Source organism: Phocoena sinus, chromosome 15, assembly GCF_008692025.1.
Source record: "Phocoena sinus isolate mPhoSin1 chromosome 15, mPhoSin1.pri, whole genome shotgun sequence".
NCBI classification, from domain to species: Eukaryota; Metazoa; Chordata; class Mammalia; order Artiodactyla; family Phocoenidae; genus Phocoena; species Phocoena sinus.
In genome coordinates, this window is record NC_045777.1 from 72,775,267 (window position 1) to 72,845,481 (window position 70,215).

The window sequence follows — 70,215 nt, forward strand, 5'->3', positions numbered from 1 at the left end:
TGCTGACTGATGCTGCTTTGAAGAGGGTATAAAGATGGATCTAATGGGATCCCTTTTCCCTGTTGATTCTTGGACTTATTTGGCCACAAATTGGGGGCACGCTTTAACTTCAAGTTTAGAAAACTTGAAGTTGGGATTGTTGGAAAATCACGGACACCTGGTTGTCACTCCTACAACCTGCTTCACCCTCCACACCGCCCACAGGTTGCAAATGGTTCAGACAGCTATCAGTGGGCCTCTGGTGTATGAACACCTTCCTCTCTTCTTGTGCTTCGGGAAGAACAAACCCCTAATTGCCTGGATCCTTTAAGTCCACCCACTTCTCACATATTAATCGTGAGAAGAACTGCTGTAATGCCTGCAGGGTTGATTATCTGCAAGGGATAGAGACCCGCCTAAATTTCTGCAAGAAAATGGGGGCTTGGTGTGAGGATACATGGGGCTCAGGTGTGAGGATGTGTGTTCTGGGGGACTAAGCACCCCCAGAACCAGGTGGCTCTTCACCCCTCTCTCAGAGGCTGTGCCGCTCCCTCACATCTCTGCTCCTCTCTGTGAACAGACTCCAATTCCCTTTTTGTTACCTCTACTCCTTCGAAATTTAGTTTGCCCAAAGCATCACTTCCACATTCTGGAAGGGGGGAGGGGGGAGAAGGGAACATCGATGGTCAAGGAGGGGCGGTGTCAGCCCTCTGTCCATCAGGGCTTTCCTTTACATCTCATTGGTCAGAATGGGGTCACATGACCACTCCTTGCTCTGAGACAGGTTGGGAAAACCTGTAAACAGCTTTTCCAGTTCCTATTGGAGAGACAGACAGAATAGTGAGTGGAGGTGGAAGTCAGACCAACCTGCCCGGGGGTGTTGAGACAAAAATTTATAAAATGGCTTGAAACTATAAAGCTTTCTGCAAGCATTGGCTTCAAAATAGAATGCATGTAGTACCACCCATTTGGAGAGTCATTTGGCAGTGAGTAGGAAGGGTCCCAAAGTGTGCATCATTTTAGCCCCAGTCATTTCATCTTAAAAATTCTATCTGGGGACTTCCCTGGTGGCCCAGTGGGTAAGACTCTGTGCTCCCGATGCAGGGGGCCCAGGTTCGATCCCTGGTGGGGGAACTAGATCCCACATGCATGCTGCAACTAGGAGTCCGCATGTCGCAACTAAGAGCCCGCATGCTGCGACAAAGATCCCATATGCTGCAATGAAGATCCTGTGTGCCGCAACTAAGACCCAGCACAGCCAAAATAAATATAAAATGTTTTAAAAAATTATATCTGAAGAAAAGAATTGCAAAGAGCTGTGTGTAGAAAGTTGTTTAATGCAGTATTGCCTAAAATAGTCAAACACTAAAATTTCTCAACTTAATGGAATGTTTTATACCATTAGAATAAGCCCTGTAGAGCTTGTGATGAACACACACACACTACTGTATATAAGATAGATAACCAACAAGGACCTACTGTATAGCACAGGGAACTCTATCAATATTCTGATAACCTACCTATATGAGAAAAGAATCTAAAAAAGAATGAATATATGTATAACTGAATCACTTTGCTGTACACCTGAAACTAACACAACATTGTAAATCAACTATACCCTAATAAAATTTTAAGAATAAAGTCTTGGAATATTTGTGCTAAAACTATATGACAAAACCATAGTACAGGGCTTCCCTGGTGGCGCAGTGGTTGAGAGTCCGCCTGCCGATGCAGGGGACACGGGTTCGTGCCCCGGTGCGGGAAGATCCCACATGCCGCGGAGCGGCTGGGCCCGTGAGCCATGGCCGCTGAGCCTGCGCGTCCGGAGCCTGTGCTCTGCAACGGGAGAGGCCACAACAGTGAGAGGCCCGCGTATCGCAAAAAAACCCCCCAAAAACCATAGTACAGAATCAAACCTATCCTATCATGACAAGTTTGTAAATAGTATCTGCAGAAAAGCTGATATATTATGGTCGTGGGACTCTGTGTTGTTTTTTCTTGTTTTCTTTAGTATTGTCATAATACTGTTTGCATAGCTTATACAATTGGGAGAAAGAAATACAATTACAGTGGCTTCCTAGGCCTGCCCCAACTTCTTAGGGGTTGAACAGTCAGATATCTTAGGACACATCAGACTCACGCTCCAGAAGAACCTGCCTTGTGGGGTTGGGGAGAGGCGGTTGCCCTTTTACATTTGCGTCTACCCCCCTCACCCCAGAAGCAAAATAATCTGGCTCTTCTCCTTCCCTGACAGAAGCACAACTTCCTCCCTGGCCTATTCCAGGAATTAGTAGTTTTCTCCTCTGTTCTGCTCAGGTCAGATCCTGAGCTACTTCTGCTTTCAAGGATGGGAAGCAGGAGGAAGTATTTCAGGGGTGGTGGCAGTGCATGTCTGACCCTGCCCTGTGACTGACCTCTGACCACCCATGTTCTTAGTGTGATTTTGGTGGAAACGCCCAAGACGCCCATCAAGCCTGTGGTAGGAATTTTTCTCTGATCTGCCTGACGTTTGGCTCCCTGCTTGGACAACTGAGGGAGCAGGTGGAAAAGTCTAGAATGCTTCCAACTGAGTGACAGGCAACTCTGATGCCAATATACCATTTATGTGCCATTGGGGCCATGCCAGCCATATCATGGTCAGCCTAAGACACAGTGGGTCAAATAATTATAGCTAATGTTGACTGAATATTCACTACGTGCACTCTGACATCTATTATCTCATTTAATCATCACAACAACCCCAAGGGGTGAGTACTATTATTACCATCATTTCCCAGTTGAGGACAACGGGGTCCAGAGAGTAACTTGCTCAAGGTCCCAGGCTCATAGAGCTAGGATTTTAACCCCCCAAGTCTGGCCCCAGGCATCAAAGGCTTAACCAGATTGTCGAGGATAACATTCAAGTGGAACTTTCCTTGGCAATTCAGTGTAATGGAAAAACAATATTTCGTTGTTGGTACTTCCCAGAACCTTCTTAGGAGGGTTGATCCTGTGAGGCAATTGCCTTTGAATGTGGTATGCCAGGCAAATTGGAGGGGTTTAGACAGAGGTAAGTTGCCTGGCTAGGTGAGGGAAAAGAGATTTGGAGAGATGGGTCTGAGAGATTGTGGTGGGGAGAGAGGAGCCTTGATCCTGGGTGCTGCACGGGGCAACAGGAGATGGAGACCCTGCTACCTTCTTTCTCTTGAGAGCAAAGCCAGAAAAGTTTGGGAGAAGAAACACAGCAGAGAGGATTTGTAAGGCTGAGCGTGGAGAATCATTTGATAGCAAACCCACTTGTTTGAAGGAGGTGAGGGAGTGACCCATGCAAAGATCTGGGGGGAAAATACTCCAATCAGAGGGAAGAGCCGATGTGCTGGCCTTGAAGAACTGCAAGGAGGCCAATGTGGCTGGAGTGGGGGGAGCAAGGGCTCAAAGAGAAGGAGAGGCAAGGGTGGAGGCTGGGACGACAGATCACGCAGGGCCTGGTAGGTTATGGAAAGACTGGCTTGGACTCTCAGCGAGGTGAGGAGACTTTGTAAGCTTTGGAGCAGAGGAATAATATATGCCTTGTGTTTTGAAAGGCTCCCTCTAGCTACGATGTTGAAAACTGACTTTGTGTTGTTGGGGGGAAATAGAGAAGCAATGGGGCACAGGCAAGGTCTAAGGCTCCATTCCAGGTGGGACAATGGTGGCTTCCACAATTTTGGTAACAGTGGAGTTGGTAAGGAGGGGTTATATTTTTGGACATATTTGAAGGTAGAGCCGTAGGATTTCCTTATGACTTTCAGTCTGAGTGACTGTAAGTGTTACTGACCAGGGTTTTTGGCCTTCCCCAATCAACTGAAATTGAGAAGAGGCCAGTGAGGAACTTCAGGCAAGTCGTATTGGGGTTCCTGCAGCTGTAGGAGGGGGTAAAAACAAGTAACAGGTTTCCTTGCTCACTCCCCGAAGCGGGTGGGGATGAGCCAGCTCCTTATATGGGGGGAGGGTAGGGGTGTGTCCAGGGGGTGGGGTTGGAGGCGTGGCTTAGGTGGTTTGCCCACCCCTTAGGTGGTGTTGACTGCAGGGGTAATGTGCAGTACCCTGTTTTAGCTCCCTTTTCTTCAGAAGTGGCAGTTGCGTTTGTTTTTTTTTTTTTGGTCTTTTTGTATCTTTTGTCCAGAATTTGCCCCAACTGCGCATGCATGCAGTTATAGCCCCTTACAGTTTCTTTGTATTTTGTTGCTAAAGGAGACATTTGTCCGGGTGCAAGCATTACAGCACTGCAGCAAAGAGTCCCAGGCACCAGCCTGTCTCACAAGGACACTACTGCCACTGATTGAAAGTGGGGGAATAGCGCTGCCATGGTGCCCCCAGCCACCTGGCACTACCACACGGGCCACACAGGCAAAGACTTGAACCACAGCTTGTCTGAGTTTCAGCAGAACATCTGTGATCTTCCTGGAACAGAGGATGAGGAGCTGCTCGGGGGCCACCCCCTGCTCACCTCCTACGTCCCTTAGGAGGGTCTCAGGAGTCATGACTCATGTCCCAGGTTCTGACTATGTATGAGGCTTTCTGCCTCACCCACTGCCCCCTGCCCCCCAACAGAGCTCCAGATTAAAACTGCTTTGTCTCTTAGTCTAGGATATAGCCTCCCTTTTTTGGTATCATCCTTTTTGATGTGTAGGACGACTATGGAAGGATTGGTTTTGCTGTCTATGTAAGTAATAAACTGTATGGACCTAACAGTGGCTCATTGTAACTTTACCGGTGGAATCAGTCGTGCCTTGGCCTAGCCTTATCTCATGCGCTTGAGGCTGAGATGGGCCCAGATGCAGGGAGCGTGATTGGGAGTGATCAGGAGTTCAGGTCTAGACATACTTGGTTTGCGGAGCTTGTCAGACATGGGGTGAGCCTTTGGCTATCTGAGTCTGGAGCTCAGGAGAGGTCTGGGTTGGAGACAGAAACCAAGGATTATCAACATATGGGTGATGTTTATAGCCCTGAGCCCACCTAAGGACAGGAGTAGATAAAAAAAGAGGCCCAAGGACTGAGCTCTGGAATCCTCCTTACCAGGTTGGGGAGAAAAGGAGTGATTGGCCAAAGAACCTGGAAGGAGAGATGGAGGTGAAGGAGAAACAGGTGACTGAGGGTCCTTGGAAGCCAATATACAAATTAATCCCTGGAAGGAGTGGGCAAATGTGAAAAGCTGCTGCGGAAGCCCTTAAGATGAAGATTGCAAACCAGTTCTTGGAGTTAACCACTTATCCTTGGTGACAGTGATGGAAAACGTTTTGGCAAAGTGGAGGCTGGGGTGGGGCAAAGGCTGGAATGGAATGGGTTCAAGGGAGAGTGGGAAGGGCAGACCTGGGCACAGCAAATACAGACAACTGGTCCGGAATTTGCTTTGCAAAAGGGACACAAGAAAATGGGGCAGTGGTTGGTGGGGGAAGTGGGATCAGATAAAGTTTGTTCGCTTTTTCATTAAAAGAAATATATGAATTCTGGTGGGAATATCAGATTTTTGTATATACACCAGTATTGGTTTTATGTATTTGGTTTTATGTATTTATTCCAGAACCAACACTTTACCTTTGCTTATCTGACTTTAAGGTAGTGCTGTGATATGGCATGTCTGGCTATGGAATGGAGTTATGTAATAAGGTATGCTTCATAGTTTTCTAGGCTATTCTTGTGTGTTTTCTGCTCCAGGTGATTTTTAGAATCAGCTTGTCAAATTCGATAATAATCCTGTTGGGTGAGGTTACACTGAATTACTGAGTAATCTGACGGAGAACTGATATCTTTATAATGTTGAGCCTTGTCACCCATGAATATGGCATCTCTCTCTATTCTTTTTTTTTTTTTTTTTTTTGCGGTACGCGGGCCTCTCACTGTCGTGGCCTCTCCCGTTGCAGAGCACAGGCTCCAGACGCGCAGGCTCAGCGGCCATGACTCACGGGCCCAGCCACTCTGAAGCATGTGGGAATCTTCCCGGACCGGGGCACGAACCCGTGTCCCCTGCATCGGCAGGCGAACTCTCAGCCACTGCGCCACCAGGGAAGCCCTCTCTATTCTTTTATGTCCTTCAGGAAAGACTAATAGCTTAAAAAATAAATAGTTCACACATATTTCATGTCAGATTTATGCTTACATGTTTTATACCTTTTGGTGCTACGAATGGTGTTTTTCCTATTATATTTTCTAATGAGAAAATTAGTCTTAGCTGAACAAGAAATGGATTAGATTTTTATATGTTGATCTTGCTGAATAAGATTAGTTCTAACAAGTTATCACTTAATGGTCTTGGGTTTTCATACTTTATGCAAATGATGACTTTTTTGCCCATTGAATCTGCCTCAAGTAGGAAATAGGGTTATGGTTCGAGGTTCCTGCTGCCCATCATTTTTGCCCTTGGGGAAGAAACAAAAGTTTCTTCTCTTTGAAGTGGTTTTCCACAGAGTTGGGCTGTGGGTTCTGGATACCCTAATTTACTCAGACTCAGAAAGAAGATAATTGCACCGGGGTGATACGTAACACTGGAACCTTGCATTACACTGACTTGGGTAGAAAACAGATGGGTAGTAAAAAAAAAATTGACAAATAGAGGAAAGTAAAATTTCCTTCTAAAAGCTTATTTTAAGCTCTTTTCAGTAAATGGAACTGGAAAATTATTTGTTCATATGGACAAAAATGAAACTGGATTCCCTGTTTCACACTGCACACCAAAAATCCAACAGTACACAAAGTAAGAAGTTAAATAATGGAAGGAAAAGAAGTATTTGAGAAGAATATATAGATGAAAAATATTTTCTAACTCTGGAGATTTATTAAACAAGTTACAGAAAAGCCTTATAATAAATTTGGCCACATGAAACAAAAGAACTTCTGCACAAGAAAGATGATAATTAGAATTAATAATAGCATCTAACTCATAGCTTGAGCATGAATATCAGAAGAGATTATGCCTGTGAAAGGGACCCGTAAATCACTAAGCAAATGGTGGGTTTTTTTAAAAGTGTAATTTCCATTTTATTGTCTTTCCAGGGGACCGTATTTATTTAGCCTTTAAGGACTTAGCTCCTTCCGTGGGCTTTGGCGGAGGTCGTGGCGCAGCACCCGCGGGCCTAAATCGGGGTGGAGGTGTTCGGTCCTTCCGGGCTTCCGGAGAACGACTCCTGACTACCTTGCTGTGAACGGCACAACTCACGCAGTAATGTAGTTTCACATACAGCTTGGGAAGCACATAGGACAGTTCGCGCCAGGAGCTCACTCACCGTTGAAAACACTCGCTTCGGAAATGTCCCTGACGGCTGCGGCCTCTACGGTGTTCCAAATGACGAACTTCTTAATGGCCTTATCCTCGGGCACGCATCGGGCACAGCTGGTGCAGCGAATAGGCTGCACGTGGCCGCGCCCCTTTTTGGCACGACCATTATTCCTTCTTTCCCTGGTCGTCTTGGAAGCGAGGAGGCGAGAGAGCATGGTGGTTGTTTTTAACCTGACCCAGCAAAGCGCCTTATGCTCTATTTAGATTGATTTGATGTTAGGAACACTGGTTCACTCAAATTATTTCAAGTTTTGAAGATTTTGTATTTAAGGTTCCATGATAGGCATCATAAAAGGATGGGTTCTTGACACCTTGGTTCCTACAAGCTTCATGCAACCTGCTCCTGCAAAGCTTGCCATGGGATTGCAGTTAGTGAGGGGTTGGTAGCTGCCACGGTGCTAAGAGCTGAAATACACTGAAATTAACCACAAGTCTTTTTTTTTTTGGTGCATTATAGACTCAGAGCTCCTAAATAGTTACATCAGAGAGATTCTTCTGGTACAATCGCTATCTAGTTGGGGAGGAAGGATTCTTGGTGCTTGCTACCCTGCCCTCTTTCCAGAATTCTCTCTCTGAGGGAGGGGCGGGGGGGATCTCTCTTATGAACCAGGCACTCTTCTGTGCACTGGAAATAGAGTGATGAGCAAGACAGACAAGAATCTCTGCTCTCTGGAGCTTAGAGACTCTAGCTGGGGAGTCAGACAATAGATAAACTAAATAAATATGCAATATCGTTTCATGTAATAATGAGTGCTATGAAAAAATATCTGAGTATCTGTAGCAGACACTGCAATTGCTCCATTCACATCCGTCAGTGTTTATCATTCTCATGCAAGCTGGCCAGGTTTCCAGCTGCCAGTACCTGCCTGCCTGAGGGCTCTCTCTGGCTCCTGGAGCCTTCTCTGCCTGGGTGCAGGGCAAATTGGATGCACCAGAGAAGTAAGGCTTTCCCGGAGAGCAGCCCTCCACTGATAGCTGATGTGAGTTGTGGATAAAAATCTAGCCCCCTCTCCTCTCAGGTGGATAACTCTGAGGCATGTTCTACCCTGGATTTCAGAGTTCCTCAGTGTATTGAGCTCCAGTCATCCACAGCAGTAACTTGTTCCATCTCACAGCTTCTATGGGCTCACTTCCTCACCAGTGTTTCCTGGATTACCTCTCAAATAAATTACTTCCTCTTGTCTCAGTGTTCATGTACAGGGGAACCCAAGCTAAGCTTTTGTCAAGAGTAGGGGTAGGGGATGGATGGGAGCTTATAGCTAGGTGCCCACCTTGTGGTTACCTGGTCAGGTGCACACCATAGGGTGGGTCATTAAGAAAGGCTCTGGGGGTTGGACAATCTTTCTGAGATATTGCCTATGCCTTTAAAGTGGGCCCTTGGCCACTGCTAAGGGCACAGAGGGGCCGTGATATCCGAGCAACTTCCTGTGGTGATCAGAGTGTGAAAGTTTTTTTATCAAAAATAAACCCAGCTTATTTATTTATTTTTGCATTCATTCTTTTTTAAAAAAATTATTTATTTATTTGGTTGCGCCGGGTCTTAGTTGCAGCACATGGGTTCCTTAGTTGTGGCATGCAAACTCTTAGTTGCAGCATGCATGTGGGATCTAGCTCCCTGACCAGGGATCGAACCCAGGCCCCCTCCATTGGGAGTGCGGAGTCTTAAGCACTGTGCCACCAGGGAAGTTCCACCAGCTTATTTATTAAAATATGTCCCCACACCCTTGTTGGTAGCTTCTCATCCTGATCCAATGGTCTTATTTCTTTTTCCTCAGCCTCCTTTCCTGCTAACAAGAATGGGTCCTTTGTTGTTTAAATTACTTATTGGTGTTTTTCTTTTTTTTCTGATTATAAGCGTCACTTTTTTTTTGTATAAAAGTTTTAAGTACACAAATATATATAGAAGAAAATTAAAATCACCCTGTGGCAGATTGAAGCTGATCACAAATTCTTTGACACACCTCCCACTGAGACGTGACATCTTAGAATGTGGTCGAGCTCTGTGACTGCTTGACCACTAGAATATAGTGGAAGTGACTCTGTGACAGTTTCCAGATCAACACCTTAAGAGACTGGGAATATCTCTTGGAATACTTGCTCTTGAAGTCTAACCACTATGCTGTGAGCAGCCTAAGCCACATAGAGAGGACACATGGAGGTCCTCCAGCTGACAGCTCCAACCGAGCTCCTGGCCTGCTGATGGCACCAACTTCCAGCCATGGGAGTGATCTGTTTTGAAAGTCCAGCCGAGCTGAGCCTTCAAGGACTCCAGCCCCAGTCACCATCTGACTGCAGCCATCTGAGATTCCCTAGTGAGAACTGCTGAGGCTAGACAATCCATAGCACCATGACACAATGAGAAGTTGCTGTTTTAGACTTGTGGTTGCCAAGGGAGAGGGGATATGGGGCAGGGATGAACTGGGAACTTGAGATTAGCAGATGCAAACTATTCTGTATATGTATAACTGAATTACTTTGTTGTACACCAGAAACTAACACAACATTGTAAATCAATTACACTTCAATAAAATAAATTTAAAAAAAAGAAGTTGCCGTTTTATTTGGAGTAGTTTGCTCTGCAGCAATAGAGTAGAACAGACCCATTGTCCTATGATCCAGTGACAACCACTATTAACATTTTGGTTTTCCTACACATACGTATTTTTTTTTTTTTTTTTTTTTTGCAGTACGCGCGCCTCCCACTGCCGTGGCCTCTCCCGCCACAGAGCACAGGCTCCGGACGCGCAGGCTCAGCGTCCATGGCTCACGGGCCCAGCCGCTCTGCGGCACGCGGGATCCTCCCGGACTGGGGCATGAACCCGTGTCCCCCGCACCGGCAGGGGGACCCTCAACCACTGCGCCACCAGGGAAGCCCAACACATACGTATTTTTAAACAGGTAATTTTAAAACAAAATGTTCAGAATTTTAATGGAATTTTTTTCAGAGCGCACACATTTCTTTGCTCTGGTTATTAAGAAAGCCGGACTAAGGGCAAGAGAAAATATGATGGAGAGAGAATGAAAAATGATTGGCTTGTGGAATCACATTAGCAGACACACACAAGTATGGTTTGGTGTTCTATGTAATTTCATGAAGATATGCTCCTGTGTCTTTGAAAACAGCTTGTGCAGACATCTTTGACTGTACTTCTCAGATATTTCTTAGGATAAATTCTTGGAAGTGAACATTCCAGGGCAAAAGAGTTTGAGGCTTTTTTTTTTTTGGCTGCGTTGGGTCTTTGTTGTTGTGTGCGGGCTTTCTCTGGTTGCAGCACGTGGGGGCTACTCTTTGTTGCGGTGTGTGGTCTTCTCATTGCGGTGGCTTCTTTTGCTGCGGACCACGGGCTCTAGGCCATGGGCTTCAGTAGTTGTGGCTCACGGGCTCTAGAGCGCAGGCTCAGTAGTTGTGGCGCTGGGCTTTGTTGCTCCGCGGCATGAGGGATCTTCCTGGACCAGGGCTCGAACCCGTGTTGCCTGCATTGTCAGGTGGCTTCTTAACCACTACGCCAGCAGGGAAGTCCTGAGGCCGTTTTTTTTTTTTTTTTTTAAAGCAAAATAATATTAAAAAAGCACCGCGTAGAGCACTTTGCTTGTGGCGCAGTGGTTAAGAATCCGCCTGACAATGCAGGCGACATGGGTTCGAGTCCTGGCCCAGGAAGATTCCACATACTGCGGAGCCACTAAGCCCGGCGCCACAACTACTGAAGTCTGTGTGCCTAGAGCCTGTGCTCCGCAACAAGAGAAACCACCTCACTGAGAAGTCTTTGTGCCGCAACGAAGACCCAACGCAGCCAAAAATAAATACATAAATAACTAAATTTATGTTAAAAAAAAGCACACCAGGTTTCTCTGTACCTGAGTTGACCTTACTGATGGTCACACAGGAGGATAGCTCTGGCTGACAGGTATTCCCACTTCCCTGGGCAGGAGGGAGGGACATTTTGCAAAGCGTGCTTTCAGGGAGACATGTTCTGGGGGGCAGGTCATAAGTCTGTGCTTTGCTGTTCATAATGTTTCTAGAAGCAGGTGGGCAAACAAAGCCACCTATGGGTTGGCGACCCTGATGGTTTGGGCCGGGAGGCTGGGTAGAGGGGGCAGGTCTGGCAGGTCTGTGTGCTCACTGAGCCTCCGTCCTCTTCCTTTGAGTCTCTGACAGACTTCTGCCTTTTACTTCCCTTCTTCGGTCCTTCCTAGCTTTGGTGGCCTCCTTGAAGTGGCTCAGTGGTGCCTGCAGCCTCACGGCTCCTGCTGTCTCCAGAGATGACTCACAGAGTCCTTCTACTAACAGGTGTGCCAGGAGTTGGGGGGCCCTCAGAGTGAGGAGGGGGGGGAGTTTTTGGGTTTGTGAATTTGTGGAGATAAAGGGTACAGAATACTTAGGAGTTAGGCTGGGAGAGACAAAGGGGATTGGGGGAAGGTTAAGGGATTCAAGCAGCAGAGTAGAACTAGACCGAGATGCGATGAGCAGAGAAGCTTTGGATAAATGACTCAATTCACGGACTATGCAAGGGGGTTTGGCTGGTCCCTTCTTCACAGAGGAGGAAACTGAGGCCCCGAGAGGTGAAATGACACGTCTAAGTGTGCACAGCAGGTCTTGGCTTCTCTTCTTGGAGTGTTTCTTCTTGGATTCCACCTCACCTCCTCCTATTTGTCTCCTCTTTTCCAAGGACTCAGGTGTAAATGTTTGTTGAATGACTGACTGATCAAAATGATTCAAGTTTTTTCCCTTTGTATCTGTGTTTTATGGACTAAGAGCCAGAGAAGGGAAAGAAATGCTTGAAAGTTGCATAGGAAGGAAATTACCGGAGTCTTTAGGAACTTGATTGTTGGGCAAATCAGTGGGGTGGGAACCCAGGGTGGGGCTCAGAGAGGGGCTGAATGCACCTGTTGATGGAAATAATCAATAAACGAGAAAAGAGTTTTCTTTGAGCCAAACTGAGGACTATAGCCCAGGAGACAGCCTCTCAGAGAACTCTGAGGAACTGCTCCGGAGAAGCATGGTTTTCAGCACAGTTCTATATCTTGTCAGAACAAAGAACATCAAACAAGTCAGGGATATGTTCCTTCAAGGTTAAAAACAAAACAAAACAAACAACAGATCATAGTTGTGGCGCACGGGCTTAGCTGCTCTGCGGCATGTGGGATCTTCCTGGACCAGGGCTCAAACCCGTGTCCCCTGGATTCTTAATCACTGCGCCACCAGGGAAGTCCCCAGGCTGCTTTCTTAACTGTCTCCTTCTGTCCTCCTGACTCCCGCCCCCCTTGTTCTCCCTCCAGCCTTGGCCTTATGTCACGGGTTCAACCTGGACACGGAAAAAGCAGTCATCTTCCAAAACAATGCAAGGGGCTTCGGGCAGAGCGTGGTCCAGCTTGAGGGATCCCGGTAAGGGCCACAGGGGGACTCCCTGCTCACGCACTTTCCCTCCAAGGCTTAACATACCTGAAAAAAAAATCACAATTTCCTTGATTTGTTTTTTTCTTAATTTATCAGAGCTCTAAATTCAAAAGATACAAAAGAGTGTGACAGTAAGAAAGTCTCTTCCTCACTCCCTTCCCCCAATTCCCTCCCTAGCAGGGTCCCTGTTGAATGGTTTCTCGTGTGTCCTTTCAGAGAGAGTCTACAGTGCATAGACCTCCACATCATCCTACACACAATTGCACACATTATACTCAAACTACAACCTCCTGCCTATTTTTGTAAATACATTTTATTGACACTTGGCTACCCCTACTCCCCACTTGTCATTTATTATTATTTTTTTTTATTATTTTCCAATACTTATAAAAATTTTACTGGAGTATAGTTGATTCACAATGTTGCATTAGTTTCAGATGTACAGCAAAGTGATTCAGTTGTACATATACATATATTCATTCTTTTTCAGATTCTTTTCCCATATAGGTTATTACAGAAAATCGAGTAGAGTTCCCTGTGCTATACAGTAGGTCCTTGTTGGTTATCTGTTTTATATATAGCAGTGTGTGTGTGTTAATCCCAAGCTCCTAATTTATCTCTCCCCCTCACGTTTCCCCTTTGGTAACCATAAGTTTGTTTTTGAAATCTGTGAGTCTGTTTCTGTTTTGTAAATAAGTTCATTTACATCATTTTTCTCTGTGTGACTTACTTCACTTAGTATGATAATCTCTAGTTATTTATTTTTTAGGGCAGTTTTGGAGCTATAGTAGCAGAACAGAGAGTCTGGGACAGAGACTCTATGGCCTGCAAAGCCTAAAATATTTACCTTTACAGAAATAATATTTATGGAAATAATGTTACTTTTCTAGAAGAAAGTTTGCTGGCCTCTGCTCCATACTGTCTTTTGCATTTTTTTTTAATTAATAGAGCTTGCTGATTTTACCAAATAAATGAAGAAAGAGCTTACCTGTTCTTTTTAATGTTTACATCACATCCCGTTATTTGGAAGTACTGTAATTTACATTTATATTACATTTAAATCTCTTTTTAAAATTTATTTATTTATTTAGGCTGCCTGGGTCTTAGTTGCGGCACACAGGATTTTTGTTGCAGCTTGTTTAGTTGCTTCATGCAGGATCTTTAATTGCAACATGTGGGCTCTTGGTTGCAGCAGGTGGGATCTAGTTCCCCTACCAGGGATTGAACCCGGGCCCCCTGAATTGGGAGCACAGAGTCTTACCCACTGGACCACCAGGGAAGTCCCCAAATCTCTTCTTAATGGACATTAGATTGTTTCCAAACTTTTGCTATATGAACAATGTTGGCATTTTGTACATGTGCAAGTATATTTTGGAAGTAAATTCCTAGGACTAGGATTGCTGGATCCAAGGGTACATGTGCATATGTAATTTTAATAGATTTTTCCAAATTACCCTCTATGAGGGTGGCAACAATTTGCACTCACACCAGAAGTTTATGCAAACACCTACTTCCCCACCCACTTGCCAACCCAAAGTGTTAGCAAACTTATGATCTTTGTAAATTGAACAGGTGAGAAACGGTATCTCAATTTACTTTTAAACTGCATTTCTTTTTTTAAAAAAATTAATTAATTTATGACCGTATGGGGTCTTCTCATTGTGGTGGCCTCTCTTGCTGTGGAGCACGGGCTCTAGGCACGTGGGCTTCCGTAGCTGTGGCTCGAAGCCTCTAGAGCGTAGGCTCAGTAGTTTTGGCGCACGGGCTTAGTTGCTCCACGGCATGTGGGATCTTCCCAGACCAGGGCTCGAACCCACGTCTCCTGCATTGGCAGGCGGATTCTTTTTTTTTTTTTTTTTTTTTTTTTTAATTTATTTATTTATTTTTGGCAGTGTTGGGTCGTCGTTTCTGTGCGAGGGCTTTCTCTAGTTGCGGCGAGCGGGGTCCACTCTTCATCGCGGTGCGCGGTGCGCGGGCCTTTCACTGTCTCGGCCTCTCCCGTTGCGGAGCACAGGCTCCAGACGCGCAGGCTCAGTAGTTGTGGCTCACGGGCCCAGTTGCTCCGCGGCATGTGGGATCTTCCCAGACCAGGGCTCGAACCCGTGTTCCCTGCATTGGCAGGCAGGTTCTCAACCACGAGCGCCACCAGGGAAGCCCTGCATTTCTTTTTTAAGGAGAAATTTATTTCCTTTTCTGTGAACATTTTTTTTCTTATCTGTTGCCCATTTTTCTCTTGGTTTGTTTTTTTTTCCTTACTGGTTTGTGGGAGCTCTGACTGTACTGAGGAAAGTAGTCTGGGGTATGAGTTGCTCATCTCCCTCCCCCGGTTTATCGTTTGTTTTCTGACTTCGCTTTTGGTAGTTGATCAGGTACAGAAATTTATTTAAAATGACTGTGGAGTTGAATGTATTCACTTTAAAATGACCTCTGGGTATTATGTCATTCTTAGAGAGTTCCTTCTCACTCCAAGATTAAACATTTTCCCATTTTTGGATTGTACATGGATTAACTCATTTAATCCTGATAATAACCTTGAGGTAGGTACTGCTATTATCCATATTTTAGAGATGAGAAAATTGAAGCACAATAAGGTCATTAGTTGACTTGCCCAAGGTCACACAGGAAGTAAGGGTGGGACTAAATTTTAATTTCGGGCAGTAAAACTCCAAGGCCTCTATTCCTGTCCTCTATGCAATATTGCATCCCTGCCTGAATGGGGAAGTGATTCCAAGTTGGGAAGGTAGACTGTCTACCTTCATTGTTTGGCCTTCAGGATTTGGAAATTCTTGAATTTACTGAAGTGACCTCTGGGAATTCAAATGACTGGATTACAAGAATATTCACAATAAACAATCAGCAGTTAAAAAAAATTCCCATGTTTTTCTTTGTTGAATCTTCCTCCTATTTCTGGGAGTTGGGGAATCCCTGTGAGGTTGACTCCCCCGCTTTTATTTTGGGTGGCGGAACGTCCATGGTCTCCTTCTCTTCCCAGATATCATAGCGTTCTCTTGTCCCTGTGGTGAGCTTTTCCCACCTCTCCCCCCAGGCTGGTGGTTGGAGCCCCCCAGGAGATAAAGGCTTCCAATCAAACGGGCGGCCTCTACCAGTGTGACTACAGCATGGGCAAGTGTGAACCCATCCCCCTGCAGGGTGAGTCAGTGCCCCTCGCTGGGACCCAGGGCTAGGGTTCCACCTCTGTACACACCTGGACTTGCCAGACGTTGACTTTGTCTTGGGATCTGTGATGGGGGCCCAGGGAGCCAGCTCCCTGGCCTCTGAGCTGTATGCAGGCACCCTTGGACACCCCTCTGTGTCCCTTTCCATGACCTACGTGCCTCTTTGAACCCCTCACACCTCCACGTCTCCCTGGTTGAGGTTCCTGTCCATCCCCTGTCCAGTTCTTACACAGTCCCGTCCATCCCCGAGGGTGACCATATATATATCTGTCCCCTCAGTACCCCCGGAGGCTGTGAACATGTCCCTGGGCCTGTCTCTGGCGTTCGCCACCAAACCTTTCCAGTTGCTGGTGAGTTGCATTGGGTCATGGGAGTGTCCCAAGGGAAGGAGTTGGGGGCCTAAGACTGCTGGGGCTGGGGTCTTGTTGGGTGGAGGTGCTGGGGTGAAAGGACAGTGACAGCCCCTCCCACCTGTCCCCTGCGCCCTAGGCCTGTGGCCCCACTGGGCACCGAATCTGCAAGGACAACACCTATGCGATCGGCTTCTGCTTCCTGTTTCAATCCAGCCTACTGCAGCAACCCAGCAGGCTCCCAGAGGCCCTCAGAGGTGGGTACAGACAAGTAGCATGAGACTGGAGGGAGTTGGCAGGACTGGGCTGAGGGGCTCATAGTCTGGGGGTTTATTTAAAAGTCTTGGTGCAGAAGCATGAGGGAACTGGGTTCCAATGCAGAGAGGGGCTCTGGAGAGGCTCTAGGATCTTGCACTTTGAGGAAAGTCCTGATATAGCTACCCATCTTTGTGAGACAATGTCTCAACCATTGTCCTTAGAGTCAGTGCCTGGACTCAGCCTGGCCACAGTGCCTGACCATAGCCTTTGAGGCTCTAGCTGGTGTGGCCCTCGTCCACCTCTCCAACTTCTTTCCCAACCCTTCTACCTTAGTCACTGTGCTCCAGCTGCCTTTCTTCTCCAAGAACCACACCAAGCTGTCCCTGCCTCAGGGGCTTTGCACTTACTATTCCTTCAGCCTGGCATGCTCTTTCCCCAGATCTCAGCTGACAACCTATTACTGTCATCTCAGCTCAAATGTTAACTCTTCAGAGAGACCTTCCCTGAGTGGCTCTTCTAATCATTTCCACCATCACTTCCTACCACATTGCCCTGCTTTGCCCTCTTCATACCTATATATCCATATTTTACTTCTTTCTTTTTTTTTTTTTTTTTTTTTTTTTTGCGGTACGCGGGCCTCTCACTGTTGTGGCCTCTCCCGTTGCGGAGCACAGGCTCCGGACGCGCAGGCTCAGAGGCCATGGCTCACGGGCCCAGCCGCTCCGCAGCATGTGGGATCCTCCCGGACCGGGGCACGAACCCGTGTCCCCTGCATCGGCAGGCGGACTCTCAACCACTGCGCCACCAGGGAAGCCCTTTACTTATTTCTTAGATGTCCTTTCTTCTGGGATGTAGGCTCTGTGATAGCCAGAGATTTTGTCGAGCTTGTTCACTTGTTGCTTGACAAATTGCTCCTGAACTTAGCAGCCAAAAACAAGAAACATTAATTATCTTACAGTTTCTGTGAATCAGGAATCTGGACACAGACTAGTTGGGGTTCTCTGTCTCATGGTTTCTCAAGAGCTTGAAGTTGTCAAACCAGGGGTGTGGTCTCATCTGAAGGCTTGACTAGGGGAAGATCCACATCCAAGCTCACTTATAAGATGGTTGGACTGAGGGCCTCAGTCCACACTGGCTGCTTGCTCCTGCTTCCCTCACTCGCTTGTCCCATGGGCTTCCCCACAGAACAGCTCACAACATGGCAGCTGGCTGCCCTCAGGGTGAGTGAACAAGGCAGTGAGAGAGCAAGAGCGAGTAAGAACCCAAGATGGATGTCACAGTCTTTTATAATCTAATCTCAGAAGACTTCTGCCATATTGTATTCTTTGGGAGTGAGTCAAAAAGTCCAGCTCACAGGGAGGATGTAGAGAAAAGGGAACCCTCCTACACTGTTGGTGGGAATCTAAATTGGTACAGCTACTATGGAGAACAGTACGGAGGTTCCTTAAAAAACTAAAAATATAGCTACCATATGATTCAGCAATCCCACTCCTGGGCATATATCTGGAAAAGACAAAAACCCTAATTCAAAAAGACACATGGACCCCAGTATTCATAGCAGCACTATTTATAATAGCCAAGACATGGAAGCAACCTAAGTGTCCACCAACAGAAGAATGGATAAAGAAGATGTGATATACATACATATATATATATATATACACACACACACACATAAACAGAAACAACAGAATACTACTCAACCACAGAAAAGAATGAAATAATGTTATTTGCTGCAACCTGGATGGACCTAGAGAATATCACACTAAGTGAAGTAAGTCAGAGAAAGACAAATATCACATGGTATCACTTATATGTGGAATCTAAAAAATAATATAAATGAAGCTACAAGCAAAACAAAAACAGACTCACAGACATAGAAAACAAATTTATGGTTACCAAAGAGGAAAGGGAAGTGGGAGGGATAAATTAGGAGTCTGGGATTAACAGATACACACTACTACATATAAAATAGATAAGCAACAAGGATTCACTGTGTAACACAGCAGACAACATTCAATATCTTGTAATAACCTTAAATGGAAAAATCTGAAAAATATACTTGAATCACTTTACTGTACACCTGAAACTAACACAATATTGTCAATCAACTATACTTCAGTAAAAATAAATAAATAAAAACTCCAGCTCACAATCAAGATGAGGAGATTATGCAAGGGTGTTAACTCTATCAGGAGGTGAGAATCTTGGGGACCATCTTGGTGGCTCCTTACCCGTGTTCCCCAAGCATCTGTTGATTGAAAGAGAGTAAGTGAATGAATGTTTTTATCCAGCTGATTTCTTTCTTTTTTTCTTTTTTTTGTGTGGCTGTGTTGGGTCTTCGTTGCTGCACGTGGGCTTTCTCTAGTTGCGGCGAGTGGGGGCTACTCTTCGTTGCAGTGCGCGGGCTTCTCAGTGCCGTGGCTTCTTTTGTTGCGGAGCATGGGCTGTGGTTGCTGAAGCACGCAGGCTCAGTACCTGTGGCACGTGGGTTCCAGGGCGCACGGGCTTCAGTAGTTGTTGCACGCGGGCTCAGTAGTTGTGGCACATGAGCTTAGTTGCTCTGTGACATGTGGGATCTTCCTGGACCAGGGCTTGAACCTGTGTCCCCTGCATTGGCAGGAGGATTCTTAACCACTGCGCCACCAGGGAAGTCCCATATCCAGCTGATTTCTGACACCGATTTCTTCAACTCCTTGGCCATCTTTTTGCTTGTTTCCAAGTTGGTTCTGGAACCAAGGGCAGATATGTCTTCCTTTTACAGTTTTTTTTTTTTCTCAAGCTCCTTTGAACTTCACTCTCAACCAATAACCTTCCCTCCTTCTTCACAGAATAAACCAAGGCTGCCAGGTGTAAACTCCTTCCACGTCCTCCTTCTCCTTGTCCAGATTTCCTCGATGGCACCACTCTTGGCAGCATCTCACTTGTTGTAAAGGAAGACCTGTCCTTTCCATGAGTAATTTTTCCATCTGGGCTTTTGAGGCTCTCTCGCATCACCAACTCTGGGGTTCACATCTTTAATCGCTCGCTCTCTCCAGGAACCTAAATCCCAACCCCTCCTTTGAATGTAAACCTGCTCATGTTACCCATAACTTAAAAAGAATCAACCACTCAAACTGATAGCAATGAAAATAACCTTCCCTCCCCCGGTCTCCTCTCCATCTTCTGCCCTCTCTCCTTCCCTTCATCACCAACCTTCTTGGAAGGGATCTCTCTCCTTGCCTCCATTGCCCCCATGCTGTGATCCTTCACCCTTTGACATCTGGCTCCTGCCCACCCATGATATAGACCTTGCTGTTGCCAGTGGCATCTGTGACCCTCTAAAGGCCAAATCTCTATTCTGTCCTCATGTTCTCTGACGTTTCCAATGTGACCTGCAGATCACCTCTTCCTTCCCCCAGCACCTTGGCTTCAGACATCTCTCCTCTCCTCTCTTCTCTTCCTCCTACTTGTGCCCCTACTGAGGGCTCCTACGAAGCTCTAGCTCCAAGCTGTCTTCCTCTGCCTCCCCTGCCCACCTGATTACAGCTTCTGTTCTTGCCCATGTGCTCTTCGTGTCTGACTGCATCCAATTCTGTTGCTTCAGCTCCCACCCCCACATTTCTCTCTTCAGTCCTCACTCTTAAGCATTCCAGACTCTTCTTTTTGAAAACATTTTCATTTCCTTAAAAATAGATGAAACATGCACTCGGTTCATAGTTCAAAAGGCACTAAGGGTTATACTATAAAAACCTCTCCTTCTTGGGTCTTGAAGCTCCTCTTTCCTTCCTGAGAGGCAGCTACTGTTACCAGTGTCTCATGGCTTCTTCTGGAGGTACTCCACGTATCAATATTTACTGACATAGGCGTCTGTGTACTTCACTTTGTGCCACAAAAGGTAGTGTGCTCTACACACTGGATTGTACCTTGATTCTTTTCACTTAGTGTACCTTTGAGATTTTCAAGAAAATTTCTGGCTTATCTTTCCTGTTTATTTTCTATATAAATGTTAGAATCTGCTTGTCTATTTTTTAAAAACCCAATACTTTTTCTGGATAATTTTATCTTATTTTTTCACTGATGATACAGTAAAATTGACCTTTTTTTCCCTTGTGGTGTACAATTCAATTAATTTTAAGACATGCTTATATTTGTGTAAACAGCAACATGAACAGGATACGAAAGAATTCTTTTACCTCCTAAAAAATCCTTTGTGCTGGGCTTCCCTGGTGGCGCAGTGGTTGAGAGTCCGCCTGTCGATGCAGGGGATGCGGGTTCGTGCCCCGGTCCGGGAAGATCCCACGTGCTGCGGAGCGGCTGGGCCCGTGAGCCATGGCCGCTGAGCCTGCGCGTCTGCAGCCCGTGCTCCGCAACGCGAGAGGCCACAACAGTGAGAGGCCCACGTACAGGAAAAAAAAAGAAAAATCCTTTGTGCTACCCTTTTCTACACTGGATCCTTGAAAAATGGCCAGTTTAGACTGCGTGGGTCCACCTATATGTGGATTTTTTCCCCCCACTAAACTCGCGCTACAGTACTACCGGATCTGAGTTTGGTTGAATCCACAGATGCAGAATTGCGGATATGGAATTGTGGATGCAAAGGGCAGACTGTGAAGTTATACATGCATTTTTAACTGCATGGAGGGTGGGGGCCCCTCATCCTTGCGTTGCTCCAGGGTCAACTGTATTTAGAAAGGGACTAATTATAAAGGTGTGGCAGGGTCTAAAGAAGATACAAGGGATGGTCCAGGAACCCAGGGTGAACAACAGTGGAGCTGTTGCCACCCTAGGCTGATGGGACAAAGAGAGGCAGAAGTCCCCAGAATCTGGAAGGACAGGGAGTCATGGGGAGTGGGCCTCCTTGAGAGGAGCACTGATCTGTTGAGGGACACAGTTGGCCCAAAGCAGGCTTGCAGGAAGGGAGCTGAGGGAAATACTCTGATCTCACCTTCTTCCCTCCCTCCAGTCTCCTGTTGAGGCTCCCAATTGGGCAAACAAGCCAGAGGTTGAAAGAGCGCTGTTGACACGTCCCATGTGGGCTGAGCTCCGGGCAAAGTGGGGAATGGTAGAAAGTGGATTTGGGGCTGAGGCAGAATGGGGGGCTGGAGGGAGGACATCCAGCATACGTTTATATGCACTATTCCTTTTTTCCCCTGTAACTTATTTCTCCCTTTGTATTTTTGGCAAATTATTTCTTATTCTTCGTGAGGTAGCTGTGATAACACTGCTTTCCCTGACTGCCTTGAGCAGAATGAACCATATTTTTCCATACCACTCTGTCCCATGTTTTTATTTAGCTAGGCACATGGGTTGCATCTTGTTTACCTTTCATTCTCCTGTCAGTAGAGTGCTGACATGCAAAAAATGAACGCTGAGTCTCTTGTAATCGATTCCTTTTCCTTTTTCCCCAGGGTGCCCTCAGAAAGAGAGTGACATTGCTTTTTTGATTGATGGCTCTGGTAGCATCAACCCGACAGACTTTCAGCGGATGAAGAACTTTGTCTCAACTGTGATGAGTCAATTCCAAAAGTCCAAAACCTTGGTAAGGGTCAGTGGGTAGGTTAGGGAACAGCTTGCATAAGGCTGGAAAATACGTGGCAACCAGGCTGCCACGTTCCTGTCCTGCTTCTATTAGAGATGTTGCCAACTTGCCAGTTGATCATTGTTTTCTTTCATGATTTGCTTCCTTGCTCTGTCTGGATGCGGCCTCAGCTTTCCTCCAGCCCCCTTTAAAGCAGGCAGACTCATTGATAGGTGTTGGCGTGGGCCATGAAACCCACATGTCATCTCTGGCTGAGTTCTAGTGCTGGGAAGTGGGAGCTGATGGCCGATCTCTGTCCTGGTGAGGCGGAAGGACTGGGGACAGGGCAGAATTGGGAGGAATTTGGAGACTAGAGTGTTTCAACATTTATGGAGAGCTTGCTGAGATGGTTAAGGGGGGGGAGGGACACCTTCTTCAGTGTAATACCAGGTGCCCGTTCCCAGTTCTCTTTGATGCAGTACTCTGAAGAATTTCAGACTCATTTCACCTTCAACGATTTCAAGAGAAACCCTTCCCCGGAATCGCTGGTGAGGCCAATAACACAGCTGTTGGGGAGGACACACACGGCCACAGCGATCCGCAAAGTTGTGTAAGCTCTTCCCTCTTGGCTTAGGATGGAAGGAGGAGGTTTTATTTTTCGTTGAGCTTTGCAGGAAGAGGGGAGTTGTTCAGACAGGGCTGGGGTAGAGGGTATTTCCGGTGGAGGGGTGAGTAAACGTGTGGAGGAGGGACTGTGCCTGGTATGGTCATGACATACAAGTCGTGAGTAAAGGTGGGATTAAGGGGGCGGGGAGGGAAGGGAAGGCTAGAAAGCGGCTAGAAAGATCAGTTGAGGCCAGATCATCAAGGCAACTGAAAAGCCAGTGGATCCATTGAAGGTTTTAGCAGTGGGGACACGTACCCATATCTTGTTTTAGAAAGTTCACTCTGATCTCTGTGTGTGTGTGTGTGTCTGTGTAGAGTCAAGGCTGGGGATTGGGACAAAAGTGCAGGATGATATGCTGGAGAACCATTGCCTCACATCATGAGAGGTTTGATGAAGGCACAATTAAGTTTATTAATTTCTTTTTAATTTAGAAGGAATAATACTCAGTTAAAAAAAAAATCGATCTATGCCAAAGTATATAACGGCAATGAAGGCTTCCTTTCCCTCCACTCTTTCCTGTTCTCCTGCTGCCCTTCCAGATATTGGGGCAGCTACATCTCAGTGCTTGTCCCAGGAGAACCCAAGTGCCTCCTAGACAGAGCCCAGTTGCATCTGTCACTGCTGACGTTCCTTCCCTAGCATCAAGCGTATCTCTGTCGGCCCGAATTTGACTTTTCCCTCCTCTACCCTGGACAGAAGAGAACTGTTTCACAGCAGAAACGGAGCCCGGGAGAATGCCCTTAAGATGCTGGTTGTCATCACAGATGGAGAAAAGTTTGGCGATCCTTTGGACTACAAGGATGTCATCCCTGAAGCGGATAGAAAGGGGGTCATTCGCTACGTCATTGGGGTAGGAAATGTGGCTCTCCGGCCTGATGCTTCTGTAGAGGGTTCTACTTGGATACGCCCTCCTTTGAATTTGCAAACATCAATAAAATCAAAGTGGGGCAAGGCTCATCTCTGCTAGCCCATATGTTCACAATAGTGAACTATTGTCGTAATAATGCTATGTAACAAACTAGCCCAACATTCAGTGGCTTGAAACAGTAAGTGCGTCTGTGGGTCAGCTGGGCAACTTTTCGGGTCCTAGCTGGACTCCCTCATGTGTCTGTAATCAGCTGCAGGTTGGTTGGCAGCTCTGATGATCTTGGCTGGGCTCTCTCCATCTCTGAGGGTTGCCATCAATATCTGTTTGCTGGGCTGGAACGACCTAGGTAACTTGGCTCTTCTGTTCCCTGTGTCTCATCCTCCAGTGGGCTAGCCTGGGTGTGTCCTCATGGTGAAGGCAGAGGAGCAAAAGAGCAAGTGGAAATGTTGCAAGCACTTTTTCCAGCCTCTGGTTTTTTTTTTTTTTTTTTTGCGGTACGCGGGCCTCTCACTGTTGTGGCCTCTCCCGCTGCGGAGCACAGGCTCCGGACGCGCGGGCTCAGCGGCCATGGCTCACGGGCCCAGCCGCTCCACGGCATGTGGGATCTTCCCGGACCGGGGCACGAACCCGTGTCCCCTGCATTGGCAGGCGGACCCTCAACCACTGCACCACCAGGGAAGCCCCAGCCTCTGTTTTTATCACATATGATAATGTGCGTGGGCTAAAGCAGTACACATGGCTGAGCCCAGAGACAATGAGCGGAACAGAATACTCTGCCAAGAGGAGGAGGGTAGAGCACAGCTTTGGGGAAAGGCCTTGGCTACAGGAAGGGACAAAGGGCTGGGAACATCAGTGTCCTCAAACTACTACAATATCTTGCATGACATAGGAAGAGGTATCATCACGGGTCTCTGGCTTGGCAAGTAGGAAACACCTTCATATGAAGGAGAAAGCGTCCCCTTGTTCTGACGAGAGGTCAGCCCCACACCAGGAGGGGCTGCAAATGGACTAAAGGCTGGATTTCAGCCCCAATTTCTCCCTTGACAGAATGTAGAGTGTACAACCTGCTCTACCGTACCTGGCAGCTCTGTCCCAGGGACCTTCTGGTGCATTCCTTCCTTGGACAGAGATTGTTTCAGATTCTTTTCCTGCAGAATTTTCTTTGCTGGAGGAGAGTACTACCCCCAGAAAGTGTCTGATTCAGCTTCTGCTTTTTTGTAACAGGTGGGAGATGCCTTCTTCAGTGACAAATCTCTAAAAGAGCTCGATACCATCGCATCCAAGCCGCGTGGTGATCACGTGTTCCAAGTGAATAACTTTGAAGCTCTGAAGACCATTCAGAACCAGCTTCAGGAAAAGATCTTTGCGATTGAGGGTGAGCTAAGGTTCTGTAGTCCTGGAGCAGCTCCAAAGGCAGCTCCTTATCCCAAAACACGTACTTCCCTGTAGAAACAAGAACCTCCTAGCCCTTGGAACCCTGAGCCTCAGCATCAACTCCTTTCTTCTTCCATTTCCCATCAACTCTGGCCTCTCTTGCTCAATTACTTTGAAATGGAAAGATTTAGACTTTTCTCTCTAATTTTGCAATCTTGGCCATAGGCTGAAAAATTAGACGGTAGGGGAGTCAAATCCCTCACAGTATTTTCCCCAAAATTTGGATGTGTTGCCAACATTTGTCTCTTTGGTTCACTGCTGTATCCCCAGTGCCTAGAATAATGCCTGGTACATAAAGGGTGCTCAATAAGTGTTTGTTGAATAAAAGAATTTAAAAGTTGGGGGAAGGTTCATATACAGTCTGGATTTATGGTTTCTCTTGAAAATTTGGAAGATTAGACCCTTTAGGACCATATTCCCACTTGGCAAAAAGTAGCTGGAGCAAAATAGCCACCATCCCTTTAAAAGGAGCATATGGCTAGATAAGCAACAAACATAAATTGTAGCCATTATCTTTTCTTTTTTCCAATTTATTCATTTATTTTTTGGCCACGCCATGAGGCATGCGGATCTTAGTTCCCCGACCAGGGACCGAACCCGTACCTCCTGCAGTGGAAGTGTGGAGTCTTAACCACTGGACCACCAGGGAAGTCCCTGCACTATCTTGTAACAACCTATAATGGAGTATAATCTGCAAAAATACTGAATCACGCTGCTGTACACCTGAAACTAACATTGATATTGTAAATTAACTATGCTTCAATAAAAAAAGGAAAGCATAACAGAGGACATGTAAGAAAAAGGGGGTTGCACATGGCTTCCATCTGAGCCTCCTTTTGTCTGGCCACCACAGCCCTGAGTTTCCAACCCCTGTTCTAGGCTCCTCTACTTTCTTTAATGTAAATGTTCTTCTCACAGGTACGCACACAGGAAGTACCAGCTCCTTTGAGCATGAGATGTCTCAGGAAGGCATCAGTGCTGTCTTCACCTCCGTAAGTGGTCTTTTGTTTAATTGGGGTTGGGAGCAAGACGAAGAGGGAGAAGAGGTTCAAAGGTTTGGGGGCTCATCTCTGTGACAGGTGTTTGTTGGGAGGCACCTCTTTGATGGGCAGCAGTGGTCCCTTCTCTCTTCCTTGTCAATCCTGTTCTTTTTTTAAAAAATTGAGATATAATGGACATAAACATGATAATAGCCTCAGGTACACAACACAGTGATTTAATATATGTATACAGCATTGCAAAATGATCACCACAATAAGTCTAGTTAACATCCATCACCTTACACAGTTACACAATTTTTTTTTCTTGTGATGAGAACTTCAAGATTTATTCTCTTAGCAACTTTCAAATATACAATACACTATTATTATTATTATTATTATTATTTTTGTGGTACACGGGCCTCTCACTGTTGTGGCCTCTCCCGTTGCGGAGCACAGGCTCCAGACGCACAGGCGCAGCGGCCATGGCTCACGGGCCCAGCCGCTCCATGGCATGTGGGATCTTCCTGGACCGGGGCACGAACCTGTATCCCCTGCATCGGCAGGCGGACTCTCAACCACTGCGCCACCAGAGAAGCCCCAATACACTATTATTAACTGTAGTCACCATGCTGTACATTACACCACCAGGATTTATTTATTTTATGACTGGAAGTTTGTACTTTTTTTTTTTTTAACATCTTTATTGGAGTATAATTGCTCTACAATCGTGTGGTAGTTTCTGCATTATAACAAAGTGAATCAGTTATACATATACATATATCCCCATATCTCTTCCCTCTTGCAGCTCCCTCCCCCCCACCCTCCCTATCCCACCCCTCTAGGTGGTCACAAAGCACCGAGCTGACCTCCCTGTGCTGTGTGGCTGCTTCCCACTAGCTATCTACTTTACATTTGGTAGTGTACATATGACCATGCCACTCTGTTACTTCGTCCCAGCTTACCCTTCCCTCTCCCTGTGTCCTCAGGTCCATTCTCTACTTCTGCATCTTTATTCCTGTCCTACCCCTAGGTTCTTCATAACTATTAACAAAAAAATTTTTTTTAGATTCCATATATATGTGTTAGCATACGGTATTTGTTTTTCTCTTTCTTACTTCACTCTGTACGACAGACTCTAGGTCCATCCACCTCACTACAAATAACTCAATTTTGTTTGAAGTTTGTACTTTTTGACCACTTTCACCCATTTTGCACACCACCCACCGCTGCCTTTGGCAATCACCAGTCTGTTCTCTGTATGTATAACTTCACATATAAGTAAGATCATGCAGTGTTTGACTTTCTCCGATTTATTTCACTCAGCATAATCCTCCAGGTCCATCCATGTTGTCACAAATGGCAGGATTTCCTTCTTTTTACTTGCTGAATAATATTCCATTGTGTACATATATACCACATTTTCTTTATTTGTTCATCCGTTGATGAACACTTACATTGCCTCCATGTCTTGGCTATTGTAAAAAATGCTGCAATGATCATGGGGTTGCATATACCTTTTCAAGTTAGTGTTTTCATTTCTTTTGGATATTTACCCAGAAGTGTAATTGGTGGATCATACTGTAATTTTATTTTTAAAGTTTTGTGGAACCCCCATACTCTTTTCCATAGTGGCTTCACCAATTACATTTCCACCAACAGTGTACAAGGGTTCCCTTTTCTACACGTCCTTAACAACACTTATTTCTTCTCTTATGATGACAGGCATCTGACAGGTGTGAGGTGATACCTCATCGTGGTTTTGATTTGCATTTCCTTGATGATTAGTGATGTTGAGCACTTTTTTCATGCACCTCTTGGTTATCTGCATGTCTTCTTTGGAAAAATGTCTTTTTGGATCCTCTACCCATTTAAAAATCAGGTTTTAAAACAAACTTTTGAGTTGTATGAGTTCTTTATATATTTTGGATATTAACCCCTTATTGGATATATGATTTGCAAATATTTTCTCCTGCTCTGTAGGTTACCTTTTCATTTTGTTGATGATTTCCTTTGCTATGTAGAAGCTTTTTAGTTGATGTAGTCCCACTGCTTATTTTGTTTTTGGTGTTAAATCTAAAAAATCATCGCCAAGACAAATGTCAAGGAGATTACTACCTATGTTTTCTTGGAATTTTATGGTTTCATGTCTTATGTCCAAGTCTTTAATCCATTTTGAATTGATTTTTGTGACTAGTGTAAGATAGTGGTCCAGTTTCATTCTTTTGCATGTGGCTGTCTAATTTTCCCAACACCATTTATTGAAGAGACTGTCCTTTCGTCATTGTATATTATTCTCTCCTTTGTTGTATATTGATTTACCATATATGCATGGGTTTATTACAGGGGTCTCTGTTCTGTTCCATCGACCTACGTGTCTGTTTTTATGCCAATACCATACTGTTTTGATAACTATAGTTTTGCAATATAGTTTGAAAACAGTATGTGTGATGCCTCCAGCTTTGTTCTTTCTCAAAATTGCTTTGATTATTTGGGGTCTTTTGTGGTTCCATACAAATTTTAAGATTGTTTGTTCTATTTCAGTGAAAAAATGCCATTGGGATTTTTGATAGGGATAACACTGAAGCTCTAGATTTCTCAATCCTGTTCTACATTCTTGCCCAGGATGGTCCCTTGTTGGGTGCTGTGGGGAGCTTTGACTGGGCTGGTGGAGCCTTTCTGCATACGCCACAGGATAAAGTCACCTTCATCAACACAACCAGGGTAGATTCAGACATGAATGATGCTTACCTGGGTAAGTAGAGAGGGCAGGGTTACTTCAAGAAGGGGTCAGGATATGGCATAATTCAACTAGTTTAGATGTCCTTGGATCTTTCATAAGCTCTTGGGATAGGTTTAAAGGCAGAAATTTCAAAGCTTCATTTTAATTGTGTTAACGAAGAGGAATATAGTGCAAGGTCCAATTACCCCAAGTTCCCAAGCATGGGGCTGCCCCACTGCCCCTGCTCAAGGGATAGTCCTGTTGGAGGGGGCAGTGCTTTTCCTCTTAGTTCATCATCTTCAGGTTATGCTGCTGAAGTCATCTTGCGGAACCGGGTGCAAAGCCTGCTTCTGGGGGCGCCTCGATATCAGCACATCGGCCTGGTGGTGATATTCAAAAAGGACGCAGGTGCTTGGGAGAAAAACGCTGAAATCAAGGGTAGCCAGGTGAGTGCAGAGTGTGTGGGGCATGGATGTGCCAACAGAGGCACCCTGGGGGCTGAGGGCTTCTGGGATGGGCATCATCAGATTCCAAGTGTGGCAGAGTCTTGTAAAGCAGAGGGCTTTAAGCTGGAGAGTCATGGGACCAACTTTGCATTTGAGAATGTTGTGTCCTCACTTTTCTAATAACGGTAAATAACAACACTTGACCTGTACAGAGCTCTCTACAAGTCTACCTGAACACAGAGCTGGCATTTGACCAGTCCATAACCAGTATAGCCATATTTGTTATTAAAATATTAAAATAATTCTATATCTGTCAATAAATAGCTGTTTCCTTGAGACATCCTTCCCCCCTGCACCTGCCATACACTCTGACCCCTCCCCCCAATACTCTTTGAACTTCCCCATGATCCAGCAACTATGAAGTCAGTGACCACTCCAGCTTAGCCCATGGTTGGTGCCTGAGAAGACACCTCTAGGACTTCTAGGACCCACTCCAGGGGGTGGGAACCTCTGGGGGGACCTCTAGGACCCACTCCAGCTAAGCCCATGGTTGGTGCCTGAGAAGTCCCAGGAGTTCAATATTTTGAATATCACCCCTGCAAAAGCTGTTTTTTAACACCCTCAAAAAAGTATCAGCAAACAGAATCCAGCAGTCTATAAAAAGGATAATACATCGTGACCAGTTGTGTTTTATAATGATGCAGGGCTTGTTCAACAATGTTGCAGAAATGGACAAGCTGATTCTAAAGTTCATATGACAATGCAAGAGACCCAGAATAGCCAAAATAATCTTGAAAAAGAAGAACTAAGTTGGAGGATTCACACCCCAATTTTGAAACTTACTACAAAGTGACAGTAATCAAGACAGGGTGGTACTAGCATAAGGATAGACCAGTGAAATAGAACTGAGAGTCTAGAAATAAACCCATACATCTATGGTCAATTGATTTTCAAAAAAGATGCTGGGACAATTGGATGTCCACAGGCAAAAGAATAAATTTGGACCCTTACCTCACAATGTGCAAAAATTAATTCAAAATAGATCAAAGACCTAAATGTAAGAACTAAAGCTATAAACCTCTCAGAGGGATTCATAGGTGAATTTTTGTAACTTTAGATTTGGCAACGATTGTTTAGATATGACACTACAAGCACAAGCAACCAAAGATAAAATAGATTAGTTGGACTTCATTAAATTAAAAACTTTTGAGCAGCAAAGGACACTATCAAGAAAACGAAAAGAATGGGAGGAACTATTTACAAATCATATATCTGATAAAGGTCTAGTATTTAGAATATATAAAGAACTTTTACAATTCAACAATAAAAAGCCAACCTCATGTAAAAATGGACAAAGGATTTGAATAGATATTTCTCCAGATAAGATATAAAAATGACCAATAAGCACATGAAAAGATATTCAACTTTATTCATCATTAGGGAAATACAAGTCAAAACCACAATAGAGATACCACTAGAATGGCTATTTAAAGAAAAAAATGAAAAATAACACATGTTCGTGAGGATGTGGAGAAATTAGAACCCTCATACATTGCTGGTGGCAATGTAAAATAATACAGCCCTTATGGCACACAATTTGACAGTTCCTCAAAAAGTTAAATATAGATTTATCATATGACTCAGAAATTTCACTCCTAGGTATATATCCTTTTCCAGAATGAAAATAGTTGTTCAAACAAAAACTTATACGTGAATGTTCATAGCAGCATTATGCATAATAGTCAAAAGGTAGAAAGAACCTAAATGTTCATTAACCTATGAATAGATAAACAAAATGGGGTATATCTATACAGTGGAATACTATTTAGCCATAAAAAGAGTGAAGTGTTGATACATGCTACAACATGGATAAACCTTGAAAAATTTATGCTACATGAAAATAACCAGTCACACAAGGACACATGTTATATGATTTAATTCATCTGAAATGTCTAGAGTAGACAAACCCACAGTCAGAAAGTAGATTAGTGGTTGCCAGGGTATTGTGGGGGGTGGGGATTGAGAGTGACTTCTAACAGTTACAGCGCTTCTTTCTGGGGTGATAGAAATGTTTTGGAATTAGTGGTGATGGCTACATAACATTGTGAATATACTAGAACCCACTAAATTTTATACTTTAAAATGATGAATTTTATGTAATGTAAATTTTATCTCAATTTAAAAGAGCCATTCTGAAAAAAAAATCAATGTAATTAACCATAACAATAGACTAGAGAAGAAAAATGTAATAATCTTAACAGATACACAGAAAGAATTTGACAAAATCCATTCTTTCATGATGTTTTCTTCTCAGCAAACTAGGAATTAAAGGGAACTTCCTCAACCTAAGAAAGAACATTTACAAAAATTCTACAGCTAGCATCATATTTAAAAGTAAAAGAGAATTTTTTTCTCCTAAAATTGGAAACAAGGCAGGAAAATCCACTCTTACCACTCCTATACAACATCATACTGGAAGACGTAGCTGGTGCGATAAGACGAGAAGAGAAAAGAAAAAAGAGGATGCGGAGTGGAAAGGAAAAAATAAAGGTGTCTCTATTTGGGGATGACATGATTGTTTGCATGGAAAATCCCAAAGAATCTACAAAAAAGCTATATAACTTATTTCAGTGAGTTCTCAGGATACAAGATAAATATGTAAAAATCAGTTGTATTTCTATACTAACAATGAACATTTGGAAATTTAAATTTAAAGAAAAAGGACCATTTATTAATACAATAGCACCAAAGACCATGAAATACTTAGGTATAAATCTAACAAAATGTGTACAACATCTTTATACTGAAAACTACAAAACACTAATGAGAGAAATCAAAGCCCTAAATAAATGGAGAAATATACTGTGTTCATGGACTGGAAGACTCAATATTGTTAAGGTGTCACTTTTCCTCAAGTTGATCTATAGACTCAACACAATGCCAATCAAAATCCTATTTTGTTTTGTAGAATTGACAAGCTAATTCTGAGATTTATGTGGAAAATCAAAGAAAGTAGAGTATCCAAAACAGTTTTGAAAAGGATCTTATGTAAATACCATTAGGTATTTAGTGGAAGATTCATACACTATGTGATTTTAAGGCTTTCTATAAAGTTACAGTAAGCAGGACAGCATGGCATTGACAAAAGGATAGACATGAAGATCAGTGGAACAGAATAGGCCTGAAGTATAAGTCTGACACATATTGATTTTCAATAAAGGCACAAAGACAATTCAATGGAGAGTTCAATGGTGCTGGAACAATTGAACATCCATGGTAACAAAACAAAACAAAATCCTTACCCATATCTTGTCAATTCAACCATGTTAAGATTAATTTAAATCGATCATAGAGCTAAATGTAAAATCTAAAACTACTATACTTGTGGGAGAAAACATAGGATAAAATTTTTGTGACCTTGTGTTAGGCAAAGAATTCTTAGATATAACACTAAAAGCATATGGTCCATAAAGAAAAAAATTGATAACTAAGATTTCAACAAAATGGAAAGTTTTGCTCTGTTCATTAAGAGAATGAACAGATAAGCTACGGACTGGGAGAAAATATTTGTAAATTTTACTTCTTTTTTTAAAAAATTACGTATCTGACAAAGGACTTAATCCAGAATATATAAAGGATTTCAAAACTCAAGAATAAGAAGTCAAACAATCCAATTCAAAAATAAGTGGAGTATTTGAACAGACACGTCACCATAGAAGATATGTAAATGGCAAATAAGCACGTGAAAACATGTCCCATGTCATTAAATCATTATGGAAATTCAAATTAAAACCACAATGAGATACAACTGCACACCGATTAGTATGGTTAACATAAAAAAGGAAATAAATTGACAATATCAAGTTCTGGCAAGGATGTGTAGCAACTAAAACTCTCAGACATTGCTGTTGGAATGGAAAATGGCATGGCTGCTTTGGAAAACAGTTTTCAGTATCTTACAAAGTTCAACATGCCATTGCCATAACACTCAGATATTTACCCAGTAGAAATAAAAATAGACGTTCACTGGAAAACCTGTATATGAATGTCTCTAGTAGCTCTATTTGTAACTGCCAAAAGCTAGAAACAACCTGAATATCCCTCAAGTGGAGAACGGATAAACAAACTGTGGTACATCCATACAATGGAATACTAGTCAGAAATAAAAGGGAACAGATTACTGATACACGCAAAAACTTGGATGAATCCTAAATGCTTACTCTAGTTGAAAGAAGCCAGACCCAAAAGGCTACATACTGTATAGTTCCACTTATATAACATTCTGGAAAAGGCAGAACTATAGGGACAAAACACAAATCATGGTTGTCAGGGGCTGGTGACTGAGGGAAGAGGTTGATTACAGCATAAGGGAATATTTTGGGGATGATGAAACTGTTCTGAATCTTGACCATCGTGGCAGTTACATGAATTTTTGTGTTTGTCAAAACTCATAAAACTACACTAAAAAGTCTGAATATTTTTGTATGGAAATTATACCCCAATAAACTTGACCTAAAAACAAAAAAAAAATCCTGTTGACTTTAGGATGAAGCTTAAATGCCTTTACTGGACCATTGGGAGGCCTCCCTCAGTGGTATGTGGGGCAGAAATCAGACTGTAGTGAGTCATGTCTTGACGTCCTCTGCACTTTCCTTCCTAGAACTTGCCCCAGAAGTTTGAAATTTCCATATACATCTCCCTTTTATCTGTTACTATTCCCCTCCATTCCACCCTGCTGCACCTAGAGCCTTGGAAGGCACTGTCTCCACTACCCAGCCTCATGCTTAGCAAATAGCAAACCCTTCTTTATTGAATGAAAGAATGACTAAATTGATGACTCCTATGGATGAATTCTACCTATTTACATTGAACATTTTTTGGAACATACTTTTAAAATTCTTTTTAAAGGTAGACATTATTTCTCAATATCATGCAAAAAAATTCCTGTGGCAATAGTTGTTTTTCGTCTAAGCCAGTTGATTCCTTGTTAGCCAGACTGCCAAATTTGACTTACCTCCCTAAAGACTTGCAATATATTGAAAGGATATCCTGTCTGGTTTTCCAGGCTTTTCTGTCTGCATTTTCAAATCCAATTTCTTCGCTACCTTAATCATCTCCCTGGAACACCATTTGGGGTAGATCCTCACCCACTACCTGTCAACTCTATCATATACTCCTCTAACTGGCAGTACATTCAAACAAGGATTGATCATGAAACAGAGAGAGGATCACATCCGCTCCAAAGGGCTTTCCTCAGCAGGCATGATTTTTCTTCACAGGGAGAAAAATCCCCGTGCTCTGCTTTAGGTGGAAAGAAGTATGTGATCTTGGCCTTATCTCTTTCAGATCGGCTCCTACTTCGGGGCCTCCCTCAGCTCCGTGGACGTGGACAGAGATGGCAGCTCCGACCTGGTCCTCATCGGGGCCCCCCATTACTATGAGCAGAGCCGGGGCGGGCAGGTGTCCGTGTGCCCCTTTCCCCGGGGGGTGAGTGGCTGATGAGACCCGGGCTGGGTGGGGTCTGGGTGTGGAGGGGTCGCCTGGGCTGGGACCTGACACTGTTTTTGTTCTGCAGAGGGCTAAGTGGCAGTGTGGTGCTGTCCTGCGAGGGGAGAAAGGCCACCTCTGGGCCCGCTTTGGGGCAGCTCTGACGGTGCTGGGGGATGTGAACGGGGACAGGCTGTCGGACGTGGCCATCGGGGCCCCAGGAGAGCAGGAGAACCAGGGTGCTGTCTACCTGTTTCACGGAACCTCGGGACTGGGGATCAGCCCCGCCCACAGCCAGGTGAGGCCCGGTCACTGTTTTTGTTACAACTGTAGCCTCTTTGCCAATCTGTCCCTTTCTAATTCAATGTTCCGACAGCTGCCAGATCAGTTCTCCCAGTAGTCCTTTTTGGAAGCTTCAAAAATAACACATACTTCACAGAAAAGATTCATTCTTACCACAACTAGAGGAGGTGCACAGGGCCATCATCACTCCCACTTTACAGATGAGAAGATGAAGGCTCAGGTGATGAATGGTGAGCTGGAAGTGTTAGGATGTAGACATTCCTTTCCTCCGAATCTCAGTCTGTTATTTATTTATTTTTTCGGTACGGGGGCCTCTCACTATTGTGGCGTCTCCCGTTGCGGAGCACAGGCTCCGGACGCGCAGGCCCAGCAGCCATGGCTCACAGGCCCAGCCGCTCCGCGGCATGTGGGATCTTCCCGGACCGGGGCACGAAGCCGTGTCCCCTGCATCGGCAGGCGGACTCCCAACCACTGCGCCACCAGGGAAGCCCTGAATCTCAGTCTTGGTAGGATGACCAGCAGACCCGGTTTGCCCAGGTCTGTCCCGGTTTTAGCACTGAAAGTCTCACAGCTCAGGAAGCCCTATGGTTGGTCACCCTTCCAGGACTGCGTGCTTCACAGGCTTGTGACTTGTGCAGTTACGCGGGGCTCCTCTCAGAACGACGCTGTGCTCAGATTAAGGCTCTGCTCTGGCCATCTTGAAACTCTTGATAACTTTTGAACAAGGAGTCCTGCATTTTTTTCTCCCCACGGGGTCCTGCAAATTATGTAGCTGATCTTGATGGTTGGTCACTTGAAATGCGGGTCACCACAGATGGTTTCCTCTCTAAACTGGCTCCCTGTTTCCTGCTAGATGAAGCCCACCGTGTGGAGGGACCCCCACGGTCTGGCAGTCTCCCATCACAGCCCGCCGAGGCCATCCAGTCTGCTGGCTTCTGGTCTCTGGTTTTCTTCCAGCCTCACGTTTTTCTTCTGTCCTTTCTCTCTGTCTCCTCATCACTCCTGCCAAATCCCTCACCCTAGAGGTTCAACCCTACCCACACATCAAAATCACCTGAAGGTCTTAAAAAACAGGTGCCTGGGCCCTGCCACTAGGGGTTCTGATTTAATTGGTCTGGGGTCAGGGCCCCAGGCATCAGTAGAGTTTTTTCAACATTTTATCTAGAAAACTTTCAAAGTTACTGCAAAGTTGAAAGAATTGTCCAGTGGACATCCATATATTTATAAGCTAAAATCTATGAGGAAGATTTTACTAGGTTTACTTTATCACATCTCCATCCTTTGTATTCAGACTTTTTCTACCTGTCCATCAAGTTCATCGTTATTTTTTCTAATGCAATTCAAAGTAATCTGCAACACCAGTCCAACTTCACCCCTAAATACCTCAGCGTGTATATCATTAACTAAAATCTAAAATATTCAGGTATGCTTACTGTTATTTTTAAGATAAAATGTACAGACAGGAAAAGCACAAATCTTTAGCCAGTCAAAGAATTTTGAAAAACATAATCCACAATCCTATCAAGACGAACATAATTATCACTTTAGAAAGTTCCCTCCCGCCCCCATCCAGTCAATTTCTGACCCCACTCCCTCCCAGAGGAAGCTACTCTTCCAATTATTTTCCACCACAGATTAGTTTTGCCCATTCTAGTGTATGGAATAGTACACTACATAGGCCCTAGTATTTTTCACACGCTCTTTAGTTGCAGCCCGGGCTAAGCACTACTGCCTCACGTTCTTCCCTCTATGTCACGGAGCCTCTTTCCACAATTGTGTGAAGACTATAATATGCCTCTTTTCATGGCACCTGTTGTTTCTTCTGTGTAAATGGGATTTGAAGGCTCTGGTTTTACTTCATTTTTATTACAAAAGCTTTACATGCTTGTACAAATTAAAAAATCTAAAGTAAACAGTACCGCAGGTTCAGACATTTGGTGTATGTGCTTGGCTGAGGAGCCAATGGGGCGAAGCTACCATCTGTGGGATTATGACTGAACGCCTCTAAGTCAGAATCCCGCCCAGGCGGAAACGATGCGGCAACGCCGCGGAAGCCTCGGTTGGCCTCGGATAGCCGGTCCCCCGCGGTCCCCGCCGGCGCGCTCCGCCGCGCGACGGGACGGGGGTCCGGCGCGGAGAGCCCTTCGTCCTGGGACACGGGGTGAGGCCGGAAAGGCGGCCGCCCCCTCGCCCGTCACGCACCGCACGTTCGTGGGGAACGTGGTGCTGAACCATTCGTAGACGACCTGCCTCTGGGTCGGGGTTTCGTACGTAGCAGAGCAGCTCCCTCGCTGCGATCTATTGAAAGTCAGCCCTCGACACAAGGGTTTGTAAAATAATAGAAAAGAAGAAGAAGAAAAAACAACGACAGTGAAAGTCTTAACACCCTCCCCTTATCTGCACCTGGAAAGGAAAACAAGGTAAGGGGAGGGTCCACACACTCACCCACCCTCACCCACACCTACATACCTGCTCTCACCAACCAAACCTCCCATATACCCACTCCCACCCCACAGACTTTGGAATTAAAAACAAATGCAAAAAGGGTCATGCAATACTATTGCTCTACTGTTTGCATTTTTTACTTGCTCTTTTCCTGTGACTGGGGCTAGGGTGATCAGTATGCAGACGAGCGAAACTGCTGTGGCTCTCCCAACTACCATTATTATATAATTTCAAAACAAAGCATCCTTCCAACAGAATGCGCTTTTTCTCAAAAAAATTTGCAGTGTAATGTACATGCAGTAAACACACAAATCTCAAGCGATGAATTTTCCTATCTGTGAACTCGAGTGAGCACCACCCAGGTTAAGGTATAGCACATTTCCAACATCCCGCACTTCCTCATTCTTTCTAGTTGATAAATTCACTTTTAAAAAATGGCAGTAAAATATCCATGACCTAAAACTCACCATCTTTTTTTTTTTTTTGGTACGCGGGCCTCTCACTGCTGTGGCCTCTCCCGTTGCGGAGCACAGGCTCCGGACGCGCAGGCTCAGCGGCCATGGCTCACGGGTCCAGCCGCTTCGCGGCATGTGGGATCCTCCCGGACCGGGGCACAAACCTGTATCCCCCACATCGGCAGGCGGACTCTCAACCACTGCGCCACCAGGGAAGCCCTAAAACTCACCATCTTAACCATTTTTATGTGTACACTTCAGCAGCATTAAGTACGTGACAAAATCACTTTAAAATTTTCTTAATATATTTGGCTGTTATCCTTTCAGTGTTACTTTTGCACATAGATTAAAGAGTCAAAATTGTTCCTAACAGCTTATTATGAAAAGCAACAATCTCCACACCCAAACTGTGATTTCCTCTTCATTTTCCCTCCTCTGAGGAAACCACTTCCAGCTTCTTTCAATGTTTCTCCATACTTCCCAAGGGCACAATTATTTTGCTGCTTCTTGATTTTGTTTTCGCATTGACTTCCCACTATGGGAGGTGAGGATTGAGCTCTCTTTCAGGCCCTCTTGCCACATATTCATACGTCTCCCATCCCTTAAGTTTATATGATAATTTGGGTTAGATCTATGTTCAGTGTTTGCATTTCCTGGCATGTAAAAGAGATTCAACTGAGTCAAATAGTGTATTATATCACTTCTTTCCTGTGATATTTTTTGTTTTCCCTGGAAAACCCAGTAATTGATTGACACTTTGGGTATCATCTCAAGGTTGTGGTCTAAAGCCTAATAGTTACCCTAATTCCTTGAGAAGGTGTGCGAGATATGACTGAGTAGAGCCCAGACAATCTCTCCTTGGGTCATCCCAGGAGACTGAGTTACACTCTTTCCTGTTCTTTCTACCCCTTTCTCTCCTCCTCTTTTCTACCCTCAGCGGATCACAGGCTCCCAGTTCTCTCCGAGGCTCCAGTATTTTGGGCAGTCACTGAGCGGGGGCCGGGACCTCACAGTGGATGGACTGGTGACCTGGCTGTGGGGGCTCAGGGGTACGTGCTGCTGCTCAGGTGAGAGCACACCAGGTATCTTCTTTTTCTTTTTAACATATGTACTTCTTTTTATTTTAAAAATTAAAAAATATATTTATTTAATTTATTTTGGCTGCATTAGGCCTTCGTTGCTGCTCGGGCTTCCTCTAGTTGCGGCAAGTGGGGTTACTCTTCGTTGCGGCGCGTGGGCTTCTCATCGCGGTGGCTTCTCTTGTTGCGGAGCACGGGCTCTAGGTGTGCGGGTTTCAGTAGTTGCGGCACGCGGGCTCAGTGGCTTGTGGGCTCTAGGCGCGCAGGCTTCAGTAGTTTGTAGCACGTGAGCTCAGTAGTTGTGGCTCACAAGCTCTAGAGCGCAGGCTCAGTAGTTGTGGCGCACGGGCTTAGTTTGCTCCGTGGCGTGTGGGATCTTCCTGGACCAGGGCTCGAACCCCTGTCCCCTGCCTCGGCAGGTGGATTCTCAACCACTGCACCACCAGGGAAGTCCCCCAGTATCTTCTTTTTAAGGAGTGGCTTTGCTGTATGAAGACCCCTGAGGGCCATCTGGTGTCCCCCCACAGGTCCCCAGCCAGGTGCTGAAAGTTGAGGTGACCATGGATTTTCACACCCAGGGACAGTGGCAAGGGATGTGTATGAGTGTCGTGAGCGGGTGGTGAAAGGAAAGATCGCTGGGAGGTCAGAGTCTGCCTCCATGTCCGCAAGAACACACGGGACAGGCTGAGAGAAGGTGAGGCTGGGGTGGGTAGGTCTCAAGAGGTTAAATGACTGGGGACATGGACGGTGGCCCAGAGTAAAGTTCTCACAGGCTCCGATAGCCTTCTTCAAGCTTGGTGGAGTGAGCAGGTGGTTCCCCTGCTGGGGGGGGGGGGTGGGTGGGGGAGGCCCAGCAAACACCCCTAAAGAAATAAGCAGGTGGCACTATCCTTTACACTCTCAGTTCTCCAGAGAATGAATGGCCCCATTCATGTGAACTTAACCAGGTTTTTTTTAAAACTGAGAGATGACTCGTTTAAAGGGAGGTGGAGCTGATGAAGCTAAACACAAAACTCACAAAGCATTCAGATATGCATTTTATCACACGAACTTGACTTCCTTCCTTGTCTCTATTCCTCAAAGAGTGGCATTGTGCTTGGGGTGAGGAAGGAGTAATGGTGGGTTCTAGAGGGAAACAGGGGGAGGGGGATAAAATTTTGTTTCTAGCAGTCATCTTACCAGACTGAGGAGATAGCAGTCAGAAGTTGGGCAGCAGCATGGCTAGAAATTGAGAGCAAAGTCTTGGAGACTAGAGAATTACAGAGAAGGTGTCCCAAAATCTACATAGAAATTTCCTGTAAGTCATTGGCTGACTTCTAAGCCATGCATATCCAGATCAATACTCTTAGAAACTCAGTGGAAGACAACAACTGGAGAGCTCAAGAGTTGAACAGAAATCTAGGAAGCTGAGATTTGAGCAGGACCTTAAAATACACCTTGGTCCTTCTACTGGGACAATGTCCATTGAAACCAGCAAGCCAAGAGAAACAATAGACAATAGAAATAGACCCATAGGTGATTCAGCAATTAGAATTATCAGATAGGAATTTAAAAGATAACTAAAATTAATATCTTCAAGAAAAAACAGGAAATGATGGAGAACTTCAAATAAAACCTGGAATTCATGAAATAGAGTTAAATGGAAACACTAGCACTGAAAAATACACTGAATGAAATTGAGAATTCAATAGATAGATTTAATAGTGGATTAGAAACAGAACAAACAGATGTATACTACTATATATAAAATAGATAAACAGCAAGGATTTACTGTATAGCACAGGGAGCTATATTCAATATCTCATATAACCTATAATGGAAGAGAATCTGAAAAAATATATGTATAACTGAATCACTTTGCTGTACACCTGAAACTAACACAATATTGTAAATCAACTATACTTATATTTTAAACAAGTAGAACAGAGAATTAGTGAACTGGAAGGTAAGTAAATTGCAAGTATCCAGATGAACACACAGAGAGAAAAAAGGATGAAAAATAAACCATAGGAGACATATGGGACATGGTGAAAGATCTAATAAACATGTAATTGGAATTCCAAAAGGAAGGGAGAGAGAGAGAGAGAGAATAAGAAAGAAGCAACAGTTAAACCTAAATGGGAAAAGAATGTGAAAAAGAATAGAAACAAGTATATGTATAATTGAATCACTTTGCTGTGCACCTGAAACCAATGCAACACTGTTAATCGACTATACTCCAATATAAAATAAAAATTAAAAAAAAAAAGAAATGGTGGTAAAGAATTTTCTAAAATTGATGAAAAACATCAAGATTCTCTACCAAATTAGGAACTTCCCTGGCCGTCTGGTGGTTAAAACTCCCTGCTTCCAATGCAGGGGGCGTGGGTTTGATCCCTGGCTGGGGAGCTAAAATCCCATATGCCATGCGGCCAAAAAAATAATAATAATAATAAGATTCTCTACCAAATCAAAGCAAGATAACATTAGACGTTGTACCATCCTAAGGCACAAACTGCTGAAGACCAAAGACAGAAAAAAAGTTAAAAGCAGCCAGAAAAAATATACTTAATTTTCCAGTATGTGACAGAATAGCTACTATTTATTGAGCAGTTAATGTGTGGCAGGCACTATGCTAAATGCTCTGTAGGCACTATTTCGTTTTTACTATTGGGAAGGTCCAATTATTATCTTCAATTTAAAAATAAGGAATTGAGGCCCTGAGAGAGGTCAGCTAACATGTCCAAATTCAGATAGCTGGGCCTCCACCTCCTGCCAGTCTGACTACAAACCCAGGCTCCTCACCACCATTCTTCCCTGGCCCTTCAGGAGATACCCAGAGCACCATCACATATGACCTGGCTCTGGACCCAGGTCGCCCACATTCCCAGGCCATCTTTGATGAGACTAAGAACAACACTCTCAGACATATAGTGACGTTGGGGCTGAGTCAGAAATGTGAGACCCTGAAGCTCCGGTTACTGGTGAGCAGAGGGTGACCATACTCCTGGGTCCTCCAAGCATGGGGTGGGCTTGGGATGCTGAGGAGGGCAGACCACCAAACCCCCACTGTCTCTCAGGATTGTGTAGAGGACTCAGTGACCCCCATTGCCTTGCGCCTCAACTTCTCTCTGGTGGGGAAGCCCTCGTCCTATTTTGGGAACCTCCGGCCAGTGCTGGATGTAGAAGCTCCAACACTCTTCACAGCCTCGGTGAGTCTGGGAGTTGGGGTCCAGCAGGGGTGTGGAAGGGACCAGAGGCCAAGGTTGTTGAAGCTCATTTGATTTCATTTCACATAATTTCAAGATTTCATTTTACTCTTTCATTTCACGTCTTTTCACAATTTCCTTTCATTTTCCTCATACTCTGTTTTTGGCAGTTTCCCTTTGAGAAGAATTGTGGCAATGACAGCATTTGCCAGGATGACCTCAGCATCACCTTCAGTTTTATGAGGTGAGTTTCCTGTCCTCATTTTTACCCCCAGACCTGCACCATGACCTGCTGCTCTGTTCTTCTCCTGGCCCCCAAGGGAGCCCAGCACAGAGCAGCTGCCTCAGAGGTGTGTTTCTGTGGCTGCCTCGTGCACTGTCTTCTGTCTCCGAGTGTCCGCGCCTCCTTCCTGCCGGAGCAGACTCGCTGCAGGAAAGCCCTCAGCATCTCATGGCCTGACTTGTTCCCACCGCAGCCTGGACACCCTGGTGGTAGGTGGTTCTCGGGACTTAAACGTGACGCTGACTGTGAGAAACCAGGGCGAGGACTCCTACAGAACACAGGTCACCTTCTTCTACCCATCTGGCTTGTCCTATCGGAGGGTGTCAGGAGCCCAGGTAGCCAAACCCTTCTCAGGCTCCATCTGACTTTGCATTCCCTGCTCCCATGGCTGGTGTTTGACATCATCACCTCTGCCTCCTTTGCCTTCCAGAACCAGCGCTCACAGCGGTCCTGGCGCCTGATCTGTGAGTCTGACGTCTCCACTGAAGGGTCTGGGACCTTGAAGAGCACCAGCTGCAGCATAAACCACCCCATCTTCCCAGACAACTCGGAGGTCAGGCTGCTGGCTCCTTCTCCCTTTTTCTCCTTTGTCTTCCTCTGAATTCTTCCCTAGTTCTTCTTCTTCTTTACTCCCCCTCCCCTCCCCCTCCCCCCTCTCCCCTCCTCCCCTTCCCCCTCACCCCCCTTCCCCCTTCTCCCCCTCCCCCCTCCCCTCCCCGCTCCACTCCCCTCCCCTCCTCCCCCTCCCCTCCCTCCCCATCCCCCCTCCCCCTCCCCCTCCCCCTCCCCCTCCACTCCCTCCCCGCCCCTCCCCCTCCCCCCCCCTCCCCCCCTCCCCCCTCCCCCCCCCCCTCCCCCCCCCCCCTCCCCCCCCCCCCCCCCCTCCCCCCCCCCCTCCCCTCCCCCCCCCCCCCCCCCCCCCCCCCCCCCCCCCCCCCTCCCTTCCCCCCCCCCTCCCTTCCTCCTCCATGGCTTGTGGGATCTTAGTTTCCTGGCCAGATATTGAACCTGCGCCCTCGGCAGTGAAAATGCATGGAGTCCTAACCAATGGACCACCATTGGTTAGGAATTCCCTTCTGTTGTTTTTTTTTTTTGCGGTACGCGGACCTCTCACTGTTGTGGCCTCTCTCGTTGCGGAGCACAGGCTCCGGACGCACAGGCTCAGCAGCCATGGCTCACAGGCCCAGCCGCTCCGCGGCACGTGGGATCTTCCCGGACCGGGGCACGAACCCGTGTTAGAGTATTTTATTACCCCAAGAAAAGACCCTGCTCCCCTCAGCCATGGGCCTGTGTCGTCCCATCTCTCCCAGCCCTAGGCAACCACTAATCTATTTGCTGTCTTGAGAGTCACCTATTCTGGATGTTTCATATGAATGGAATCATATAATAGGTTTGCTTCTTTGACTGAGCATCGTGCTTTCAAGGATCACCCGTGTTGCAGGATGTATTAATATTCAGATTCCTTTGACGGCTGAATAATATTCTGTTGTACGGACGTGCCACATTTTATTTACCCATTCTTTAGCTGAATGGGTTGTTCCTTCTCTCTTACTCTTGTCACCGTCTCTTCTTTCTCCAACTCCAGATCACCTTCAATATCACATTTGACATGAACCCCGATGCTTTCTTTGGAAACAAACTACTTCTCAAGGCCAACGTGACCAGGTGCGCTATGCCTGGCCTCCTCCATTTTGAGGTCCCAGCCCCCGGCCCCCCTGCTCAGGGTGGACCATTGCCCTCTCCCCACTGGTTCTCCCTTCAACTCATTTGTTTACTCAAGAAACACCAACTGAGCACCCACCACGTGCCAGGCATGGCCCCCTGTGCTGGTGAGACAGTGATGGACAAGACAGCTGTGATTCTTGCCCTCACAGAGGTTATAATTTAGGGGCAAAGATAGACAGGAAAGCCGATGATTATGATACAGTATGAAATGCGTGATGTCCAGTCTTCTTGGGAGATTGGTGTTCAGAGAAGACTATACATCCAGGCTGTGAGTTAGCCAAGCAAAGGCATGAATTGAGGCTGGGCATGAAGACAGAGAGAAGGAAGTGTGGACCAAGCAAAGCCCGGAGACAGCAAAGGTCAGGCTGAGTCTGAGCACAGGAGGCAGGATTGAAGGAGTTGGTTAGACATGGGCCGTGTCATGAAATGATCGACGAGTGCTCTTAGGGAATTTGCAACTTAACTTGGGAGTGATGTGATCACCTTTGCATGCTAGAAAGATCACTCTCCAGGAGCGGGGGGATTGGAGTGGGAGTCATTTTGAATTCAGGGGACCAGTGAGAAGAAGGCACCCTTCTGCAGGCATCTGTCCTGGTGAGTGGGGATGGGCCTGGGCTACACAGGGGCGGCCCTGGTCTTTCCTATAATCTCTGTTTCCTCTGTTGGATTTAGAGGACAGCGTTTAGGATGCTGAGAGGACAGGACTTGGTGGTTGGTTGGCGACGGAGGGTGAGGGAGAGGAAGAAGGAGAAGGAAATGCTGATTCTCAATTCTCAAGAGCTGACCAGAGCTCTCTGTTTCCCTTCAGTGAGAACAACATACCTGGGAACAACAAAACCGAATTCCAGCTGCAGCTGCCTGTGAAATACGCTGTCTATGTGGTGGTCACCAGGTACTGGCTGCTGGGGCTTTCAGTTCTGCCTTCACCACTGGGCTGGACATGGCGCATTGAGTACCTGTGTGCACGAGTCTGTGCACGTGTGCCTGTGAGTGAGTCTGAGGATATGTGTGCGCACGTGTGTGTCTGTACGTGCATGTGTATGTGTGTGTGTGAGGGGCCCAAACTGGCACATGCTGGAGGTCCCACCCGCACTGCCCCTGCACACCATCCCGCTCGCACCCCTTCAGGGCTGCGTTACCCGCATGCCTGTTCACACCTTTACACACTTAGCCCAAGACCCCCTCCCAGGACTCCCCTGATGTTCTGTCACCTCCTGCCCCTTCTTCTTTCTCCCATCAGCCTTGAGGTCTCGACCAAATATCTCAACTTCACAGCCTCAGAGAAGACCCGCCACATTATAGAGCATCAGTATCAGGTAGGGAGCTGAGAAGGAGCCTGGGGAGGGAAATCGAGATGATGGGAACACAGGAAGAATGGTAGGAGGGACTTCCCGGGCAGTCCAGTGGTTAAGACTTCGCCTTCCAATGCAGTGGGCATGGGTTTGACCCTTGGTTGGGGAACTAGGATCCCGCATGCCACGTGGCCAAAAAAAATATGATGGGAGGGCTTCCCTGGTGGCTCAGTAGTTGAGAGTCCGCCTGCCAATGCAGGGGACGCGGGTTCGTGTCCCGGTCCAGGAGGATCCCACATGCTGCGGAGCAGCTGGGCCCGTGAGCCATGGCCGCTGAGCCTGTGCGTCCGGAGCCTGTGCTCCGCAACGGGAGAGGCCACAACAGTGAGAGGCCCGCGTACCGCAAAAAAAAAAAAAAAAAAAAGATGGGAAACATGCATGAGGTGCCTGCTTTGGGCCAGGCTCTCTTCTAAGCTTGCTGTGAATCCACACACACCACCACGTGCATCCGTATGTGTATACATACATGTATGTAATTAACTCATTTTACCCTCGTAATGACCCTGTGACGGAGGTACTGTTGTCTCCCCCAGTTTATAGACGAAGAAACTGTGGCTCAGAGAGGCTAACAGAAATTGCCCACAGTCTCACCCCTAGAGAGTGGAAGAGCCACTGCTTCCGCCAGCCTGTCTGGCTCTGGAATGGGTTTTTAACCCCTGTGCTCTCCTGTCTCTCAGAAAGCATCAAGAGGCAGGATGCTTGGGTCTGTGAGGCCTGATTCAGTACTGGGCTGTCGGGAGTGGGGAGCCTGACTCTAGTTGCTGGTGGGGGCAGAAAGGCCAGAACCCTGATATCTGCCCCTCCCCACCCAACGCAGTTCAACAACCTGGGCGGGAGGAAGCTCCCCATCAGCGTGGTCTTCTTGGTCCCCATCCAGCTGAACCAGGTGACCGTGTGGGACCAGCTCCAAGTCACCTTCTCCCAGGTAAGCGCAGCTGGGCCTGAGGATTGGGCCCAACTCCTTTCTCCACAGCCCTGGTCTTTCCTAAAATCACTTCTGTTTCCTCTGTTGGGTTTTGGAGCCATTTCTGACCCTCTCCTGGACCTCGGTTTTTTCACCTCCCGGAGGGTGGACCCAGGAGCCCTCGCTTCAATCCGTCCTCACAGTGTCCCTCTTTCCTCAGAACCTCTCCAGTAGATGCCACACCAACAAGATTGACCCTCGTCGCTCTGACTTCCTGGGGGAGCTTAAGAAGGCTCCACTGCTGGTGAGACTAAGCCCAGCCTCAGCCTCGGGGCTGCACGCAGACTCTGCACTGCCCCCTCACCTGGGCCCAGTACCGGCTCTCAACTGCCGGCTGAGTGCATGGGATGTGGCCTGCATCCAGCTTTCCTGGTCACCTCTCTCCCCTCCTCCCTTCCCCAGAACTGCTCCATCGCTGTCTGCCAGAGAATCCAGTGTGACATCCCGTCCTTTGGTGTCCAGGAAGAATTCAAGGTCACCCTCAAGGGCAACCTCTCATTTGACTGGTACATCAAGGTATGTGGGCGCCTGAGGCTTGGCTGGGCACAGACGAGATCCTCCAGGGCCAATGGGTCCAGCTCCCATCCTCTCTCTCCCACAGACTTTGCATAACCATCTTCAGGTTGTGAGCACGGCGGAGATCTTGTTTGATGATTCGGAGTTTGCCCTGCTCCCAGGACAGGGCGCGTTTGTGAGGGCCCAGGTATCTGTCTCGGACACAGAAGAACCACTGGAGGCAGGAGAGGGGGCTGGGCTTGTGGGAGAGAGAGAGGCTGGGGGGGCCGGAAAGGAGGAGTGAGGGCTGGGGTTGGGGGGCACAGGGGGTTTAATCATGGGGTTCAGGGAGCACACAAGGTCTGACTGGGGAACCCCCATAAATTCAGAGTCTTTCTCCCCTGATGCCCCCCCTCCCCCTCTCCCTGCTCCAGACAGAGACCAAGGTGGAGCCTTACGAAGTACATAACCCTGTCCCGTTGATCGTGGGCAGCTCGGCTGGGGGGCTGTTACTCCTGGCCCTCATCACGGGTGGCCTGTACAAGGTAAGTCCCCCGGGGCCCTCTTCCTGCCCCTCCCCTCCCCCCACCCCCACGGCTTCTCACTCAGCAGCGCCTTCCTGGGTTCAGCTCCCAGCTGTGCCTCAGGCAGCTCACAGAGCCTCAGTTTCTTCAGCTGTAAAATGAGACTATAAATACCCATCCTGTGGAGCTCTTTGGGTTCGTATCTCTAGAGCACTTAGAATAGTCTCTGGTACAGAATAAACACTATATAAAGAGTACTTATTATTATATTTTAGATTTCTTTCCCTCTTTTCTTTCTCAATAGTGATGCCATCCCCCTCCCTGTCCCACTTTCCCCAGATCTATTCTGCACTCCGCCACGTTATTCTTTGCATCTCTTGGTCCCACCATCTCCCAGCCTGGCCTGCATAGCCTTCACTTGCCCTCCTGGCCTTGGTGCCCTTACTCCCCTGTCTCTGCCTCCACAGCTTGGCTTCTTCAAACGACAGTACAAGGACATGATAACTGAAGCTGGCCCTGAAACCGCTCCCATGTAGTAACAGCAGCTCCTTCCCCACTCCTTGCTGAGTGGCCTCCCCTGCAGCAAACAGGATGTGGTCAGACCGAAGAGCGAGTGGGTCCCCAGGCTGCTGGATGGACACATCTGTTGGGAGACCAGGGCGGTGATGTCTCACTCAGGAGCAACCTGCTTGGGTTTCCATTCCTGTGTGTGTGTGTGTGTGTGTGTGTGCGCGCGTGCATGCACGAGTGTGAATTGTGTGTGTGGCTCAGATCTCTCTTGCATGAGGACAAGTGCCTTTGGCACAAATCTCAGGCAGAAGGGAGCTGCTTGGGCTTCCTTGTGTGTGGGTGAAGGTGCTGTTGGTTCTTCCTCAGGGACAGAGGTGATGGCAGCTCTTGCGGGCGAACACAAAGGGAAGTGCAAGAAATCCTCCCCCAGCTATAGGAAGTGAGACCTCCTTTCGTGGGTGAGCCCGCAGGCCAGCAGGAACCCATGCAGCTGGGCCTGAGCCTACCGGGACAAGCCAGCAGGAACCTGTCCAACCCATTCCGCACTAGAGCTGATGTGTCCGGTGTACAATGGTGCACCTCCCTTTATGTATTCACTTTATTATTTTAATGCTACTTTTATTTTTTGAATGGATGAACAGGTCTGTAGTATCAAAATCAAAAGACACGCAAGGGTGTGTGATGAAGTTTCCCTTCCATCCTGGTCTGCCAGCCATTTAGGTCTCTTGTAAAGTGTAGTCCAGGTTATGCATTTGGGGGTCTCCTTCACAAAGATTCTAGGCATATGCGAACACACACACACATACACACGCACAAGCTTTTTTACACAAATGGCAGCATGCATTGTTTATACTGTCTGCATCTTGCTTTTTTCATTAATATGGCTCAGACATTGTTTTATATGAAGACATAAAGTACTTTTTCATTCTTTTATATAGTGGACCACGTTCCACTGTGTGGGTGGATCCTAACGTCCTTAACAGTCTACCTCTGATACATTATTTCCAACTTCTCGCAATGGCAAACAATGGTGAATTAATAAATTGAATATATGTCGGTTTTGCATATGTGTAAGACAATTTATAGGATACATTCCCGGAAGTCTGAATTCTGCCAGAAGCAACCCCAAGAGAAGAATTTGAGTGAAAGAAGCTTATTTAAGAGAGACTCCAGAAAATACCAGTGGGGGAGGGACGTGAGCTGGGGAGGGAAAGGCAACCAGTAAAGGGTATATTATCAACAGAGGGACAGTTATGAGCTTCTGGAGTGTAACCCCACCAGGGAGGTCTGGGACACAAAGTAGAACAAGCACCTTGACACTTCCCACCCGAGCAGAGAAGGAGCTGGCGCGTGGATACACCAATTCCACATAGTTATTGGCTGAGGGTTGCTCTTCGTGGGGAAGGAAGTGCTAATTCCCTGGCACCTCTGGGCCGGCCCTGAATGTAGGCAGAGCAGCTCTGGTGGCGAGAGAAAGGGCTACAGATGCTGCCAGTTGGAAGTCTGCCAGGTGAGCACAGCCCCTGGCAAGGCCCACAGGGATCCAGGCAGGGTACCAACAGCATTTGCTATGAAGAGTGTGTACAGATGAAGTTTTGATAGCTGTTTCTGGGTAGCCCTCCCTCCTCTGGGGCGTTCTCCCACTGCCCATCACCCAACCTTTGCCAGTGCAGTACCCACGACTCTGCCCTTAGCACCCATCCTAATGCTCACATCAGTCCTGTTAAGTGGCCATCTCTCGCTATTTACTGATGTCTGAATCTCACTTATGAGGAAGCTGAGACTTAGAGAGATCATCTCAATTGCCTGAGGTCGTACAGATAAAGAGGAGATGGAGCTGGGATTCAAACCTGTTTCTGTCTGGCTCCAAAGCTTTTCTCTTTAACTGTCCCAATGGCCTCAGAGCAATGGCCTGCAGCAGGCACGAGGGAGGTAGGGGGGAGAGAGTGGCTGTTGTTTAGCTGTTATAATATCAGGTGAACCTTATGAAATCGCTGACACGTTTGTTGACAAAAGTGGCAATTGCATGCAGTTCATCGAGATACAAGAAAATCATGGCTTAGATGGACATCTGCTCCAGATGTGATAGGAAGGAAGGCAGGTGAGGGAAGTGTCCTAGGGGAGGCGACCCCTGACTCAAGTAGGGGCAAGAGTCTTCCAGTCAGAGGGCAGCACAGGTGGGGCTAAAAGAGTGGGCAGGAGCTTGGGCATATGTGCTCTGTAAACTAGAGTGAGGAGTTTGAGTTTTATTCAAAGCGCAATTGGATGTCATCAAAGGATGACTGATAAGATAATGGCCCTTTGTATCTTTGGGGGTGTTGCAACACATGTCACTTGAAATTGTTCTACACAATTTCTTCTTCTGACTTCAAAATCCATTAAAAATCCATTTTCTTCTTCCTTACATTGAAAGACAAAAGACCTCAAGATCTCCAGATGTCCTTAACTGACCCAGAAAGGAGAGAGCCTCTGTACTTGCAGGCACCTGTCCTTGGATGGGCAGTCAAGGCTCAGAGTCCACATCGGCCTCTTTGCACTGGAAACTTGTGTTGAATTCAGTCAGATAGGAGCTTTATGATAGGTTAAAAAGTAAATTATTTGTAGTGACAAATTACCCTAGCATGATCACAAAGTTACTAATAAACAGGGCCATAAATCTCTGGTGAGAAGCAGATAAACCCAGGAAAGTCTGTCCTTGTTTTTACTTTTTGGGGTTCAGAATAAACAAATCTCTGCAGTCTCCACCCTTCTTTTCTTACTTAGTAACAGGTTCTTATTGGGGACACCGTGGGAGATTGTTATATTGTTATATTAATAGTTATGACCCTCAGTGAATTGTGTTTCCCTGCATCCCACTCCCTTGCAATGTGACATTGCTGCTGCTCCCATCAAGTGGTGGGGTCTTCCTCTCTAGCCTCTGGAGTCTGGGCTGCTCTTGTGCTTTGCTTTGACCAATGGAATGTGGTAGAAGGGCTATTGTGCAAGTTCCTGGGCCGTCAGAAGCACTGCAGCTTCTGTGCTCACCCTCTCAGACTCCTGAGACCACTGTGCTGAGACCCAGCTAGCCTATTGGAGAATGAGACAGCTGAGGCCCTCAGCTGACAAGCCAGCACAACCACATGCATGAGTCCACATTTGACCTTCCAGTCCAGTCCAACCGTCCAACAGCTGTGGCTACAGGAAAGTCCAACAAAAGAACTGCCCAGATTGTCACTTCCCAGAACTGTGAGAAATCATAAATTGTGGATGTTTCAATCCACTGTATTTTGGAGTGGCTGGTTATGAAGCAATGGATAACTAATACAGCCAAACAATGAAAGAACATTTCCCATTTTCCTTTGTGGCTAAGTGTGGCCATGTAGCTAGATTCTGATGAAGGGCATGTGAGTAGAGTGAGTGAACAACTTTGGAGTCAGGTCCTTTGAGAGAAGGAGTATGCTCCTTTCCTCCTTGCCATCTTTTCACCAGCTGGAGTGTGAATGTTCTGGTGCACCATTTATTCTTTTTTCAATTTTATTTTATTTTATTTTTTAACATCTTTATTGGAGTATAATTGCTTTACAATGGTGTGTTAGTTTCTGCTTTATAACAAAGTGAATCAGCTATACATATACATATATCCCCATATCTCTTCCCTCTTGTGTCTCCCTCCTTCCCACCCCTCTAGGTGGTCACAAAGCACCAAGCTGATCTCCCTGTGCTATGTGGCTTCTTCCCACTAGCTATCAGTTTTACATTTGGTAGTGTATCTATGTAAATGCCACTCTCTCACTTTGTCCCAGTTTACCCTTCCCCCTCCCCATGTCCTCAAGTCCGTTCTCTAGTAGGTCTGCATCTTTATTCCCATCCTGCCCCTATGTTCTTCATGACCATTTTTTTAAAAAATTCCATATATATGTGTTAGCATACGGTATTTGTTTTTCTCTTTCTGACTTACTTCAGTCTGTATGACAGACTCTAGATCCATCCACCTCACTGCAAATAACTCAATTTTGTTTCTTTTTATGGCTAACATTCCACTGTATATATGTGCCACATCTTCTTTATCCATTCATCTGTCGATGGACACTTAGGTTGCTTCCATGTCCTGGCTATTGTAAATAGAGCTGCAATGAATATTGTGGTACACGAATCTTTTTGAATTATGGTCTTCTCAGGTTATATGCCCAGTAGTGGGATTGCTGGGTCATATGGTAGTTCTATTTTTAGATTTTTAAGGACCCTCCACATTGTTCTCCATAGTGGCTGTATCAATTTACATTCCCACCAACAGTGCAAGAGGGTTCCCTTTTCTCCACACCCTCTCCAGCATTTATTGTTTGTAGATTTTTTGATGATGGCCATTCTGACTGGTGTGAGGTGATATCTCATGGTAGTTTTGATTTGCATCTCTCTAATGGTTAGTGATATTGAGCATTCTTTCATGTGTTTGTTTGCAATCTGTATATCTTCCTTGGAGAAATGTCTATTTAGGTCTTCTGCCCATTTTTGGATTGGGTTGTTTGTTTTTTTGATATTGAGCTGCTTGTAAAGTTTGGAGATTAATCCTTTGTCCGTTGCTTCATTTGCAAATATTTCTCCCGTTCTAAGGGTTGTCTTTTCGTCTTGTTTAAGGTTTCCTTTGCTGTGCAAAAGCTTTTAAGTTTCATTAGGTCCCATTTGTTTATTTTTGTTTTTATTTCCATTTCTGTAGGAGGTGGGTCAAAAAGGATCTTGCTGTGATTTATGTGGTATAGTGTTCTGCCTATGTTTTCCTCTAAGAGTTTGATAATGCCTGGCCTTACATTTAGGTCTTTAATCCATTTTGAGTTTATTTTTGTGTATGGTGTTAGGGAGTGCTCTAATTTCATTCTTTTACATGTAGCTGTTCGGTTTTCCCAGCACCACTTATTGAAGGGGCTGTCTTTTCTCCATTGTAATTTCTTGCCTCCTTTATCAAAAATAAGGTGACCATACGTGCGTGGGTTTATCTCTGGGCTTTCTATCCTGTTCCATTGAGCTATATTTCTGTTTTTGTGCCAGTACCATACTGTCTTGATTACTGTAGCTTTGTAGTATAGTCTGAAGTCCGGGAGCCTGATTCCTCCAGCTCCATTTTTCTTTCTCAAGATTGCTTTGGTTATTCGGGGTCTTTTGTGTTTCCATACAACTTGTGAAATTTTTTGTTCTAGTTCTGTGAAAAATGCCAGTGGTAGTTTGATAGGGATTGCATTGAATCTGTAGATTGCTTTAGATAGTATAGTCATTTTCACAATATTGATTATTCTAATCCAAGAACATGGTATATCTCTCCAACTGTTTGTATCATCTTTAATTTCTGTCATCAGTGTCTTATAGTTTTCTGCATGCAGGTCTTTTGTCTCCCTAAGTAGGTTTATTCCTAGGTATTTTATTCTTTTTGTTGCAATGGTAAATGGGAGTGTTTCCTTAATTTCTCTTTCAGATTTTTCATCATTAGTGTATAGGAATGCAAGAGATTTCTGTGCATTAATTTTGTATCCTGCTACTTTACCAAATTCATTGATTAGCTCTAGTAGTTTTCTGGTAGCATCTTTAGGACTCTCTATGTATAGTATCATGTCATCTGCAAACAGTGACAGCTTTACTTCTTCTTTTCCAATTTGTATTCCTTTTATTTCTTTTTCTTCTCTGATTGCTGTGGCTAAAACTTCCAAAACTATGTTGAATAATAGTGGTGAGAGTGGGCAACCTTGTCTTGTTCCTGCAAGTTAGTGGAAATGGTTTCATTTTTCATTTATCAGTGTCTGATAGTTTTCTGCATACAGGTCTTTTGTCTCCTTAGGTAGGTTTATTCCTAGGTATTTTATTCTTTTTGTTGCAATGGTAAGTGGGAGTGTTTTCTTAATTTCTCTCTCAGATTTTTCATCATTAGTGTATAGGAATGAAGGGGATTTCTGTGCATTAATTTTGTGTCCTGCTACTCTACCAAGTTCATTGATTAGCTCTAGTAGTTTCTCTGGTAACATCTTTGGGGTTCTCTATGTATAGTATCATGTCATCAGCAAACAGTGACAGTTTTACTTCTTCCTTTCTGATTTGGATTCCTTTTATTTCTTTTTCTTCCCTGATTGCTGAAGCTAAAACTTCCAAACTATGTTGAATAATAGTGGTGAGAGTGGGCAACCTTTTCTTGTTCCTTATCTTAGTGGAACTGGTTTCAGTTTTTCACCATTGAGGACATTGTTGGCTGTGGGTTTGTCATATATGGCGTTTATTATGTTGAGGTAAGTTCCTTCTATGCCTACTTTCTGGAGGGTTTTTATCATGAATGGGTGTTGAATTTTGTTGAAAGCTTTTTCTGCATATATTGAGATGATCATATGGTTTTTATTCTTCAATTTGGTAATATAGTGTATCACATTGCTTGATTTGTGTATATCGAAGAATCCTTGCATTCCTGGGATAAGCCCCACTTGATCATGGTGTATGACCCTTTGAATGTGCTGTTGGATTCTGTTTGCTAGTATTTTGTTGAGGGTTTTTGCTTCTATGTTCATCAGTGATATTGGCCTGTAGTTTTCTTTCTTTGTGACATCTTTGTTTGGTTTTGGTATAAGGGTGATGGTGGCCTTGTAGAATGAGTTTGGAAGTGTTCCTCCCTCTGCTATATTTTGGAAGAATTTGAGAAGGATAGGTGTTAGCTCTTCTCTGAAGTTTTGATAGAATTCGCCTGTGAAGCCATCTGGTCCTAGACTTTTGTTTTTTGGAAGATTTTTTTTTAATTAATTAATTTTTGACTGCGTTGGGTCTTCGTTGCTGAGTGTGGGCTTTCTCTAGTTGCGGCAAGGGGGGGCTACTCTTTGTTGCGATGCGTGGGCTTCTCATTGCAGTGGCTTCTCTTGTTGCAGAGCACGGGCTCTAGGCACGTGGGCTTCAGTAGTTGCAGCACGCAGGCTCAGTAGTTGTGGCTTGCAGGCTCTAGAGTGCAGGCTCAGTAGCTGTGGCGCATGGACTTAGTTGCTCCGCGGATGTGGGATCTTCCCAGAACAGGGCTCGAGCCTGTGTCCCCTGCACTGGCAGGCGGATGCTTAACCACTGCACCACCAGGGAAGCCCTAAATATGTACTTTAAAGAATGTAAGTGGCAGACTTGACATTTCTCCAAAAAAGATATACAAATGGCCAGTAGCACATGACAAGATGTTCAACATCATTAGTCATTTGGGAAATGCAGATCAAAACCACAATGAGATATCACTTCACACCCCTTAGGATGGCTATTATTTAAAAATAAACAGGGACTTCCCTGGCGGTCCAGTGGTTAAGACTGGGGCACAGTTCGATCCCTGGTCAGGGAACCAAGATCCCTCATGCCACGTGGCATAGCCGAAAAAAAATAATAAAAATAAAAACAAACAGAAAGTAAGTGTTGACAAAGATAGGGAGAAATTAGAATCCTGTGCATTGCTGACAGCTCCCCTAATTTTTGGCCCTGCTTCCAACTTAGGACCAACTGTGACTGGGATGGGAACTAACCTGTATCTTCTGTACAGAGAGACCCGTTCCCTTGCCCAAGATCATCGCTGCCTTTCTTTAACTTCGTTCATGCACTGGGTATTGATGGGGTGTTTCCTATGTGTCAGGTGTTGTGCTGGGTGCTGGGGATAGAGGAGCTAGAAGGACACAGTCCCTACATTGAAGAGGTCTATGGCCCTCCCCCCAATCCTTGTCACATCAAGTCATTCCTTTTTTTTTTTTCTTCTCCAAGTGTCTCCTTCTGAGACTCACCAAAGCAGAACTAATCACTTCCTGCAGGTCACTGTGCTGTACAGTAAAACTTCTATTTGAACGCATGAGAATATTTTCTCCCTGTAGGGTATGATCTCCTTGAAGGCTGGCCCCCTTTGCTGCATGTCTTGCTTCCCCAGCAGCTGGCCTACAGCCCTGGGTCAGGTGAGCAGCTCCTATGTATGGGATGAATGGTTGAGTGAAATAATGCTACCCAAGCAGCAGGGGGGGTAGAGAGGGGGGAAGTAAGATCGTCAGCATCGTGGTTAAGACTCCAACACCTTGAAACCTATCCTCACATAGTACTAGCTGGGCAAACAGAGGCAAATGACTCAACTTCTCTGTGCCTCAATTATGCATCTGTAAAATGGGATAATAGCTGCCCCCTTCCCCTAGGGCTGTTGTGAGGATTCAATGAGCTAATAGACGTAAAGTGCACAGTGACATAAATAATCCCAGTTGAAAATCGCACAGAGGACCTAAATACACATTTTTCCAAAGAAGACATAGAGATGGACTACTGGTGTATGAAAAGATATTCAACATCATTAATAATCAGAAAATGCAAATCAAAATCACAATGAGATATCACCTCACACCTGTTAGAATGGCTATTACCAAAAAGACAACAAATAACAAGTGTTGGTGAGGATGTGGAGAAAAGGGAACCCTCATACCATGTTGGTGGGAATGTAATTGGTGTAGCTGTTATGGACAATGGTATGGAGGTCTCTCAAAAAATTAAAACAAAACTACTAGATGATCCATCAATTTCACTTCTGGGTATTTATCCGAAGAAAACAAAAAACACTAATTCAAAAAAATACATGCATCCCTATGTTCATTGCAGCATTATTTACAATAGCCAAGATATGGAAGCAACCTCAGTGTCCATCAACAGATAAATGGATAAAGATGAGATATATATATATATATATATATATATATATATATATACACACACACACACACACACACACACACAGACACAACGGAATACTACTCAGCCATAAAAAAATAATGAAATCTTGCCATTTGTGACAACATGGGTGGACCTAGAGGGTATTATGTTAAGTGAAATAAGTCAGACAAAGACAAATACTTTGTGATTTCTCTTATATGTGGAATCTAAAAAGCAAAGCAAATGAACCAACATAACTCAACAGAAACAAAGTCATAGATACAGAGGATAAACATGTGGTTGCCAGAGGGGAGGGGGATGGAGGAAAGAGAGAATTAGGTGAGAGAGATTAAGAGGTGCAAATTTCCACTTGCAAAGTAAATGAGTCATGGGTATGAAATGTACAGCATGGGCAATATAATCAATAACCTTGTAATATCTTTGTACAGTGACAGATGACAACTAGACTCATCATGGTGAAATGTATAGAAATATCAAATCACTATGTTGTGTACCAGGACCTAACATAGCATTGTAGGTCAATTAGACTTCAAAAACAATTAGATAAACTCATGGAAAAAGAGATCAGATTTGTGGCTACTAGAGGTAGGGTTTGGGGGCAGGGGTACCTAGATGAAGGTGGTCAAAAGGTACAAACTTCCAGTTATAGGGAGGTAATGTACAACATGATAAATATAATTAACACCACTGTATGTTATAAATGAAAGTTGTTAAGAGAATAAATCCTAAGAGTTCTCATCACAAGGAAAAATATTTTTTTTCTATTTCTTTAATGTTGTACCTATGTGAGATGATAGATGTTCACTAACACTATTATAGTCCTTATTTCATGATGTATGTAAGTCAAATCATTACGTTGTATGTCAAACTTACACAGTGCTGTAGGTCAATCATATCTCAATAAAACTGGAAAAAAATAAAGTGCACAGTGACATAAATGTTAGGATTATCACAGCTCCTTTGTTCTGCCAGTAAGATGTTATTATGCTATGCCTGCTTCTCCCTTCCATGTCCCGACCTTCCCAAGCATTGGCTAAAATTCTCCAGCACCCTCAAATCATCCATCACACCAGAACTCCATGCCCAGGGATCCAGGAGTGTAGGGAGAACCAGATGCTTTTGGAGAGAAGCATCTTCCTGAGTACCTATGCCTGTGTGTGTTTCTACACGATACAATTCAAATAAATTCTGTTTTGAGAAAATGTGGGGGCGAGGTAGGAAACTGTCCTTCGAAGACAGAGAAGTGAGACGGGTTGCTTGTAGCAGGAGGAAGGGCAGAAACTTTAGGGAAAATCCATTCAGGCCCTGTGGGTGAGCATGGGGTGGAAATACATGAGAAACCCGAGGGTTTCTGCCCATTAGATTTCTGTTCTCTTTTTTCCATGGAAAAGAAACAACCTAGGAGACAGATCCCAAATAATTCAGTTCCACTTAGGTCAGGCAAACCAGACCTGAATTAAAACAGCTTTTGTCCTGGTTTCTCCACCACCCCAACCCTGCCCCAGTATGTGGCAGGTCAGATGCAGCCCCTCCTGCCCCACCATCCTTCTGGAATCGTCTTCAGCATCTCTGAGCTCAAGGACAGAGTAGAGACTTACTGAGCCAGGAATGCCAGCAGTTGGAAAGGATGACTGTTCTCTAAGTCTCCCCAGACCCTCCCTCTGCCCTTGACCTCTTGCTCCAGGCTAGGGGTGCCAGGTGGACAAAGCTGGATGTGGACTCCCTCTTGCTAGAACACCAGAATCACAACTAGCTGCTGGACAATCATCAACAGGAAGTCACTGGAACTCACCAAAAAAGATACCCCACATCCAAAGACAAAGGAGAAGCCGCAATGAGATGGTAGGAGGGGCACAATCACAGTAAAATCAAATCCCATAACTGCTGCGTGGGTGACTCACAGACTGGAGAACACTTATACCACAGAAGTCCACCCTCTGGAGTGAAGGTTCAGAGCCCCACATCAGGTTCCCAACCTGGGGGTCAGGCAACAGGAGGAGGAATTCCTAGAGAATCAGACTTTGAAGGCTAGTGGGATTTGACTGCAGGACTTCGACAGGACTCGGGGAAACAGAGACTCCACTCTTGGAGGGCACACACAAAGTAGTGTGCGCATCGGGACCCAGGGGAAGGAGCAGTGACCCCAGGGGAGACTGAAACAGACCTACCTGCTAGTGTTGGAGGGTCTCCTGCAGTGGTGAGCGGTGGCTGTGGCTCACCGTGAGGACAAGGACACTGGCAGCAGAAGTTCTGGGAAGTACTACTTGGCGTGAGCCCTCCCAGAGTCCACCATTAGCCCTACCAAAGAGCCCAGGTAGGCTCCAGTGTTGGGCTGCCTCAGGCCAAACAACCAACAGGGAGGGAAGCCAGCCCCACCCATCAGCAGTCAATCGGATTAAAGTTCTACTGAGCTCTGCCCACCAGAGCAACAGTCAGCTCTACCCACCACCAGTCCCTCCCATCAGGAAACTTGCACAAGGCTCTTACATAGCCTCATCCACCAGAGGGCAGACAGAACCAAGAAGAACTACAATCCTGCAGCCTGTGGAACAAAAACCACATTCACAGAAAGATGGACAAGATGAAAAGGCAGAGGACTATGTACAAGGTGAAGGAACAAGATAAGACCCCAGAAAAACAACTAATTCAAGTGGAGATAGGCAACCTTTCAGAAAAGGAGTTCAGAATAATGATAGTGAAGATGATCCAGGACCTTGGAAAAAGAATGGAGGCAAAGATCGAGAAGATGCAAGAAATGTTTACCAAAGACCTAGAAGAATTAAAGAATAAACAGAGATGAACAATACAATAACTGAAATGAAAACTACACTAGAAGGAATCAATAGCAGAATAACTGAGGCAGAAGAACAGATAAGTGACCTGGAAGACAGAATGGTGGAATTCACTGCTGTGGAACAGAATAAAGAAAAAAGAATGAAAATAAATGAAGACAGCCTAAGAGACCTCTGGGACAGCATTAAACGCAACAACATTCACATTATAGGGGTCCCAGAAGGAGAAGAGTGAGAGAAAGGACAACAGAAAATATTTGAAGAGATTATACTTGGAAACTTCCATAACATGGGAAAGGAAATAGCCACCCAAGTCCAGGAAGCGCAGTGAGTCCCAAGGAGAAACACGCTGAGACTCATAGTAATCAAACTGGCAAAAATTAAAGACAAAGAAAAATTATTGAAAGCAGCAAGGGAAAAACAACAAATAACATACAAGGGAACTCCCATAAGGTTGACAGCTGATTTCTCAGCAGAAACTCTACAAGCCAGAAGGGAGTGGCATGATACACTTAAAGTGATGAAAGGGAAGAACCTACAACCAAGATCATTCTACCTGGTAAGGATCTCACTCAGATTTGATGGAGAAATCAAAAGCTTTACAGACAAGCAAAAGCTAAGAGAATTCAGCACCACCAAACCAGCTCTACAACAAATGCTAAAGGAACTTCTCTAAGTGGGAAACACAAGAGAAGAAAAGGACTTACAAAAACAAACCCAAAACAATTAAGAAAATGGTCATAGGAACATACATATCGATAATTACCTTAGACGTGAATGGATTAAATGCTCCAACCAAAAGATACAGGCTTGTTGAATGGATACAAAAACAAGACCCATCTATATGCTGTCTACAAGAAACCCACTTCAGGCCCAGGGACACATACAGACTGAAAGTGAGGGGATGGAAAAAGATATTCCATGCAAATGGAAATCAAAAGAAAGCTGGAGTAGCAATACTCATATCAGATAAAATAGACTTTAAAATAAAGAAAGTTAAAAGAGACAAGGAAGGACACTACATAATGATCAAGGGATCAATCCAAGAAGATATAACAATTATAAATATATATGCACCCAACATAGGAGCACCTCAATCCATAAGGCAACTGCTAACAGCTATAAAAGAGGAAATCGACAGTAACACAATAATAGTGGGGAACTTTAACACCTCACTTACACCAAGGGACAGATCATCCAGACAGAAAATTAATAAGGAAATACAAGCTTTAAATGACACAATAGACCAGATAGATTTAATTGATATTTATAGGACATTCCATCCCAAAGCAGAAGATTACACTTTCTTCTCAAGTGTGCACGGAACATTCTCCAGGATAGACAACATCTTGGGTCACAAATCAAGCCTTAGTAAATTTAAGAAAATTGAAATCATATCAAGCATTTTTCTGACCACAACGCTATGAGATTAGAAATGAATTACAAGGAAAAAAAACCGTAAAAAACACAAACACATGGAGGCTAAACAATACACTACTTAATAACCAAGAGATCACTGAAGAAATCAAAGAGGAAATAAAAAAATACCTAGAGACAAATGACAATGAAAACACGACGATCCAAAACCTATAGGATGCAGCAAAATCAGTTCTAAGAGGGAAGTTTATAGCTATACAAGCCTACCATAAGAAACAAGAAAAATCTCAAATAAACAAACTAACCTTACACCTAAAGGAACTAGAGAAAGAACAACAAACAAAACCCAAAGTGAGCAGAAGGAAAGATATCATAAAGATCAGAGCAGAAATAAATGAAATAGAAACAAAACAATAGCAAAGATCAATAAAACTAAAAGATGGTTCTTTGAGAAAATAAATAAAATTGATAAACCATTGGCCATACTCATCAAGAAAAAGAGGGAGAGGACTCAAATCAATAAAATTAGAAATGAAAAAGGAGAAGTTACAACAGATACTGCAGAAATACTAAGCATCCTAAGAGACTAGTACGAGCAACTCTATGCCAATAAAATGGACAACCTGGAAGAAATGGACAAATTCTTAGAAAGGTATAACCTTCCAAGACTGAACCAGGAAGAAATAGAAAATATGAACAGACCAATCACAAGTAATGAAATTGAAGCTGTGATTAAAAATCTTCCAACAAACAAAAGTCCAGGACCACATGGCTTCACAGGTGAATTTTATCAAACATTTAGGGAAGAGCTAACACGCATCCTTCTAAAACTCTTCCAAAAAATTGCAGAGGAAGAAACACTTCCAAACTCATTCTATGAGGCCACCATCACCCTGATACCAAAACGAGACAAAGATACTACAAAAAAAGAAAATTACAGACCAATATCACTGATGAATATAGATGCAAAAATCCTCAACAAAATACTAGCAAACAGAATCCAACAACACATTAAAAGATCATACACCATGATCAAGTGGGATTTATCCCAGGGATGCAAGGATTCTTTAATATATGTAAATCAATCAATGTGATAAACCATATTAACAAATAGAAGAATAAAAACCATATGATCATCTCAATAGATGCAGAAAGAGGTTTTGACAAAATTCAACACCCATTTATTATAAAAACTCTCCAGAAAGTGGGCATAAAGGGAATCTACCTCAACATAATACAGGCCATATATGACAAACCCACAGCAAACATCATTCTCAATGGTGAAAAACTGAAAGCATTTCCTCTAAGATCAGGAAAAAGACAAGGATATCCATTCTCACCACTATTATTCAACATAGTTTTGGAAGTCCTAGCTGCGGCAATCAGAGAAGAAAAAGAAATAAAAGGAATACAAATTGGAAAAGAAGCAGTAAAACTGTCACTGTTTGCAGATGACATGATACTATACATAGAGAATCCTAAAAATGCCACCAGAAAACTACTAGAGCTAATCAATGAATTTGGTAGAGTTGCAGGATACAAAATTAATGCACAGAAATCTCTTGCATTCCTATACACTAATGATGAAAAATCTGAAAGAGAAATTAAGGAAACACTCCCATTTACCATTGCAACAAAAAGAATAAAATACCTAGGAATAAACCTACCTAGGGAGACAAAAGACCTGTATGCAGAAAACTATAAGACACTGATGAAAGAAATTAAAGATGATACAAACAGATATATACCATATTCTTGGATTGGAAGAATCAATATTGTGAAAATGACTATACTACCCAAAGCAATCTACAGATTCAATGCAATCCCTATCAAATTACCAGTGGCATTTTTTATGGAACTAGAACAAAAAATCTTAAAATTTGTATGGAGACACAAAAGACCCTGAATAGCCAAAGCAGTCTTGAGGGAAAAAACGGAGCTGGAGGAATCAGACTCCCTGACTTCAGACTATACTACAAAGCTACAGTAATCAAGACAATATGGTACTGGCACAAAAACAGAAACATAGATCAATGGAACAAGATAGAAAGCCCAGAGATAAACCCACACACCTATGGTCAACTAATCTATGACAAAGGAGGCAAGGATATACAATGGAGAAAAGGCAGTCTCTTCAATAAGTGGTGCTGGGAAAACTGGACAACTACATGTAAAAGAATGAAATTAGAACACTCCCTAACACCATACACAAAAATAAACTCAAAATGGATTAGAGACCTAAATGTGAGACCGGACACTATAAAACTCTTAGAGGAAAACATAGGAAAGACACTCTTTGACATGAATCACAGCAAGATCTTGTGTGATCCACCTCTTAGTTTAATGGAAATAAAAACAAAAGTAAACAAGTGTGACCTAATGAAACTTCAAAGCTTTTGCACAGCAAAGGAACCATAAACAAGACAAAAAGACAACCCTCAGAATGGGAGAAAATATTTGCAAATGAATCAACAGACAAAGGATTAATCTCCAAAATATATAAACAGCTCATGCAGCTCAATATTAAAAAAACAAACAACCCAATCCAAAAATGGTCAGAAGACCTAAATAGACATTTCTCCAAAGAAGACATACAGATGGCCAAGAAGCACATGAAAAGCTGCTCAACATCACTAATTATTAGAGAAATGCAAATCAAACCTACAATGAGGTATCACCTCACACCAGTTAGAATGGGCATCATCAGAAAATCTACAAACAACAAATGCTGGAGAGGGTGTGGAGAAAAGGGAACCCTCTTGCACTGTTGGTGGGAACGTAAATTGATACAGCCACTATGGAGAACAGTATGGAGGTTCCTTAAAATACTAAAAATAGAATTACCATATGATCCAGCAATCCCACTCCTGGGCATATACCCAGAGAAAACCATAATTCAAAAAGACACATGCACCCCAATGTTCATTGCAGCACTATTTACAATAGCCAGGTCATGGAAGCAACCTAAATGCCCATCGACAGACAAATGGATAAAGAAGATGTGGTACATATATACAACAGAATATTACTCAGCCATAAAAAGGAATGAAATTGGGTCATTTGTAGAGATGTGGATGGATCTAGAGACTGTCATACAGAGTGAAGTAAGTCAGAAAGAGAAAAACAAATATCATATATTAATGCATGTATGTGGAACCCAGAAAAATGGTACAGATGAACCAGTTTGCAGGACAGAAATTGAGACACAGATGTAAAGAAAAAACATATGGACACCAAGGGGGGAAAGTGGTGGGTGGTGGTGGTGGTGGTGGTGGTGGTGGTGTGATGAATTGGGCAATTGGGATTGACATGTATACACTGATGTATATAAAATTGATGACAAATAAGGACCTGCTGTATAAAAAAAATAAAGTTCAAAAATTCAAAAAAAAAAGCTGGATGTGACTGATTCATGATCCCACTGGGCTGAGAAGATGAGTAACTGGGGTGTCCACCCCTTCCTTGCTTATATCATCCCCTTCAATTGCCATCTTTTTCTGGAAATGTCAAAGTCATGATTCACTGAAATAGGGCTGTGAGTTTTAGACACCCTAAGGTCTTGGCTGGAGCCTCAGTGTCCTCATCTGTAAAATGAGTGTGCTGAATTAAGAACCCATCCTGTTCTACACTTTTACGATCCAAGTTATCCTTGCCAAAGGCAACGTGCCTTACCGTGGCTTTTCTCTGAAACATCATGGAAGTGTGTTGGGCAGCTTGAGAGAAGAGATGGAGTCTTACTCATCCAGGATTCTTATCTTGTCCATCCTCACTCATCCAGGGTGGAACCCAAGTCTAAGAAAAGAGAGCGAAGGAAAGGCCAGGTTCAAGGTCCTTCGAAGGCTGGTGGTCTCTCGACCTGTCCACAACACCAGCCCTGAGTCTCCCAGACTTCTTCTGGTTTAAATCATTTCTGGTTGTCTTTTATCCCTTCCAGGATCTGGACCACTTCTCCTTTCTCTTTATTGGGTTTTTCTGTCACCATTTCCTTCTTGGAATTGAACCCCTGCACCCTCGCTCTCTCCCTCTCTCAAATTTTCTTCATTGCCAAGAATTCCAGGGCCTTTATCCAGCCATGTTGTGTCTGAGGTCTCCTCAGGGCTGCTCCCCTCCCGTGACATTGCAACTCCCATCCCTGTCCCCTCCCCCTCCCCCACTGCCCTGGCACAGCCCGCTCCAGGGTCACCAATGGCCTCTGTAGCCAGATCCAGAGACTTCCTCATTTCTTACTTCACTCAGTGTCACTTGACGGCAGCATGTGATGTTGTTTATACTCCTTCTCTCCACGCTGCCTTTGCACTGTGCCCTTCTCTCTCCTTCTTTGCAGACACTTTCTTTCCCCACCTTCTTGATACCCTATTCTGTGGCCATCATTGGCGTTTCCTTGGGACCCAGCCCAGGCCCATTTTTCTCCTTCCTCTTCACACTTCCATCAGTATCTCATCCAGCACTTCTGCCGATGGTTTCAGAACTCATCTCCAGCCCAGACTTTTCTCCTGAGATCCAGCCCTGCACACCCTTCAGGATGTGGAGGTTTCCCCCCTTGGGAAGCGCACTTACCTAACACAATAATCATCACAGCATAGTAAGGATAATAGCCAATAATAAAAGCTCTTAAATATTCGTTCGAGCATTTTCACACTTACAAACTCAACTGTCCCAGCAAAAATAGGAGGTGTGTATTTTTATTATCACCCCATTTTGCAGAGGAGGAAACAGGCATAGAGAGGTTGGAACAGCCCACTTTTTTTTTTTTAACTTTTAAAATTTTTATTTTTTAAAGTTTGTATTTTTATCAAAGTTATACATAGGCACAAATTATTTTACAAGCTTTGCTATGAAAAATAACAGGCCCTTATCCTTTCCCTCCACATCTCCCTCCCGGGGAGCAGTGGTTTTCAATGAAAGAGCCCAAACAATTTTTTTTTAATTAAATTAAATCTATTTTTATTATTTTTAAAAATTTTTAGCGGAGTATAGTTGATTTACAATGTTGTGTTAATTTCTGTACAGAAAAGTGAATCAGTTATACATATACATATATCCAGTCTTTAAAATTCTGTTCCCATATAGGTCATTACAGAGTATTGAGAAGAGTTCCCTGTGCTATACAATAGGCCCTTATTAGTTATCTATTTTATATATATAGTGTGTATATGTCAATCCCAATCTCCGAATTTATCCCTCCCCACCCTCCTTTCCCCCATGGTAACCATTAGTTTGTTTTCCATATCTGTGACTCTATTTCTGTTTTGTGAATAAGTTCATTTGTACCATTTTTTTAGATTCCACATATAAGTGATATCATATAATATTTGTTTTTCTCTGTCTGACTTACTTCAGGTCCATCCATGTTGCTGAAGATGACATTATTTCATTCTTTTTTATGAACCCAAACTCTTAAACACCATGTTTTGGTTTCCTCAACACCAAAGTTGCCCTAGCCCAGCACCTGTCCCTCCTCCAGTACCCAGGGACCATCACCACTGTCCATGCCTTAGGGACAAGTTAGCCTTCAGTTCATCCCCATGGCCACCAGCTCACCCACAGGCCCTCATCACCTCTCTCCTGAATGATCTGTCTCCAGCTAGCTCCCAAGGAAACTGTGCCCTACACAGCCCCTCTTTCTAGCTTTCTGAAACATAAAATTGAAGATCTCAGTCTTCATAATTTGCTTCTACGCTTCCCTCTGTCCTTGAGATAAAATCAACAGGCCTTAAGGGGACTTTCTGGGCCTGGGGCCTTCTTCCCCTTCCCTCCTCCCCCACTGACCTCATCTCTTATCACTTTCTACCTCCCACTCTCTGGTTTCTATCACTGATTTCCTAAGAGGCCTTCCTGTCTCATGCCTCTTCCACAGTTGGCCAACCCTTCTGAAATACGCTCCCCTCTAGTCAGTTGCCTTCAAGACTCAGATCAAGTGTCACCTCTTCGGTGAAGCCTTCCTGGAAATCCAAATGCTTTCAAACTGGGTAAGATACCTTGTGACCGATGGGTACCATCTCCTCTCACAGCAATGTCTTGCTGTTTACATATTTTTCTTCTTCACTGACCCCAGGGCTTGGGTCTTGTGGCTTGTGTTTTCTCCCTCTGCTAACAGAGGGCTTACATAATCAGCCTCAAATTAGACTTGTTGAATAAACGATGAACAAATGAGCAAATACCCACGCTGTACCCCATCCTAGGGTCCACCTACTTGACTCCTGGGCCCAGAGGTTTCCAGGTCCAAAAAGGAGAGTTCCTACCAGAGTTTCTCTTAGGGCCCTGACCCCACCTTGGCATCTACCCGTTTCCCCTCCCCAGGTTAACTGAAGTTTCAAGGTCAAGGGGAAACTTTTGCCAGTACAACGAGGGAACCTGGAGAGGTAGGGCAGGGCAGGAGATTTGCATCCACCCGAGCCTAGGGTGGGGAGACTAAGAGAAGCAAGTCGTGTCATCTCTGGACGCAGAGTGTGTGGGTTGCCTGGCCCCTTTCTTTTCTTATTTTAGTTGCATTCTCCGCCCTCCACCTCTGAGTCATGCTGACAACTTCCCTCCCTATCTCCAGCCTCCTGTGTCCCTCTCTGTTTACTTGCTTTCTTGGCACCTTGGTCCAGCTGTTTCCCTGGTGGCTCAGACGCTCCGATGCCCATGCCTGACCTTCCAGTCATGACCAGGACCAGGATTTTCCTCCTCCTGTCGATGGGTAAGCTGAGAGTCATGACGAAGGGGGAGGAGGGGATGGGGGTTCAGGTAGGGGGAGAGCTGAGAACGCATGCTTTGGACTCAGACATTAGGGGAGGGATCTGGAGTTATAGCGGGTTTGGGATCTGGAGTTTGTGGAGATCGAGAGGATACTGAACCAATTTTAGGGAAGTTCAAGAGATTCTGGAAGAGAGGCCAGTTGCCTGGGCAATCCAAACATTTTTCAAGTAGGCAGAACGAGTCAATCTTATACTCTGACCACTGCATCCATTTGGCCCCAAGTTTTTCTGGATTTTTCCTCATAGGAGCCCAGGGGGAGGAGTGGGAAAGGAGCATTTTTAGAGCTTGGGCGTTGCTCTGTGGAAATGAAGAACTGAAACTTGCTAGCAGACCAGTGGGTGAACAGCTATCTCTGGACCATCTGAAGGAGAGAAGCAGAGCTGAGCCTGGGAGTCCAGGAGACCAGGAGATGCTGGGGCATTGCGCCTGGAGGGGACAGTGGGGCAGGGGGCTGGGGGCCAGGGAGATGGAGCAGAAGGGAGACCCTTCACCAAAGTGTGTCTCCTCACCCTCCTCCCCAGCCCTGGCTTCCTCTTTCTGCTTCAACTTGGACATAGACCAGCCAACAACCTTCCATGTGGACAGCGCTGGGTTTGGATACAGCGTGGTCCAGTATGCCAACTGGTGAGGACTGTGTGGTATCTGGCCTTTGGCTCGCATCTACTCTTTCCCTGTCCCTCCCCACATCCCTCTCTTTATTCACAAACTCTCCCCTGTCTGCCATGGCAATTCCCACCAAGGCTTTGAAGAGTTGGACTGAAAGAAGGGCCAGCTTGCCATCTCGAGATCCCCAGCTAACTTTATTTATCTCTTAAGCAATTACGAAGCGCCAGGCACCCTTTCGTGGGCACTGATTTCGTCCTCACAGCAACCTTATGATGTAGGAATCCATCACTCAACAAATGTTTATTGAGCATCTATTACTAAATGTCTCAGGAGCCAGGCAGACACCAGAGCATAAAAGAGACAAAAATCTCTCTCATGTGGAATTTAAATTGTTGTTAATCTCCACTTTACAGATGAGGAAACTGAGGCTCAGAGAGGGGAAACAAACTGGTCAAGTGGCAGTCTGGCTCTGGCATCCACACTCTTAGCTGCCGTGTTCTTTTCTCCCCCCAGGCTGGTGGTTGGAGCCCCCCAGGAGATAAAGGCTTCCAATCAAACGGGTGGCCTCTACCAGTGCGACTACAGCATGGGCAAGTGTGAACCCATCCTCCTTCCGGGTGAGTCACTGCTCCCGGCTGAGACCCAGGTCCAGGCTCCCGTGCTCTGGGGGCCTGTGGAGAGCACAGGAGACCCACTTCCTGGCTTCAGCTCTGTCTGCAGACCCTTACCCTCAGACAGGCTTCCTGACCCAGCCAGAGTCTCCCTTCCCAATGCACCCCCGTACCCCCATACCTCCATCAAGACCTGAGAGCCCCCATCACCTGTCAGAACCCCTAATCTCCCAGAGAGGAGATGCTCCCTGCCTCCTCTGTCCTGAGGGTGACCATGCACACATCTGTACCTTCAGTGCCTCCAGAGGCTGTGAACATGTCCCTGGGCCTGTCCATGGTGGCCACCACCAGCCCCTTTCGGCTGCTGGTGAGTTGCCCTGGGTCACGGGAGCATCTGAGGGAAAGAGTGGGGACCTGGGGCTGCTGGTGCTGGGGGTCTCATGAAGGGGGAAGGTGCTGGGATGGGAGGGTGGGACAGAAGCAGGGGCAACCCCTCCCACCAGGCCCCTCTGTCCACAGGCCTGTGGCCCCACCGTGCACCATGCATGCAGGAAGAACATGCACTTGACTGGGTTTTGCTTCCTGCTGGTCTCCCCATCACGGCAGGCCCAGAGGATCCCGGCTGCCCTGCAGGGTGAGTGTTTGGGGCCACTGAGTCCTTCAAGGTACCTATACACCTCTGACTCTGGTTTGCAGTGGAGTCAGAGACACCCCAAAGTGGATAAAAAAGAGGGATCCAGAAAAAAAATTTACTGGATGGTATTGTGATTCCAAACATGGGCTGGAGGGGTCACCGCCTGCTTTTACACCTGCCCCGTCACTGTCCCACCGCAGGACCTCTCCTAGGACCTTTCCCTCTCTGAGCTTCAGTTTCTTCATCTGCCTGTGGGATAATATCACACCCAACACTGAGAGTAACACACAGTGGTCCTCGGCCAGGGTTTGGCACAGTGCCTGGCGTGTGGTGAGGGCTCAGTTAATGCCAGCTGCAAGAATGTTTAGAGTGAAGGGCATCTATGTTCATACAATGCGCCCGCAGCACAGCCCATTGCCTCATGCAGCAGCTGGGAAGGGGTGACGCGGGCGCCGGCAGTCTGAGCAGTGTGTATGTATGTGTGTGTATGAGTATATGTGTGTGTGTGTGTATGTGTGTGTGAGTGTGTGATGTATGTATACTGTATATGTGTGTGTGTGTTATGTATGTGTGTGTGTGTGTGTGTGTGTATGAGTATATGTGTGTGTGTGTGATATATGTGTGTGTTGTGTTATGTATGTGTGTGTGTGTGTGTGTGTGTGTGTGTGTGTGTGTGTGCATGTCGAGGCACAGGGCCCAGCTTCCCTGGTGCTGACAGGGAAGGGGGATGAAGAGGTGGAACAGTGAGCTTTTCAGACCCCCTCCGCACCGGGGCAGGCCGAGGCCCCTCCCTGGTTTCACATTCACACTCAGGCCGTTGGGGAGACTGACGTCTGGGGGCCTGAATGGGGTGCCCCTCCCAGCACCTCCTAGGTTCTAGATTCATCCACAGGTGCCTGGGCTAC

The 70,215-nt window shown here is 45.2% G+C and overlaps 2 protein-coding genes and 1 pseudogene across 2 annotated transcripts in view; 2 read left to right on the plus strand and 1 right to left on the minus strand.

Moving 5' to 3' along the window:
- Positions 1 to 7,000: 7,000 nt before the first annotated feature.
- On the minus strand, positions 7,001 to 7,428 carry LOC116740492 (annotated as a pseudogene).
- Positions 7,429 to 11,459: 4,031 nt separating this feature from the next.
- On the plus strand, positions 11,460 to 48,942 carry ITGAM (integrin subunit alpha M). The gene is given in 33 exon segments (XM_032605505.1): positions 11,460 to 11,561; positions 12,551 to 12,656; positions 15,715 to 15,818; positions 16,124 to 16,194; positions 16,334 to 16,451; positions 21,843 to 21,973; positions 22,417 to 22,562; positions 23,316 to 23,469; positions 24,712 to 24,862; positions 25,840 to 25,913; positions 28,527 to 28,656; positions 28,927 to 29,069; positions 34,416 to 34,556; positions 34,645 to 34,854; positions 38,697 to 38,781; positions 38,784 to 38,832; positions 39,374 to 39,407; positions 39,410 to 39,476; positions 39,479 to 39,532; positions 41,647 to 41,801; positions 41,898 to 42,029; positions 42,197 to 42,270; positions 42,503 to 42,644; positions 42,740 to 42,862; positions 43,895 to 43,974; positions 44,843 to 44,926; positions 45,275 to 45,350; positions 46,204 to 46,311; positions 46,511 to 46,594; positions 46,753 to 46,866; positions 46,952 to 47,053; positions 47,280 to 47,390; positions 47,837 to 48,942. Coding segments are annotated over 33 exon segments (3,450 nt in total). The 5' UTR covers positions 11,460 to 11,533; the 3' UTR covers positions 47,906 to 48,942.
- A 17,651-nt stretch (positions 48,943 to 66,593) lies between these two features.
- Positions 66,594 to 70,215, plus strand: part of ITGAX (integrin subunit alpha X) — a 20,132-nt gene continuing 16,510 nt past the window's right edge. The window contains exons 1-6 of the mRNA XM_032605473.1: positions 66,594 to 66,687; positions 67,263 to 67,400; positions 67,981 to 68,083; positions 68,579 to 68,682; positions 68,973 to 69,043; positions 69,196 to 69,310. Of these exons, the coding sequence (XP_032461364.1) occupies positions 67,340 to 67,400; positions 67,981 to 68,083; positions 68,579 to 68,682; positions 68,973 to 69,043; positions 69,196 to 69,310 (454 nt within the window). The 5' untranslated portion in view covers positions 66,594 to 66,687; positions 67,263 to 67,339. The remainder of the gene's footprint in view (positions 66,688 to 67,262; positions 67,401 to 67,980; positions 68,084 to 68,578; positions 68,683 to 68,972; positions 69,044 to 69,195; positions 69,311 to 70,215) is intronic.